The sequence below is a fragment of the Urtica dioica genome, chromosome 2 (assembly GCF_054948205.1).
Source record: "Urtica dioica subsp. dioica isolate 48M chromosome 2, U.dioica_male_clone48M_v1_H2, whole genome shotgun sequence".
Taxonomy (NCBI): Eukaryota; Viridiplantae; Streptophyta; class Magnoliopsida; order Rosales; family Urticaceae; genus Urtica; species Urtica dioica.
Window position 1 is genome coordinate 46,647,206 of NC_142757.1, and position 72,089 is coordinate 46,719,294.

The following is a 72,089-nucleotide window of genomic DNA, read 5'->3' on the forward strand; positions in this document are numbered from 1 at the left end:
CCCGTACGCGATGGCGAAGAAGAAGACGAGGAGATCGAATCGGCCATGCGTGGGCCGACGCTCGGGATTCGATCTGAGCGTGCACCGTGCTCCGGGGTGAGAGATGGATCTGGATCTCGCGACATTCGCGAACACGCTCGGGTTGGTCGTCCGAGACAAGATCTCGCCTACAGTCCCAAGGTGGATGCATATGAACGTGGGGCCGGCAAAGGAGGCCGAGATCCGAGAAGCGATTCGAGAAGCGATATTCGATTCGATGGTGACACAACTGGGAAGAAGAAGGAGATTGTCGATGCGGCAATCATTCGAGACGCGAAGAACCGAGTTCGCGATTGGAGGCATACCTTGTGGTCATGGTTCGACATCGACTGCAAGAGCAGTGTACAGGTGGCGCGGTCGATGAAATCGAGGACTGTTAAGCTCGACACCGAATGGGAGACACTTATACAACGATACACGAGCGATGAGTTTAAGGTAATCAAATCATTTACGTTAAATATGTGTTTACTCTTTTATTATACGATTTGTTATTTACGTGTACGTTTACTTATATTACAGGCCATACAAGCAAAGAACAAGGCGAATCGCGCGAAGAGTCGACAGGGGACGATTGGATTCTTGACCCACCGCATAAAGAACATAAATTTTTATGTTTATATGATACATCAAATCGTTAAAACTATCTAACAATTAAAAATTTTATTTACATGAAAAGAGCGCCGAGACAGGCGCTTTCGAGAGCCTGTTTACGAACTACAAGCCCCAACATCAGTCCGACAAGTCCGAATTGCTGACTCCTGAAGCCTCCGCACGTTACATAAGTTTACATTTATTTTGTCTTATTTTTTTTATTAATATATACTAACTACTTAATTATATCAGGATCGATTGGTCGATAGGTTCAACACATTGCGAGCGGAGGCTGAGCAACAAAGAGCGAAACTTGATATTTCCGTCCTAGAGCAGCAGGTGATCCGCGATATTATGGGTTCACGGAGTGATCACTTGACCGGCGTCGGACGCTTGGTGCCACAGGGAGCGCGGATGGCGGCTGAAATCGCCGAAGTCTACGGTCACTACAACATATTCAACTATTACCGACGATTATTTTTTTCGTCGGTAATAACCCAATAATCGTCGCTAAATGTATTTAGCGACGATTTTAGAGACGATTATTATCGTCGCTAAATGTCCGTGCCTAAATATATTTAGCGACGATTTATTCGTCGCTAAATATTTACCGACGATATTAGCGACGATAATGTCGTCCCTAAATGTTGTGACAAGAAGTTTTTTTCATTTTGAAACAGATAATTAGCGACGACTTTTTCGTCGCTAATTAGCGCGGGAAAAATTCCCGCGTGAATTAGCGACGACAAAGTCGTCGTCGTCGCTAATTATTATTATTATAATTTTTTTTTTCGTTGTTAATTATTTATTTTTTATGGTTTTTTGGTTATGAAATTCTAAAATGAAAAATCAAATAAAAACTAAATTATATTATCCAAATCAACAAATATATAAAATCCGGTTACGTACGTTTTCGGTTATCGAGAAATATGTAAATAATAATCTACTATAAACAAAATATCTAATAAAACACTAGTCGCGACATTTGCTTTGTCGTTCCGCCGCTCGTTTTCCCCCTCCTCGACGTGAAACGCTCTTCTGCTGGCACTGAAGTTCTGCAGGCTGCGGCGTCGGAGTAGACTGACTTGGTCCGCTGGGCGTCGTCTGCTGGCTGGCATCGGGAGTCCTCTGCTGGCCGCCCGTCGGAGTGTCGACACCGGGCGTCGGAGTGTGGACGCCGGCCGTCGGAGTCTGCTGGCTGTGGGATGACGGAGCGTGCTCCGAACTCTGCGGAAATTGAGGCATAAACGAGCTCAGGTTGAGGCCGGGCACCTGACTCTGTATTGCCTCGGCGAACGAGGCGATGGTCGACGTGAACACCTCCTGGGAGATATATCCTGGATGCGATGTCCCAGCCTACGAACTACCGTAGACTTCAGCGACTTCAGCCACCATCTGTGCTCCCTGTGGCACCAAACGTCCGACACCGGTCAAGTGATCAGTCCGCAAACCCATAATATCACGGATCGCCTGCTGCTCTAGGACGAAAATATCAACGTCCGCTCCTTGTTGCTCAGCCTCCGCTCGCAACGTGTTGAACCTATCGACCCGTCGATCCTGATATAATTAACTAGTTAGTATATATTAATCGAAAAATAAGAAAAAATAAATGTAAACTTACATAACGTGCGGAGGCTTTAGGAGTCAGCCATTCGGACTTGTCGGACTGATGTTGGCGCTTGTAGTTCGCAAACAAGCTCTCGAAAGCGCCTGTCTCGGCGCTCTTCTGCATGTAAACAAAACTTCAAGTGTTAGATAATTTTAACGATTTGATGTATCATATAAACATAAAACTTACGTTCTTCATGCGGTGGGTCGAGAACCCCATCGTCCCCTGTCGAGTCTTCGTCTTCTTCTTCGCGCGATTCGCCTTGTTCTTCGCTTGTATGGCCTGTAATATAAGTAAACGTACACGTAAATAACAAATCGTTTAATAAAAGGGTAAACATTCGATTAATGTAAATTATTCGATTACCTTAAACTCATCGCTCGTATATCGTTGTATCAGCGTCTCCCATTTGGTGTCGAGCTTAACGGTCTTCGGTTTCATCGACCGCGCCACCTGTACGCTGCTCTTGCAGTCGATGTCGAACCATGACCATAAGGTATACCTCCAATCGTGGAGACGAGTCTTCGCGTCTCGAATGATTGCCGCATCGACAATCGCCTTCTTCTTCCCGGTTGCATCACCATCGACTCGAATGTTGTACTTGTCTCGAATCGCTGCTCGGATCTCGGCCTCCTTCGCCAGCCCCACGTTCGCATTCGTCCACCTTGGGACCGTAGGCGAGATCTTGTCTCGGACGACCAACCCGAGCGTGTTCGCGAACGTCGCGAGATCCGGATCCATCTCGCGCTCTGGCTGCAAGAACGACTGAAACTCCTCGTTATAAATAACGACTTCCTTCACCCCGGGGCGCCGTGCACGCTCAGATCGAAGCCCGACCGTCGGCCCACGCACGGCCGGTTCGATATCCTCGTCTTCTTCTTCAACGCCATCACGTACGGGCGCCGACTGGCAATAATTCGGGAGACGGGCTAAGAAGTCATCCCCGCCTCCAGCTCCTGTAGCCGCAGCCATCTGAAATTCAAAACAAAATTTATTTAGTTATGCATTCGTAATGATTTAAATCAGTTAATTTAGTAAGTAAATGAAAAACGTTATATACTATCAATCATCGTCGTCTGACAAATCATCTTCTTCCATCAAATCTTTGTCCTCAGTTTCTTTGTCATCGATAAACTCTTCTTCTTCAATATTTTCCAAGTTCACTGCGTCGTTGCTCACGGGCTCTGGTATCGCAGACTGATGACGCGTCGACAGTGAATCTAAATCTGACGGTTCTACTGACAACTGAACTGAAGACGAAGATTGACCAAGAATGAGGTCAATATCAGGAAGATCCCACACATTTCGATGATTACACTCTTCGACGATTCGCCAATCAGGACCATTCAAGTTATCTTCCAAGTAGAAAACTTGTTTCGCTTGAGTTGCCAAAATAAATGTCTCGTCTTTGTACCATTCTTTTGCCACATACACGCCTGTCAAGTTATTGTCGTTGCGTGTCCTTTTCCTAGGATCTTGGTCACCGAACCAACGACATTGAAATAAGACGACACGACAATTGTTCTGATAGGTCAAGACAATGACGTTTTCTACTTGACCGTAGAAGTCGTGACCTCCTTCACTTGGTACACATACCCCGCTATTCTGATCGTTCTTCTGCTATCACGTTGACGGGAGATAAATTTAACTCCGTTCACTACACAACACGGATACGTCTGTGGTGCGAAATGTGGTCCCAATGCCAATGCATATAATTCGGAGGATACTCTTGGCTCATGCGAAATACCTACATACAACCATTAACGAGTCAGTTAGTGTCAAAGTGAGTTAATCATATTCTTTGAGTTAATTAGTCAAATACCTTTTCCCAAAACCATTTTGGGAACTCAAGTCGATGCGCTTCTTCAACATCTGGCCGACCTTTAATTCCATGAGATCTATGTGTTCACTGAAATAAAATTCATGTTCATTTAATACATCACTTCGTATAAATAATTCAAGTTCATTTATTTCACTCATTTACGTCATGAAATCGTCAATTTCGAGACAATTTCGTAAAATGTACCACTGAGCGAGCAATCGTATATTCTCATCTAAGCGTATCGTGGTCATCTTCCCGTAAGGCCGACAACTTGATGACTGAAACACCGATAACTCCCGTTCGACACCTTCAAAGTTAGACGCGGCGTCTGTTCGTTGGGGCATGTTTAAACGATTCTCAACGCCTTCTAGATACCTTGAGCAGAATGTCAATGCTTCGTCCTACAACATAGGCTTCGGCATGAACCCTCTGGTCTAGCTCGATTACGCACAAAGTTCTTGAGCGTTCCAAGGTATCTCTCAAATGGATACATCCACCGCACATGAACTGGACCTCCGTTAATTGCCTCCTCCGGTAGATGCATTACCAAATGAACCATGATTGTGAAGAAATCAGGCGGGAAAATTCGTTCCAGCTTACACAATATAAGCTTCACATCCTCTTGCGCCTTCTCAATGTCTGAAATTACCAGCGTTCTAGAGCAAATTAGTCTGAAGAAGTTGCAGAGCTCTATTATGGCATCTCGAATTGTTCGATCCAGAAAAGGACGAATAGCAGGAGCCAATAGGCGCTGCATAATCACGTGACAATCGTGAGACTTCAAACCCGTCAACCTCCCATCCGCGGTAACATTCTTCTTCAAATTCCCCGCAAAACCATCGGGAAATCTGACAGATCTCAAGAACTCAGTAAACCGCTTCCGTTCTGAAGGTGTCAGAGTGTATGACGAAGGCGGTTTCATCCATCCATCTCCTTCTTGGTACAAATGAAGCTCGTGCCTTGTGTTCCAGTCCGCCAAAGTCAACCGCGCCTTATCTGTGTCTTTCGTCTTCCCCTCGATGTTCAGCAAGGTACCCAGAAGATTGTCGCATACATTCTTTTCTATATGCATTACATCGAGGTTATGCTTCAGCGTAAGACTCGACCAATACGGCAACTCGAAGAAAATACTTTTCTTTGTCCAATTCAGCTCACTCGCATCGCGCTTTCGTTTCTTCCCGCCGAAGTCAGGGTGCTTCCCCGGGGTTGCATCTCCCACTAATCGCAATTGTCGAAGTATATCGCTCGCTGATTTTCTCACTGGTGGTGGTCGTTTCTCATTCCGTACCTTATACAGTTTGCTCTTCCTCATCGGGTGTAACAACGGCAAGAATCGACGATGATCGTAGTAAACAATGTTGTTTCGAGCCTTGAAAGATGGTGTGTCGTTGTTACACGTCGGACAAGCAAGGTACCCTTGACCACTCCATCCCGACAAACTGCTTCTCGCTGGAAAATCATTCACCGTCCATAGAAGTACAGAAAACAACCTGAATAGCTCACCGGTCGAACCATCTCTCAACACAACACCGGTTTCCCACAATTCCTTCAGCTCATCAATCAGTGGTCGTAAGAAAACATCCATGTCTTTTCCCGGCGCACTACGACCTGGTATAAGCAATGTTAACATCAAGTACGATGTTTTCATGCACAACCACGGCGGTAAATTGTACGCAGTCAAGACTACCGGCCACATACCGTACGATAAACTCATGTCACCAAATGGGTTGAAACCATCGGCGGCAAGTCCAAGTCGGACGTTCCTCGGTTCTGCCGCAAACATGGGATATTTTCGGTCGATCTCCTTACACGTTGCTCCGTCTGCAGGATGTCGCAGTACACCATCCTCCTTAATGCGTTCATTCTCGTGCCACTGCATCTCTAGAGCTGTGTGCCGACTCGCGTACAGTCGCTTAAGTCGATCTTTCAGTGGAAAGTAGCGCAACACTTTATGCGCTACTTTTTTTCCACCGTCTTTCTTCAGCCACCGGCTCTCATTACAAACTGGACACTCGTCTAGATTGGCGTTGTCCTTCCAAAACAATGCGCAATCGTGTTTGCAGACGTGAATCGACTCGTAACCCATACCAAATCGATGCAATTTCGCCTTTGCTTCATAGTGTGACTCTGGAATCGTGTTGCCGATCGGATGAGATTTTTTCAATACTTTCAGTAGCTGAGCAAACGACTTATTCGTCCACTTGTTCATCACTTTCAAATGCATCAACGTGACAACAAATGAGAGTGACGAATACTCCGTACAACCCGGCCATAATTTTGTGTTCAGGTCGCTGAAAAGGTCATCGAACTGTCCACTCTGGTATTCTGCATTCGAGTCAATACTGTCATCGTAATCGTCTACATCGTTGTGATCTAAGATATCGTGTACAGCATCAAACATCCCTCCTCCTCTGTAATCCGTCTGATACTGCATTACGTCATCTTCTTCCTCCCCGTGAAAGTTCCACCTCGTATAATTCCTCTTACATCATCTGATAAAGAGATGATTCTCTATATCAGGAATTTTTTGCATCAACACGTTGTTACACCTCTTGCATGGACACTTAACTCGTCCTTCGACATTTACATGTTGTCGGGCCATTGCCATGAACTCTGTCATGCCAGCCGCAAACTCAACGCTTAAACGTTGGTCCTCGATTATCCAATTCCTATTTGGATAACTCATTTTACCTATAGATTGAACATTTCAAAATTTAGTAGTTTTCGGATTTTATTTTATAATTTCACGATCCTACCGAAATTTCGGCAGAACCTCCCCTATAAACTTAACAACCCGGCATCAAGCCTTTAACTTTAAAACCTGCATAGAAACATCCTAAAACTAACAATAAATCCAACCTCAGTGGTTCGATTATTAAAATTCATAATCCATCACATTTAGGACGGCGATCACGGCGAGGGAGAGCGCGCGGCCAGAGAAGGGGAAGCGGCCAAGGACGGCGTCGGCGGGGAAGTGGCTACGGTGTCGGCGGCGGAGCGGCGGAGTAGTGGCGGAGCGCGGCGGAGGAGCTGCAATGGGAGAGAGAGAGAGGTAAGGAGAGAGAGAGAAGTGAGGAGAGAGAGACTTACCGGGGAGGACGAGGTCACACGGCGGCACACGGCGGAGCGGAGAAACCAGAGGAGAAAAAGATGGCGATTTAGGGTTTGGGAGCGAATGAGGGAAACTGGGTTGCGATCTGGTATTTAAAGACATCTAGCGACGACTAAATCGTCGCTAAATGACTACATTTCGTCGCTAAATGAACTTAAATCGCCAGACATTTAGCGACGATTTGTTCGTCGCTATTAGTAAATTTCACATATTTAGCGATGATTTTATCGTCGCTAAATCATTTCGTTTTAATTTAATGGGAGGGATTTTTCCCTCTTTAAAATTCGTCAAAATTCGAAAACATTTAACAACGATTATTTCGTCGCTAATTGTATAGTGACGATAAAAAAATATTTAGCGACGATAAAATCGTCGCTAAATGTTTTCGTCTTAATTAAATTGGAGGGATTTTTCCCTCTTTAAAATTCGAAATTAATTCAACATTATTAGCGACGATATTATCGTCGCTAAATGAATTCATAAATCATTAGCGACGAATTTATCGTCGCTAATTATTTTCCCGCGAACTTAGCGACGACAAAAAAGAATTAGCGACGATAAATTCGTCACTAATTATCTTTGCCGCCAAACTTTAATATTTTTCGCACCAAAAAATTAGCGACGATAATATCGTCGCTAAAAGGGTGATTAGCGACGATTAAGTCGTCGCTAATAGTTTCGTCGCTAAATGTGGTATTTCTTGTAGTGGGTTCGGAGGCTGGAATATCGCATTCAGGATGTATCTCGTAGGAGGTGTTCACGTCGACCCTCGCCTCGTTCGCCAGACAATACAGAGTCAGGTGCCCGGCCTCAACATGAGCTCGTTTATGCCACAATTTCTGCAGAGTTCACAGTAGGCTCCTTCGACCTACAGCCAGCAGCCTCCGACGGTCGGCGTCCACACTCCAACGGGCGGCAAGAAGACGACTCCCAACGGTAGCCAGACCTCCCACCGTGGTGGTCTGAGTTAGTCAGCTAATGAGCACATTATTCCGCCGAGCCTTGCAGAGTATCAGCGCCAGCAGAGCATTTCATGTCGAGGCGGAGGAAAAAAAGGACGACGACCCAAAGGTCGCGGCTAGTCTTTTATTAGATATTTTGTGTATAGTAGATTATTATTAACATGTATTTTAACATATTTCTTGTTTATCGAAATCGTAACTGGATTTTATATATAAGTTGATTTCGTTAATATAATTTGGTTTTTATTTGATTTTTCATTTTAGAATTTCATAAACGAAAGAAATAAGAACTTAATAATTAGCGACGACAAAGTCTTCGCTAATTCTTGTAATGTGTGAAGTCATTAGCGACGACTATTCCGTCGCTATATCGCGCGCAAAATTTTTTGCGCGCGAAGTAGCGACGACTAAATCGTCGCTAATTATATTTCACAAAATTAAAAAATGTCTTCGTTTATACTTTTCGAGACGACATTATCGTCACTAATGTCATCGGTAAATATGTAGCGACGATTATTTTGTCGCTAAATATATTTAGGCATGGACATGTAGCAACGATAATAATCGTCACTAATATCGTTGCTAAATAGATTTAGCGACGACTAAGATGTTATTACCGACGAAAAAAATCGTCGGTAATGACTCTATTTGTTGTCGTAAATATATATATAAGGGATTTTGGAATTTATTTTCACTCTTGAGATATTAAGTCTCCGAGTATGTTCCGAATAATTTTATTCGGAAAATAATATCGTGTTTACTCGAATATCCTTATTCCGAAATTTCATCAACCTTAAATATATTTATTATTATTTTTTTTTCAAGACATTTAAAATTTAACGAAGTCTCATGCGCAACAAAAATTTGATTTGAAACAAAATTCATTTATTTTATTCAAATCTACAAGTCGAGCGTTACAAAAGTTTGTATATTACAATGTAGGACATTTCGGAAGAAATTTTGTCAAACTAGAATAATCGCCAATCAATCGTGACAGCAATATGAAACTATAAGAAACGGAATTGTCATGTAAATTGCTCTCTTTATTTTTAAGTAGGTACATTTTATAGGGCATGTCGAAATTATTTAGATATAATTTTTTATAGCATATTCTTCTAGATTGTGATTAAATTGGTAATATACTTCTCCTTTCTAAGTAAAAAGAAGGAATACATGAACTTTCTAGATTGTCATCTGTATTAGGTAGTATGCTTTTGTACTTTCTAGATTATCATTTATAAGGTAGAATACCCTTGTAATACTTAAATCCTTTGTATTAGGTACAGTAGTCTACTTCCAGTTTCTAAAAGGCCAGGTCATTGGTAGAGACTTCTCAAAATAGTTTAAACGCTATAAATTCAGACAAACAACATGGTAAAATAATCAAGAAAAAAACATTCTCCTATCTCTCAAGTTTTCATATAATAGTCTCTCCAAGTTTCAAACAATCTCTACATACCCAAACTCGCTTCATAGAGCACTTGAAGCAAATAGCAGAGAACACCTTTTCAACTTTTACAAAAACAAAACACCAAAAGGGAAAATGACAGAAATCGGATCATCGATAGCATTTACAGTGACAAGGAGTAAGCCGGAGCTAGTTGCCCCTGCAAAGCTAAATCCACACGAGCTAAAGCCACTCTCTGACATAGATGAGAGTATAGACCTTCGGTTTCACACTCCTAATGTATTTTTCTACAAGAATAACCTATCGATGGTCGGTAAAGATCCAGTTAGGGTTATCAAAGAAGCCCTTGCTAAGGCACTAGTTTACTACTATCCTCTGGCTGGAAGGCTAATTGAAGGGTCTAACAAGAAACTCTCTGTGGATTGCAACGGTGAAGGAGTGTTATTTCTAGAAGCTTCAGCAGAAATTACGCTCGAGCAACTAGGGGATTCAATTCTATCTCCATATCAGTATTTGGATGAGGTTTTGCACAATGTACCAGGATCTGATGATATTATTGGTTGTCCTATACTATTGGTGCAGGTAAATATTTCTAACTTTTAGGATAATTAATGGCTGTATTACATAATTATATATATATATATATATATATATATATATATATATATATATATTTTATAAAAGGTTAACAGTTGTAAATATGGGTGACGCATACTTTTTCGTGAAGTGCAGGGATTAAAAATTGTGATCTATACTTAACTAGCCAATTGTAAACATGAATTTTGCTAAATAGCCAATATTTTGTTAATTTTTGTGAAATAACCATTAATAGAAATTAACAACGATCAAATATCCAAAATACCATTTATAAACATTTCAGAATTAAAACAAAGAACGAGACATTGAACGAGTTGATCAGAGTCAAATTTAATAACCCTTTATTCCTTAATTCTCTCTCTCTCTCACCATTAACAATGAAGTTATCTCTCTGCTGCGATTTTTACTCGTCATTGTGGCGCTCGAAGGTTACATAATAGTCTCTAAGATTTATTCAGGTTACATTTCTGTAACAAACACTAATACAAAGGTTGGATTCTGCAACCCACTTTCTACAACGCTTAAAATAAGTGTTGTAGAAACTAGAGATTCTACAACGTTTAACATAAGCGTTGTAGAAACTGGGTGTTTCTACAATGTTTATAGCTAAGCGTTGTAGAATCTCTGTGTTTCTACAACGCTTATGACTAAGCGTTGTAGAGATTTGATGTTTCTACCACGCTTGTCGTTAAGCGTTTTAGAATTTAATATATTTCAGATTTCCCAGAACGCTTAAATTTACCGACATTAACAGAAATTAACACACACAAATATATATATATATATATATATATATATATATATAAATATGTATGTATATGTATATATTAAAACTAACACAAATCTACATACATATACCAAAATTAACAAAAATAATAAGAACAATATAAAAAATTTCAAACAGAAAATTACCATATATAAGAACACACAATATCAAGATCACAAGAATAGTCAAAGCCAGAGTCTGTGTATCGGCGTGCTTCAAGATCTAGGTTGCAAGTTGTTGTCCAAAAATCCCAAACCCTTGATACTTTGTTCCTCTTCTTCTTCGAGATATTTTTTTTAATTTCTTCATCTTCTGATCTTCTTCGGTCGATGAATGAGACGAATCAGATTCGCTGAATCCATCCATGTACTAAAAATTCAATATATGCATTAATAACAAATTGCATATGAAACGATTATCTTGTAAGACTCAGATTGTATATGAAGAAACAGATTTGGAGAGAGAGAGAGAGAGAGAGAGAGAGAGAGAGAGAGAGAGAGAGAGAGAGAGAGATAAAACAAAAATATTCCAATAATTAATAACTAAATATAAAAAAGAACTAGATCTGAGATAGAGAGAGAGAGCGAGAGAGAGAGATAGACTGGTCAATGATTGATTGATTGCTTTGATTGAACAACTAACTAATTCTGTTAGCTGAAATATAAATACATTTCTTGCGGCTTCATCTGAGCCGTTCATTATCTCTAGCTGCCATCTAACAGCTTACACTTTAATACGCCCTCTCAAACTAGACGTGGGTAAGCATGTTGAGTTTGGCAGTCAGAAATTTGAACTGAGGTTGATGAAGCGGCTTGGTAAAAATATCAGCTATCTGTTCCGTGGTGGGCACGTAACAGACCTCTACTGTCTTGGCTAGCACCTTCTCTCGAATGAAGTGAGCATCGACTTCTATGTGTTTCGTTCTGGCGTGGAACACTGGGTTTGAGGCCAGTGAGGCAGCTCCTTTATTGTCGCACCATATCACTGGAGGATTCGAATTGAGTTCTACACCTAACTCATCGAAAAGCATCTTTAGCCAGATAATTTCGCAGGCAGCTGTGGACAAAGCTCTGTACTCTGACTCTGTGGAGCTTCTGGCTACTACTTCTTGTTTCTTTGAAGACCAAGAAATAAGATTGGGACCCAAGTAAACACAAACACCACTTGTTGACCTCCGATCATCCAGGTTGTTACCCCAGTCAGCATCAGAGTATGCACTCAGAGTCATTGAATTTGCTGCCCTGAATCTGAGTCCATAGTGTTGTGTACCAGCAAGATACCTGAGTAGCCTTTTGCACGCTGTCCAGTGCTTTTCAGTAGGGGCTTGCAGGTACTGGCTCAATTTGTTGACTATAAAGGCTATGTCTGGTCTTGTCATGGTCAGATATTAGAGTGAGCCAACTGTGCTCTGATAGAGTGACACATGCTCAAACAGCTCTCCATCGTCCTTGCTGAGCTTTGTGCTTGGACACATAGGTGTTGGAGTGGCACTTGAGTGTGTCATGTTTGTCTTTTTCAGTAGATCTCGCAGGTATTTACGCTGAGTCAGGTTGAGTCCATCTTTGTCCCTGGTCGCTTCAAATCCCAGAAAGTAGCTAACTGATCCTAGACTCTTCAGTTTGAAGGACTTGTCGAGATCAGATATAGCTTTGTTGATAAGTGTGGGATTGTTGCCAGTCACAAGAATGTCATCCACATACACTAGAAGATAGATGCATGTGGAGTCAGTCTTGTAGATGAAAAATGAACTGTCGGATGTTGAGTTCTTGAATCCCCATAGCAGTAGAGTCTTGCTGAGCTGTTCATACCACGCCCTCGGGGCTTGTTTAAGTCCGTACAACGCCTTGTGAAGTTTGCACACATGTGTTGGATGCTTTGGATCTTCATAGCCTTCAGGTTGATAAGTGTACACTTCCTCATTGAGTACGCCGTTGAGGAAAGCGTTGTTTACATCCACCTGTTGAATGTCCCACTGAAAAGTCACTGCGAGTATGAAGATGACTTTGAGCGTTGCCGGCTTAACTACTGGACTGAAGGTTTCAAAGAAGTCGGTTTGTTCAAAGCCTCGTGCCACTAGTCGTGCTTTGAGTTTGTTGATTGAGCCATCCGAGTTCTGTTTTACTTTGAAGATCCACTTGTTGGAGACTATGTTGGTGGCTTGATCTTGAGGGACCAGTGACCATGTTCCATTGTCCTGCAGGGCATTAAACTCAACATCCATAGCAGCTTTCCACTGCTTGTTAGACAAAGCTTCACTTACAGATAATGGTTCCTCTATTATACTGCTCATTTGTGACTCTACATTGAAAATCTTTGGTTTGGTTATATCTGCTTTTGACCGTGTGGTCATGGTGTGGGTGTTGCTTGATGGTATGGCTTGCAAATGAGGAGGTGTATGAGAGGAAGAGGCACTTTGTGGTCTGATGGGTAGAATAATCTGTAGAGGTGAGCTAGGTCTTGGGCTTGGTAAGGTGGTGAGATTTTGATCTGAGGAAGTGTGTATGGTCTGTGATGTGTTGGAGGTGTCTGTGGCAGGGCTATTTTGTGAGCTGTTTTGTGTGTGGTGGGAAAGATCTGTGGCTTGGGAGTTGGTATTTTGTGGGGTATTTGGTCTGTGCAATTGTGACTATACTTGAGGCCATGTGAACACCAGAGACTGTGATTGTGTTTGACACACCTTCAGATTTACTGTTTTGAGAAAACAACTCAATGTAGGGAAAATGAGACTCATTGAAAACTACAGACCTGGAGATATAAACTCGACCACTAGAGTGAAGACACCTATAACCACGATGAGAAGGACTGTAGCCTATGAACACACATAAATCAGATTTGAAGCGAAATTTATTTGAGTTGTACGGTCTCAAAAAAGGATAACAGGCACTCCCAAACACTTTGAGGAATTTGAAGTTAGGTTTTTGATTGTAAAGAAGTTCAAAAGGGGTTTTGAGGTTGAGAGTATGAGATGGTATTCTGTTTATGGTGTACACAGCACTTACAAAAGCATCCCACCAAAAGCTATATGGTAGTTTGGCTGTTGACAGAAATGTCAATCCCATTTCAGTGATGTGTTGATGCTTTCTTTCAGCTTTTCCTTGTTGTTGGTGAGTATGTGGACAAGGGTGTCTGAAGTCTATTCCAAGGTTTGAGAAAATGGGTAATAAGGGTCGATATTCTCCACCCCAATCGGTTTGAAAAGCTTTTATTTTGGTACTGAATTGTCTCTCAATGTATGTTATGAACTTGAGAAGGATGGCTTTTGTTTCTGACTTGGTGTGTAAAGGATAAATCCAAGTGTATCTGGTGAGATCATCTACAAAATGTATGTAGTACCTGTATCCATTTTGTGCAATATCTGGTGAGGGTCCCCAGATATCTGAGTGTACAAGATCAAACGGTTTTGTTGTGTGTGTTGGAACAGATTTGAAACTAAATTGATGCATTTTTCCAATGACACAGTCAGAGCAGAAAAAATCTTTATTCATTGACAAATTGCTGTGTACAGATTTCAAGACACAATTGACAATATCCTTTGGTACATGTCCTAACCTTCTGTGCCAAATTTGAGCATCAGAGGTACTAGACCTATTTGACACAGTTTCACACACAAAAGACTTTGCACATGGTTCTTGAGAAGACTCAGTTTTTGGTACACTACAACTAGACTGTGAACAAGAATTTGACAGAGTTTTAGGTACACTACAAACAACATTACAGGACTTATCACAAACAGAAAACAAGTGGCCATCAAGTTTGGTCACAAGGGCTTGAAATCTTGGCTTGAGAGAGACTACGAGCCGAGAGATATCTAGCTGATATAGACCATCTTTAAGAGCTGCAGCCAGCAGGACTCTCATCGAAGCCATGTCCTTGATCAGGCATTTATCAGCATAGAATTCAATCAGTACATTATTGTCTCTAGTGAATTGGGAAATACTGAGTAAATTCTTGGTTATGTTAGGGACATGTAGGATGTTTTTCAAAAGCAGATTACCATGATTTATTTTCAAGGACGAGTCACCAATGTGTAGTATAGGTAGAGAAGTTCCATTACCTACAGTGAGCTTGTTCTTGCCCTTGTAGTCCGACTGAGTGGCAATGTTTGAGGCGTCAGAGGTGATGTGATTAGTCGCTCCACTGTCCAGGTACCACTCTTGACTTGGTTGTTCTTCATGTGTTGATGCAGTGTAGGCTTGGGAGCTCTGTTGTGGCTGATTCTGTGCAGACGTGTTCTGAGGTTGTGGAGCAATGCCGCTGAAATGCACATCGAAGCGATGAAAGCATTTTGTGACTAGGTGTCCAACTCTACCACAGAGTTGACACACAGGGCGGTTGCTGTTGTTGCTACGACCACCTCTTCCACCGCGATTGCGTCCTCGAGCTCCGCGGCCGCCATTTTGTCCCCTTCCACGAAATGCCAAGTTTGCTGATGGATTCGAGTAGGTTTCTGAGCTTGAATTCGAATTCTGTGACTCAATTCTCATTTCTTGCGATTGGAGCGCCAATTGAAGCTCAGGCAGAGACGGAGTTTCCGATCTGCTGGTTAGGTTTACCACCACTGACTCGTATTCAGGACTGAGACCTCCGAGGATGTAGAGGATTAGGTCATCATTTTGGACTGGAGCACCGGCGCAGCTGAGATCATCTGCGATTGTCTTCATCTTGAGAATGAATTCATTGACGCTGAGATTGCCTTTCTTTGTCGTCTGAAGTGTGAATCGGAGTTGAAGAACTCGAGCCTTCGACATCGTTTGAAAGATCTGGCTCAGCGTTGACCAGACTTCGGCGGAGGTGAGACATCGATTGACATGACCTAGCATTCCTTCTGAGATGGAGGCGAAGAGCCAACTCAGAAGGAATTGATCGTGTCGAAGCCAGAGCACATACTCTGGATTTGGAATTAGACTCGCACTGCCATTGTTGTCGGTTGTGCTCAGCATTTGAGGCGGACACGCAAGAGTTCCGAGTAGAAAACCTTCGAGTCCGTGAGCTCGCGCTGTAGATAGGACTTGTGTGCTCCAGAACTGGAAATTGTTCCGGTCAAGTCGAAGACTGAGAGGATTGATGTGTGGAACCACATTCTGGTACAATTTGACTTGATCCGCCAGAGCTTGAAGCCGAGGATCGCTAATTGTTGGTGACGCCGTGGTGTTTTCCGATGACGCCATTGAAAATGTGAACTGATTCAGTCAATGAGCCTAGGCTCTGATACCATATCAAAAAGAACTAGATCTGAGATAGAGAGAGAGAGAGAGAGAGCGAGAGAGAGAGAGAGAGACTGGTCAATGACTGATTGATTGCTTTGACTGAACAACTAACTAATTCTGTTAGCTGAAATATAAATACATTTCTTGCGGCTTCATCTGAGCCGTTCATTATCTCTAGCTGCCATCTAACGGCTTACACTTTAATACTAAATATTAATTAAGACTTCTGATTTCTTTTTTTAATCCAAACGTTTCATGTGACTTAGTTGAAGTTATTTTTCTTAAAATTTTGTGTAAGCTACAAAATAAACCCTACTATTTAAAATATCCTGCAAAATTATACATTTTCTCTTAACAAATCAAATTTTTACGCGAAACTACTTTTCGCAATCTGAAATTTGTACCAAACTTTGAGTATTTTGCTGCATGACACATGATACCCATTGAGAGAGAAACTAAAGATTAAATTAAAGAAGTTAAGAGCTTAAATACGTAAATGTTATTATTATATTTAAGTAAAGAGCTTAAATACGTAAATTAAAGAAGTTAAGAGCTTAAATTCACATTAATTTATAAATGAGGGAAGAATGCATGGTTTAAAAGAAGTATTTTATTTTGCAGATATTCGAAAATGTGAATTATTTAACGTATTACACGAAACGAAAATGAAATACAATTATCCTAAAATTATACGTTCAAACTGATCTATTTATCATAGGAGCATTTAAGTTAATTTTGAAACAGCGCAGCGCAAAATTACCAACTTTTTCGATTGAATTCCGTTGTTTTGGACTCCAAACCAACTTTTTTCTATTTACCGGAAATTTTTCTAGTTTTGGAATTTTGATGCTGCTCTTCTATTTGGAATATATCCATGCTTTTATTCGTTTATATCTTTTATTTTTATTTTTTATTATTTATTATTTTATTTTTGTAATCGTAATTTCATATATCAATGCCTCGCAAATTAATACCATGTATCTTTTTCTTTCCCGTTCAGTTATGAAAAAATAAAAATTAAACTCTAGTGGCCTCTCTAATCCTGTTTATTTCCAGTGTTTCCTATAACCCGGCATACATCATAAATTCTATTTCTCTGATCTTCTCAGGTGACTCGGTTGCTGTGTGGAGGTTTTATTTTTGCAGTAAGGCTCAACCACACAATGTGTGACGGAGTAGGGTTGGCACAATTCCTTCAGGCCGTGGCAGAGATAGCTCGCGGCGCCAATGTTCCTTCTATTCTTCCCGTTTGGGAACGAGAGCTGTTTTACACCCAAGAAGCACCTCGAATCACACATGAGAACCAAGACATACCCATGACTTTAGTCATGAATGAGACACATCATATTGTACAACGGTCGTTTCTCATAAGCTCCGATTTCGTTAAAAGCATTCGCAGAGATCTCCCACAACACCTCGCGAGATCCACATCTTACGAGCTTCTAACGGCCTGCTTATGGAAATGTCTTGTTCGAGCTTGGAACAGGGACCCCGAATACCCTGTGCTTGTTACCATTGCAGTTAGTGCTCGCGACAAGAAATATAAGTAAGTCTACTCACAAACCACAAAACTTTGTATATGTACATATTTTTGAAATTTTAATGCGTAATTGTTGAACTTTCATGAAAATGAAGATGATATGCGTAATAAAATCCCCAATTTACCTATTGATCACAACTAATTGATCAATTAAAGATCACACCTAATTTAAAAATCATTTATTAATATATAAATTATACTAGCCCAAAGTATTAGAAATAGCAGGAAAACAATATGATTTTGCAATTAATTAATCAAAGGACTATCTCTTTAAATGAATTAAAAAAAGTTGGGAAATTTTGACATAAATGTATTAATAAACTCATGTCTTTTACCACTTTACGATAATGAACCAAAACTTAAAATTTGACACTTCTATATCTAAAATGAGGAGAGAAGTTCTTTCTTGCAAAAATATGACTTCGTGAACTTTTTCTTATTTTGAAATCGTTAACGAAATACAAATTTTGTGACTAAACTATCATGAAATTCTGTATTTCGTGACTAAACTATCACAAATTTTGTGACACAACTCATTTAGTAATAGAACTTTCAAATTTTAAATTTGAGATTTTAGTAAATTGACATGAATTTAGTAATATCTGTGTCCAAATCCCTTGAAAGTCGAGCACTTTGTAAAATAACTATTCTTATGTATTAGTTATTTTTCCAGCATCCAGACATTATTGCTTTGCCCTCATACACCTTACGCTTGGAGTCAAACTCTTTTTTCTTTAACCCAAATTTTCAAATATGCTAAAAGGCATAATTTTTAAAATTTTCAAGATAACTTTCAGAAATAATATAGACAAGCAACGACCTAAAAAGACACGTCACTGTTGATAAAACAAATACAATGATCACTAAAGTCACAAATAACCAGTTACCTCTACTAAAATTAACGACATTAGCATTAAAAGTTAATATCGTAAATGGTTAATTCTGTTTAAAAGTTAATATCTTAAATGGTTCACTATAATTAGTTTTTTTTCCCTCTTATTTTAATATTCAATATTCAAGCAACGCTCAACTACTGATGAATGTTGTATAGTACAAATATTCCTCCAGGGTACTACGGTAATGCTGTTTGTGTCCCATATGCAATGTCAAAATCTAAGCATATGTGCGAGAAACCGCTGGCGTACGCTGTGGAGCTTGTTCAATCGGCAAAAAACATGATGACCAGCGACTACTTTCGGTCTATGAAGGAATCGAACCAAATGTTAGCAGATTTCCATGCCGAAGGAAATGGTGTGCTTCTAGTTTCAGACGTAAGGTTTTTCGGAGACATTGATTTTGGATGGGGTCTTCCGGTTCATGCAGGGCCAGTGATCAAGCAGTCCCAGGTTTGCTACTTTTCAAAATACAGAAATTTTGATGCAAGTGAATGCATTGCTGCGGAGATAAGCTTGCCGGAGCCAGCCATGGATAGATTTGAGGTAGAGCTTAAGAACATAATGGCAACTACTAAGTTGTCGAAGCTTTGATTTTCTGGTTTTATTTCATGCTTATTAGTGGCTGCATTTTAATAAGTACGTTCTTTATTGGGATTTTATTCGCACTATTCTCGGATATTGATGTTTTCTTAATGCATTTTGAATTGAAATGCCGCGTCAAATTTTTTCGACCAATTTCCATTTTTTAGGCCTCCAAACGGCATTTCACATATTTTTGAATTTTTTTGCTCTTTTTGAATCCTTTTCTCTTTTCGTCTCTATGTTTGGATATTTCTATTGTTACATACAGTTTAGTTTATTCTGTCGCAATAAACTAAAAAAATTCTGGAATACCAGCCAACATTAAATGCACTTCGTAGACGAGAAACGTTCATGTATTCGAGCATATAATATACCAATTTAAAGCCCTTTAATTCTACGTTTTAATTCCGGAGGTTTCAGTCCGTTTGGACTTTAGTGGAAAGAGAGATACGACCGTTTTAGTGACTAGTGGTCATGAATAAATGTAGTATTGTAATTTGTAAATTGCTTTTATTTGCAGTTATTGTATTAGAGTATAGCGTACAGCTTAAGTCACAGCCGTTAGATTGTTGTTAGTTACAGATGAACGGTTGTGCATTAAGCTCAAGTCAGTATTTATATACTCAGCGTTGTTGTAACTGTACTCATTCAGTCATTCATTCAGTCAATAATACAAACAGTTATAACCGCCCCTGAATCTCGCTCTCTCTCTCTCTCTCTCTCTCTCTCTCTCTCTCTCTCTCTCTCTATCTCATATTCTGTTATGGTATCAGAGCTAGTACTCAAACAGATCTAGATTTTCGATCGCAATTCAAGCTACGTCAATGGCGAATCAATCCATACCTCAGATGTACACCGATCCACAAGTTCAAAGCTCGACAAATCCGATCCAAGCGTATCAGAACTATGTTCCTCATATGAATCCTTTGACGCTCCGATTGGATCGCAACAATTTCCAATTATGGAGTTCTCAGGTTCTGTCAACCACACGCGCTCATGGACTTGAAGGTTTCTTATTTGGATCAATACCTGTTCCGCCTCAATTTCTCAATTCGACTGATTCAACTGGTGCTGCAACTAGAATTCCTAATCCAGAGTATGCAATCTAGCTTCGTCATGATCAATTTCTCTTGAGCTGGCTATTTGCTTCGATCTCGGAGAGCCTGCTTGGACATGTCAATCGGTGCCTCAGATCTTCAGATGTCTGGTCAACTCTTGGCCAGATCTTTCAGACAACCTCGAAAGCAAGAGTTCTTCAACTACGTCTCTTACTTCAGACTACGTAGAAAGGAAGCATGAGTATCGATGAATTCATTCTCAAGATGAAAGGAATTGCAGACAATCTAAGCTACTCTGGATCAGCAATCAAGGATGATGATCTGGTGCTATACATCCTTGGTGGCCTTGGATCCGAGTATGAGTCAGTTGTAGTCAATCTGACTAGTAGATCTGATGATCTCAGTCTATTAGAGGTTCAGTTTGCTCTTCAATCTCAAGAGATGAGAATTGAAGCACTCAACTCCTCAGCCATAGCTGACCTCACACCAATGGCAAATCTCGCACATCGCGGTAGTGAGAGAGGAAACAATGGTAGAGGCAAGCGAGGAAGAGGTCGTGGAAGATGAAATAGAGGACGCTACTCCAACAGCAACTCAAGGCCGGTGTGTCAACTGTGTGGCCGCATAGGTCACCTGGCTTTCAAATGCTTCCACAGGTTTAACCTCCAGCTCCAAGGATCTACTCCGCAGCAGAGTCAGAACTCAGCAAACTCACCTCAGTCACAGCAGCAACCTCGTGTCTACACGGCGTCAGGTCAAGATGAAGAGGCCTCTCAAGACTGGTTTCTAGACAGTGGTGCCACTCATCATGTGACTTCTGATCTAAGCAACCTCAGCATCAACTCTGACTATAAAGGCAAGAACAAGCTCGTAGTTGGTAATGGTACGTCTCTTCCTATTTTACATATTGGTAGTTCACATCTAAAGACCAAACAAGATAACCTGCTTTTAAACAATATCCTTCATGTTCCTCACATAACTAAAAACCTGATCAGTATATCAAAATTCACCAAGGATAACAAAATTCTGATTGAATGCTATCATGATCGTTGTCTTATCAAGGACAAGGATTCGAAGAGAGTTCTTCTGGTGGCAGGAATTAAGGATGGTTTGTATCAACTCGATATCTCAAAGATTGAATTGCCTCTCAAACCAAAACTTCAAGCCTTTGTGTCGTCTCTAAGTGGTGTTCTGTTTTCTGATTGTAGTCCAAGTCATAGGTGTTGTACATCGATAAACCAATGTAGTTGTAGAGAGTATGATATTATTGTACCAAGTCAGGGTCAGAGTCTTGTTTGTACTACTGAGTCCAATAATGCTCACACAGCTGATGTAAACACATGGCATAGAAGGTTAGGTCATCCATCAAAAGATATCTTGAGTCATGTTCTGAAAAGTGTAAAGTGTACTCAAACATTGTCAAAGTTGAATTTTTGTAATGACTGTAATGTTGCCAAACTGCATCAATTCAATTTTACTCCTTTAATCACAAAATCCACAGCTCTTTTTGATCTTGTTATCTCTGATCTTTGGGGACTCTCTCCTGATATTTCTGTGGACGGTTACAGATATTATGTCCATTTTGTTGATGATTTTACACGTTTCACTTGGATTTTCCCTCTGAAAACAAAATCAGAAGTTCTAACTTGCTTCACACGTTTCAACACATATGTAGAAAGACAATTTGCCACAAAAATAAAAGCCTTTCGAAGTGACTGGGGGGGGGGGGGTGAGTACATGCCTCTTGGACCACTACTCAGCCACTTAGGCATTGTTTCCAGAAAATCATGTCCTCACACTCATCAACAAAATGGCAAGGCTGAAAGAAAACACTTGCACATCACAGAAATGGGTCTCACACTGTTTTCTCAAGCCAAAATGCCTTATAAATTCTGGTGGGATGGTTTTGTCACAGCTGTCTATACTATAAACAGGATTCCATAAAAAATTCTTCAGTTCAAAAGTCATTTCCAATTGCTGTTTAAAAGACCACCAGATTTTAATTTTCTCAAAGTGTTTGGTGTGGCTTGCTTTCCTTATCCGTGTCCTTATAATCAACACAAATTCATATTCAAGTCTTCCTTATGTGTTTTTCTTGGGTACAGTCCAGCTCACAGGGGTTATAGATGTCTACATAGCTCAGGTAGAGTCTACATTTCTCGGTCAGTCATGTTCAATGAGTCACATTTTCCTTACCAAGAAATGTTTTCATCAAGTCAACTTGTGTCCACCAGTCATACCTGTGTCTCTCCCTTGCCTTTACCTCAGATCTCTAGAACCAACCCACCCACAACTCAAAACACATCTAGTCAGTCACTCTCAAGTATTTCCCCTGATCAATCAACTTCCAGTACATCTCCTAGTTCATCTCAGATAGCTGATCATCCCACTCAGCAGCACAACTCTCCTCATGGACCACAAATTCAGAGTGTCTTACCCATATCACCTCAAAATTATTCTTCTCAGCACTTACCAACCCAACAGTCCCTTCAAAATCCGGTCATTCAACACCAATCCCTTAACACTCATAACATGACAACTCGTTCAAAAGCAGGAATATCTAGACCTAGGGTCTTTAATGTTGAATTACCTCTATGTAATGGGATAGATGATGAACCACATACTGTCAGTGAAGCACTAACCAATCCCGGGTGGAGGGCTGCTATGGATGTAGAGTTCAAAGCCTTGCAGGATAACAAGACTTGGTCACTGGTCCCAGCCTCTCAAGCTCCATCTGTTGTAAGTACAAAGTGGATTTTCAAGGCCAAGCAGAATGCTGATGGAATGTTGAACAAGCTTAAAGCTCGCTTGGTAGCCCGAGGGTTTGAGCAAACAGCTGGTGTTGACTTCTTTGAGACTTTCAGCCCTGTGATCAAACCAGCTACACTGAAGGTTATCTTCACACTGGTAGTTACTTTCCAGTGGGATATCAAGCAGGTTGACATTAACAATGCTTTTCTCAATGGAGTGCTTCATGAAGAGGTCTATGTCACTCAACCAGAAGGATATGAAGACTCATCCAAACCACTGCATGTCTGCAAACTTCACAAAGCGCTTTATGGCTTGAAGCAAGCTCCTAGAGCCTGGTATGACCAACTCAGTTCAGCATTGCTTCAGTGGGGATTCATCAATTCAACCTCAAACTCATCACTGTTTATCTACAAACATGGAGGAAAGTGTATTTTCCTGCTTGTTTATGTAGATGACATCTTGGTTATGGGTAATGACCCGGCTCTGATCTCAAAGGCAATATCTGATTTGGATAAAACCTTCACGCTAAAGAGCCTAGGGTCTATCAGTTTCTTTCTTGGCTTTGAAGCAACCAGGACTGCACATGGCATGAGTCTGACACAGAAGAAGTATGTGAGAGATCTGCTCATCAAGATTAACATGGCTGGTGCTAATCCAAGTCCTACACCCATGTGTCCTAGTCATAAACTTCATAAAAGGGACAGTGAAGCTTTTGATCAAGTCTCTCTTTATAGAAGTACTATTGGTTCTCTGCAGTACCTAACTATGACTCGACCGGATATAGCCTATGCTGTGAACAGGCTTAGCCAATTTCTTCAGTCTCCTACAGTAAAACACTGGACCGCGTGTAAAAGGCTTCTAAGATATTTGGCTGGCACTCAACACTATGGTCTGCGCTTCACAGCTGCTCCCACTCTTCAATTGTATGCGTTTACTGATGCAGATTGGGTAGGAAATCTAGATGATCGACGCTCTACAGGTGGGCTATGTGTGTTTCTTGGAAACACTCTCATCATGTGGTTAACTAAGAAGCAAGATGTTGTTGCACGAAGCTCAACTGAGTCTGAATATCGAGCCCTGGCATTAGCTACGTCAGAACTAGTCTGGTTGCGTGCCCTGTTCACTAAGCTTGGTGTGGCATTAGCACAAGGGCCTTCCGTCATATGGTGTGATAACACAGGTGCAACGTCGTTAGCCTCAAATCCTGTTTTCCATGCCCGCACCAAGCACATAGAAGTGGATGTGCATTTCATCAGAGAAAAGGTGGCTCAGAAGGTTGTTGAAGTACGTTATGTGCCGACCACAGAACAGGTTGCAGATATGTTTACCAAGCCATTGACGATACCCCATTTTGCGTTTCTAAGCTCCAAACTCAACATGACAACTCATGTTTAGTTTGAGGGGGTGTATTAGAGTATAGCGTACAGCTTAAGTCACAGCCGTTAGATTGTTGTTAGTTATAGATGAACGGCTGTGCATTAAGCTCAAGTCAGTATTTATGTACTCAACGTTGTTGTAACTGTACTCATTCAGTCATTCATTCAGTCAATAATACAAACAGTTATAACCGCCTCTCTCTCTCTCTCTCTCTCATATTCTGTTATATTGTGTACTTTTTTTTTATTTGGTCTGCTCTTGATGCTCTGAGGCTATATAAATAAAGTGTTTCTAGTTGTTCAAGTTTTGTGAATGAAATTCCTCTAAAAATCTCATTCCCTCTTCCTTCTAGAAACACTTTATAATTTTCAAATTGTATCAGACGCAAGATGAATTCCGAGAGTACATCGTTAGGTCAAATTCCGCTGCCACGACTTACAAAGTCGAACTATGACAATTGGACTATTCAAATGCGGACATTGCTTGATGCTCAAGACGCATGGGAGATAGTCCAAGACGGTTTTGAAGGCTCGGCTCCAACAACAAATTTGACGGCAAATCAAATGAAGGCGTTAAAGGAGATGTGTATGAAACACAAGACTGGTCTCTATCTCTTGTTTCAAGCAGTGGAAGAGTTGGGTTTCGGGATAATGGCCGGTGGAACGGTGTCGAAGGATCGTGGGCCCCACTATCGCCGTCGTCAAATGAAACCCCGCGTGTCACCACTCGCCTGAAATATCCATCCATAAAAATATAATAATAATAATATTACGAATTCATTATTATTGTCGTTTTTCTTTATTACCTTTGGATTCGAGGACGAACGCTGCTCCGGTGTCGTTTCCACTGCCGAGGAAGGGCTCCACTTTCGGCAGCGACGCCATGGTCAGTTATTTTCTTTTTAACGGAGGAGCGATTATTATTATTATATTGTTGGTGTTGTAGTTGTGCCGCGCAGGATAAGAGATCGGCGCATGTTAGCCGGAGGGAGGGTTTTCGCGATTGTCAGCGTGTTGAGCCGCCCGAGGGGTATTCGGGCTTTTTAGGATTATTAGGAGTGGATTCACAATAAATATACCGCAGAGAAGATATGGAATATGAAATCTTTTTTTATTTTTTATTATTACGTAATTGAATATTATAAAAAATGATCAAGACTTTTTTTTTGGTGATGTGTGAAAGAGAGAAGGCCGGTCTTTGCTTTTGTCGCCGTGGGTGGTGGAATCAATTTTTTTTTAAAAAACATTTGGCAATGAGATATGTACAATAATCACATAACTGATCGTTAGTCGTAGTCTATGGTATTGATATTTTCAATGTGAGATTCTTAACAAGCTTTCACAATTGACTCATCATCGGAAGCCTAATCTTTAACATTTGTGGCTTAGGTTTTGTTCGACTCTAATACGTTTTTATATGAAAACTAATTTACAATGAGAGAGATAACTCATCGACCGAAACGTATTACAAGTAAGTATTATATCTGCCCAGAGAACATCAAGTATTCCATCTATTTTCCCTAAAAAAAAAAGTGTTCCTTTTATTTATTAAAAAAATAAAAATTCTAAACGCCAGTATTTTTATTCTATTTGTGAAAAAGTAAAATTGGACTTATTCGAAATAAAATTTTATGATTTTAAAGCGTCTCACTGCGAGCAGCGTTATTTCGAAAAAGAAAATAATCTCTGGGTTTGTTATGATAACTGTGATTGAACATAAATACATGAAAAGGTCTAATAAGGTCACTTTTTCGCAGAAATAGCGGTTTTCGAACTCATTAAGTTTCGGCAGGAAGTCATCAATTTTTAAGCAGTATTGGTTTAAGCTTCTAGATATTGATAGCAAATTAAATATCATGAGGTCGAATTTAAAATAGATTGATTATGAAAGGATAGGAGTGACCTATATTCTATTATAGGAGTTGTTAGGTCCTTTACTATTCAAGAATTTCTTAGGATACATCTATTTAATATCCAACACAATCATTTTCTTGCAAGGGATATTAACTACTAAATATGTAAGTCTCAAGCTCTTCTGTTATGAATACTATGGAATTCAATGATAACATAAATAAACTTAACTTTCTATTGACACATTTCGCAGGTGACTCGACTACTATGTGGCGGTTTCATTCTTGCCGTACGGTTTAACCACCTGATGTGTGACGGGAATGGGATTACACAATTCTTAAATGTGGTGGCGGAGATAGCTCGCGGTGCTGAGGCTCCTTATGTTCTTCCGGTTTGGCAAAGCGAGCTTTTGAACGCCCGAGATCCGCCTCGAATTACATGCGAACACCATGAGTACAAATTTCAGGAAGATATGACTTTGGTTCCAGACGACAACGACACCAATGAAATTTTACGACGCCGGTTCTGCATAAGTTCCGATTATGTCAATCGAATGCGCAAAGATCTCCCTGAACACCTCACGAAATGCACAACATACGAGCTGATTACAGCTTGCTTATGGAAATGTGTTATTCTAGCTATGAAGCTAGACAATAATGAGCAAGTTTATGTTGCAGGTGCAATTGATGCTCGTAATAAGATGTACAAGTAAGTGAATTATAAATTAAATAACTAAAATTTGTAACAAATATTAACAAACCGGATATTATCTTTGGATTTATTTATTTATTCTTTTGTGGATCAATAACCGAATTAAAACCTTAGATCTGATAATGAATCAATAGCGGAAATCATAAGATATAGACCATCATATGTTTGTCTTTTAATAATTTTTTTTCCCTAATCTTGGCATGATTAAAGATAGTAATGTAGAAAACTTGCTTTATTTTTTGCTCTATACTTAATCCAAGATTATATTGTATAGCAAAGTCTAACTAACCTAAACTAACGATGGTTATAAATTGTACAGGGCTAATATTCCTCTAGGGTTTTACGGAAACGCTATTTTTAGCCCATGCGCAACTTCAAAATCTAAGGATTTGTGTCAGAAACCGTTGGCATACGGAGTGGAGCTTCTGAAAGCAGCTCAAAACCGAATGAGCATTGAGTACATGCGTTCAGCTGCAGATTTTATCGCGCTCGGAGGCCTTCCACGGGCTGATGCGAAGGGTTTCTTTTTTGTCTCGGACCTAAGGTATTTGAAAGAATGCAATTTTGGGTGGGGCTCGCCGGTGTATCAAACACCGATAGTCGCCAAGATTCCGAGGGTTTGTTATTTAACAAAATACAAAGACATTAAAGGGCAGGAAAAGATGTTTGCAGTGATAAACTTGCCCGAGCAGGTCATGAATAGATTCGAGCAGGAGTTTGAGAAAATAATGGCAACAACTCCCAGTCCCAGTACTACTCCATCCAGGCTTTAATTCTGTGGATTTATTTAATTTTCACCTCTCTTTCAAAAAAGCTACGCTAGCTATGTTGTGTCAATTAATTTGATGGCTTTTATTATTTTGTTCTGGCCGTGATCAATGTATACACAGTTGTTTAATGACTAATTTTCCCAAGATTTCAATGTCATTTTTATACTTTAGTGGCTAATAGTTGTAATATGATTGATATGGTAATGAGTAAGAAAAATCGAATCACTTGTAATTCACTGAGATGCTACAGGTTTTTCTCTTTTATATTATTTACTTAAGCTCATGCATTGGTAACTCTAATTGGTTATCATTGTTGACTATTATTTATTAGCTATGCTCTTTCATAATAAAATAAAATAAATTAATTATTTCTCTTAAACTACAATATTATTCAATCGAGTTCTACAATGTGTAACATAAATTTTTATCCAAATACAAAACAACGATTTCAATGTTACTACAGTAATTAAACACGCGCGCGCATATATATATATATATATATATATATATATATATATATATATATATATATATATATATATATATGTATGTGTGTGTGTTTAATTACAGTATTGCCATATCCGTCTCTGGTCATCATGTATTCTTGATTGTCTTTATCCAAAACATCGAACATCTAAATTGTTGAAAGGGTTATATGGACCTAATGATGCAAATTCGGTTAAACTAATCTTTTTGATTTATTTTTTAACCTAAATTAACCGGTTAAAATTAACCGAACGGTTAATTTTAACCACGATTTCAGTTAAAATTAACCGTTCGGTTAATTTTAACCGGTTAATTTTCGGTTAACCTAGATTATAAGACTTATTAAATAAAAAAATATATATATATTATTTTTCAAATTAAATGAATTAATTTAACTTTAATTATAATTAATAATATCTATTAACAAAATTTAATTTAGTTAAACTGAAATTTATTAAAATTTATATACGAATTTATAATAATTTTTTAAAAATTAATTATATCAATTTACTAATTAATTTAATTATAATGAAATTAAAGGCATTAATTTCTTAAATAAATTTAAATATTAAGTAAAATATATTAAAATAATTCGGTTAATTTCGGTTAACCTAATTAAAAAAAATCAGTTAAACGGTTAACCTTTAACCTAAATTTTCGGTTAAAGGTTAACCTAAGTTAATTGAATTTTCTTCTTTAATTTATATGGACCCAAGGATTGAAATGCCGACGGCCGATTTCGTGTCGATGGTCTAAAAAAACGAAAATTGCGGTGGTCGATGGGAATTGCGACGGAAAAAATGTGGAAATTTGCTTAAAAAAATGTCGACGGAAATTGCGGTGCCGACGGAAATTTCGGTAAAACACGGAAATGCCGACGGAAATAATGTTGCATAATTCTTAATATAGCAAATAAAAAATTTTCAAACACACACATAATAAGTTTAAACTCCAAATTCAAGTCTCTTAACACACGTAATAATTTCACATATCATAAAAAAAAACATAAACAAAAGGTCTAAAACACTTAATAGGTTCAAAAACAAAGATAAGTTCAAAACACATACTAAGTTCAACATAGATAAAAAAAAGACTCAATAGTAGATTGACTCAATAGTAAGTTCAAAACACATTCTAACTTTGAAATCTAAGTCTCAAATGTCAAATAAATTTGGATTCTATTAAAAAATAAATTGAGAGAAACATATGTGAACCACACAACATAAATACACATCTTTCATTCAGCAAGATTTTTCCAAAAAAATTAAAAAGATTCGATTTTATCACAAACTCAAACTGTCGGCACAAAACAGTTGGAATATTACGGGAATTTCGGCGACATTCTCAAGAAATGACGGAAATATTGTTGATTTTGCACAGAAGGCATGAAAAAATGTGGGCACGGTCGAAATTTCTGGGAATGCCGACGAAAAAAATACGCGAAACGATAAATGTTCATTTTTGTGCTGAAATCCCAAAAATAACGAAATTTCCACGCAATTTCCCCGAAATACCCCGAAATTTTAAACCTTGTATGGACCTGGAATAATTAATGTACACGACTAACATAGCGAACTTACAAAAAATTTCTAAGCTCTATCAAATAGAAACCATAAAACCTAAACAAGGTGCATGATTTATTTAAAGAATACCAAATTCTTGAAGCGTGCTTGATCTTAAGAAGCTCTTAGATTATGGACACACCTCTCATTTGCTTGATCTTGGCTTTGCTTGATGTGCACGAGTGACCACAAGAAGAGTCTACAACTAAACCCAAAAAAATTATGATCTAGAATTTTTGTGTGGCCACAAGGAAAACAAGTGATTAAAATTCATTTTTTCTTAGCTACTCGACTACTTGAAATTCTCGGCCAGCTTGTCTATTACAGACGGTCAAGTATCGAGAGAGAGAGAGAGAGAGAGAGAGAGAGAGAGAGAGAGAGAGAGAGAGAGAGAGAGAGAGAGAGAGAGAGAGAGAGAGAGAGAGAGAGAGAGAGAGAGGGTGTTTATTTTGAAAATTAAAGCACGAATGAAAGTGTGTATTAAACCTTAAACCCGAGTGCCATTTAGAGCCACTCAAATCATGTACAATATTCTCTTCTCCATCTATCTTGGATTTCAACACTTAAACCTCTTCTTGGCCTGAAGACTTACTCTCCTATATTGTGTCACACAGTCTATATCTTCAATCTTTGTGAAAAATTAACCAATAAGAATAAAGTACACAGTTTATTACTTAGATTTTCAATTAAGAAAATTCTACAAAATGACATGTGTATTGAATATTTCTTTACTGAAATGGCTTGCCAAATAGGTTTATGCACAGCCAAACTTAATCATTGTGATGCTGTTATCAATCAATCACAATTTCACAATTCATTAATCTCATTTAATTAGTCTAAGAAGAATAGGAAAATGAAATGTGTAGATTTAATGATACCTTTCATTTGTGGTACCTAAGATAGTCTAGTGGTAATTCCACACCACCTCCTGTGTGGAGGTCGTGGGTTCAATCCCCACCGCAGCAAAGCTGCTTTCAAAAAAAAAAAAATGATACCTTTCATTTATCTTGCATGCAACGACCATATTCTCATTTATAATTTATTATATTTATTTCATTCATCATCTACTCATCGCACTTCTACATTAATACATTTATACATGGGGGATCCATTGAATATATTTAAAATTTTAGCATTCATGAATATCATTAACATATAAGACCCATAAAACTAGTATATTACACTTATAGTTCAAATATCCTTCAACTCCATTCTTATTTGTCGTATAGCGGGTCACAGGAGCCGTTGGTCATTTTATGTATGTTGTTTGGACCAAAAGAAAGTTTGATTTTAGGTATACCGTATTAACTCATATCGCTGCACATGTTCCTTCAGCAAAGATCTATTACCCCATTGGGCTTCATTCTCTTATATACGAGCTTCTCACTGTTCAACATGCCCATATGAAGACCAGTAAAGAAAATATCTCTCAGGAGCCTCTACTTTTTAATGGAGATTCACAACATATTCATGGGAAAGCATGTAAATGACATTCAGGGAGGAGATTGTGTTAGTTATGCAGGAGATGTTCCAGCTTCTTCCTTCCATTTCCAGGTACATCTTTGTCTCTCCCAGTTTCCATGCGTGAAAGAATCATCAAGAAGATCAAAGTAGAGATTGGCTTTCACAATGCTGAAGTGAAGAGGATTTATATATATGAGAAGAATGCCCCTTATTATCCTGCTTCGTGACCTAAAGTATCCGGTTAAAGAAATACAAAACCTTGAAGCTGCAAAAGAAAATTTTCAAGAGGACTCCTTCTTGAAGTAATACTATGTAATTTTTAAAATTTTATACACACTAAAAGTCAAGCAAGAACGCGTGAAATTCAAATCGAAAAATAGGAGTTTAACGCATATAAAATGCACCTATCAGTATTTCCGGGAGGAGACGAGTCATTAAATAAGAGTTTAGTTCAAGGTTTGATTAAGAGACTTGAATACAAAAAAGGGAAGTTGGTATGATGACGAATTGCTAGGTGCATTGTGGGGGCATAGGAATTTGCCTAGACGAGCTACCGAAGAAACCACATTTTCACTCGATCGCCTGTGGAATGGTAACCTTGATACCACCGCATATCAAAGTATCAATATGAAAAACATATTTTGCCTGAAAAAAAGGAGACAAATGACAAAGTGATATAAAGACACTCTTGATTTCGTTGAAGAGAAAACAGAACACGCCCATATAAGGATACAAAGACATAAAGAACTTGCGGCTCGGCACTACAACTTTAAATTCAAGTTCATATAAGGCTAACAGAACGGTAGCACATGCTAAGAGACGGTTTTTAAAACACGACATAGTTAAATATTTAGTAGAAATAAGGGTATTCACGGCATCCTAAAAACGCCTTAAAACATATCTCACGGTGCTCATGAAAACGCCGTAAAAGGCTATGATGTCGTATGTCTTTGAAGGCGTTTGTAGATAAAAACGCGGTTGTTATAGGCCATGTCGGACAACACGTGGACTAAAGGAAACAACGGTGTTTTACTAATAAATGCTGTCGTATGTTTCGTATATTTGTTGCGGCGTGTCACAAATGTCGTTGTTCTTCTTCTGGGGTTGGCGTTTTTGATGCATAAAACGCCGTGTGTACTTTAGATTAGACGGCGCTTGGCAATGAAGCGCCATGGTTTCTTAATAAAACGCGGTTTGTAATTGCTCAAGACGGCGCTTGACTTAGAAGCGCCGTGGTATCTTCTAGCTTTTTTTTTTTTTTAATTTTTAAATTTCATTTTTCCCATAATAATAACCTGATATTCACTGCAATTCTAATCCGAATTCACCAGAATAGGAGAAAATTTGACATAAACTGAAGTTTAGGATTGTGGTTGTAACAATTCTGAATCAATTCTCTAAATTTGTCATACAATATCATCAAAATAAACTTAGCAATGCCAAAAAACTAACCTAACAATACTCAAATAAGATGAGCAAGATGGTGCAACCAGTGGTGTACGAGCTCGAGACACGCATTCGAATCATCAAATCGTGGAATATTCAACACCTCAAAGTGTATTTCAAATACAAAGATGTAACGAATTACAAACTAGGTTCATCCCTTTAAAAAAATATATATATATCAAGTAGGAAGCCCAATTTGGGTTCAGCTATCTTCTTTTTTTTTTTTTTTTTAATTAAAAAGGGATAAGGGACAGAGTATATTTATACTATAATGAATATACCTTTTATAATTTGAAACTCTAGCAAGTTTCTTATCTATAGCCGAGGTCATTACTCGCATTTTTTATATCTACAAAAGCCGAGATCATTTCTCGCATTTTAATTCTTATTATATATTAATATTTAATTATTTTCACCAAATTAAGGTTTGATTAAAATCCTAAAAAAGGATTTATAGTGCGCGATATATACAGCTGAGCAACAAGCTCGCACCCAATTCAGCTGAGGAACAACCTTGCATAAGTAAAAAAAATAAGCATGCAATAAACTAACACAAGCCGTGCAAACAAGCTCGTAATGTAGTCAATAATATAGGCCCAACAGAGGAGCTTGCAATATTATAAGTTTAACTTGTAATTCTCCCTAAAATCTAGAAAATGTGCAATGCGCAAATATCCGTTTTGATATTTTAAAAACGATTTTATCTTCTTTTATCAGTTACATAACGTTTAATGCACAATTATAACTGGTTATAACTTTCGTCTAAAACGTTTTTACCCGATAAGAATCCATGCAATTACTATTAACCGCTTACAAAACATTCTCCAAATTTCTATCAAATAATTGTTCAATAAATTTAAGTACCAAAAAATGTCAAGAAAATATTACCAACCAACCCGCCCGGACAGACGGCGGAGGCGGCATGTGTGGTGGAGATGAATCTTTGTGCATCATAGTGTCTATACAACACTGGATCATCCTTATAGGAGACCAGATGTTTATTGATGGAGATCGTATATAGTGGATATAGTGTACAAAGTGCGATTTTCAACCTCTATTGAACTTTTAGCATTGCACTTCCCTATTTGCATTCCAATCCACTACACATGCAAATTTATAATGGATTTTATGACGATTTTGAACATTAATTTGTCATCCATCTTAGTTTTAAGTGTATTTGCCACTTAACTTCACAAATTTATAGTGAATTTTAGCACTTTGTGAGCATTAATTTCTAAATCATCTTAGCTCTGATTTGACAAGTAAATAATTAATATTATACCTCTCACAAAAAAAAAAAAAAAAAAAAAAATTACAATTTAAACTGTTTTTTTTTTTTTTTTTTACAATTAAGTCAGTAGCCCAATAGTTCCTTTAAAAAAAGTATTTGTTGCAATTAATCAATCCTCTAGCTCTTTTTAAAGATATAGTCAAATTTTCATTTTATTAAGAAAATACTCCACTAGGCAGAAGTTAATTAAATTAACTGTTAACTTAATTAATTTAATTAACTTCGGCTTGGTGAACTATTTTTTTAATAAAATGAAACTTTGACTATTTTTTAAAAAGGAGGGTGTGCTATCGGGCAATTGACCTAATTGTCCATTTAAAAAATAGTCAAAGTTTCATTTTATTAAGAAAATAGTTCATTAGACTAAATTAAATTACTTATTTTAGTTAATTTAATTTACTTCAACCTAGCCGAAGTAAATATAACTAATTATTTTAGTTAATTGAATTTACTTCACCTTGATGAACTATTTTCTTAATAAAATGAAATTTTGACTAAAATTTTAAAAGAAAATATAAAATTGGTTTGTGGCAACAAATTTTATAAAGTTAAAACCGTTTGGTTTGATGACCCCACTCCAACAGCATATCTACACAAATAAACCAATAAGTTGAAAATTAATCAATTCTATTTTGCAACTGGATGTAGTCACAAATTTTCGTTATTCAACTGAATGTAGTCACAAATTTTCGTTATTCGCCTTTTGAATTTTTCTAACCAGGAAGTCCACTGACCAGGTTGTTGGTTGTTCTAACCAATGTTTAAAATATCGGCGATATATAGGGATATATTGCCAATATATCTTTTTTTTGAAAAATCTCGGTAAAAAATCTTCAATAAAACGTTATTGTCTTATAATTTATCGTCAAAAAATCGCGATATACCACCGATTTTTCAAAATCTCGCGATATTTTGGAGAGTATAAATAAAGGAAATATCGGACAAATCTTGAAAAAAATCGTCACTTTTTTTTCGGAAAATATCGTTCACCGAAGACCAAGTTTTATGCTCTATCGGCGATTATCGGTGACCAAGCTTCATCTCCGTGCAATATCGTCCGGCGAAGAAGGATTTTTATAGAGTATCACCGATATCTCCGGATATCACTGGTAAGTGTATGAAGCCCGGAATTTATGGAAACTTTTTTTTTAAGTTTTGTTTTTCGTTTTTAGATAGATTTAACTCAAGTTTTGTTGAAATTTTTTGCATATTTGAAATTACTATATGAATATCTTTCAGATCCCCAACTTTTTTTAAAGTTTCGGCGGGTTTTTCATTTTTCCGGCGACCCGCCACCCAAATTGACGGCGGCCGGCGACTTGAAAATTTCTATAATCTTCATTCAAACGAGGTTAGTGTAAAAATTATATTAGTGTAGAATTTAGGATATTTCGACGTGTGAATTGGAATCTATAATTGTGGACGGGAATATGTGAATTTAGGATATAAATTGTGATTTTAGGAAATGCGAATCAAAACTTGTGATTGTGATTAAGAAATTGCGAATTATAAATTATGATATTGTATGAGTGAATTAGAATTTAGGGTTTTGGACGGGAATACGTGAAATTGAAATTTACCGATATAAATTGTGAATTAAAATTTCTGATTGTGATTGTGATATGTGATTAAGAAATTACGAATTATAAATTGTGATATTGTATGAGTGAATTAGAATTTATGATTTTGGACGGGAATATGTGAAATTGAAATTTGCCGATATAAATTGGGAATCAAAACTTGTGATTGTGATTGTGATATGTGATTAAGAAATTGCGAATTATGAATTGTGATATTGTGGTTGTGAATTTTTTATGTACAAAAATGACCGACGAAGGGGTAAGAAAGTATTGTAAGCCCATCCAGGGGAGTTCGAACATGTTCACATGCCACTTTTGTGATTGGCAAATGAAAGGTGGTGGGATTACTCGAATGAAATATCACTTGAGTGGTAATGACCCCAATAAAAATGCGAGAGCATGTAATAAAGTTCCTCCCGATGTTCGAAAAGAGATGCAACAACTGCTTCTACAAAGCTCCATAAATAAGCAGAAAAAGAAGAGTTCTGATATTAACGTCGGTCGAAGGTTGACACAAAATCTTGAAGATTCAGATAAAGACGCCGAAGCGGAAAGAGAACTATTAAGAAAATTAAAAAAGAACCGTTAAGAAGAAGCCTCAGAAAGATTTTTCAGGGGGTTTGAGGGTCCCAGGGAAGGCTTAGGGGCAGTGCCCCCTCGACCCGTCTTTGTATCGATCAGAGAGTGCGAAGCAACAAAGGATTCCGGAGCTGGTGAATCCGCTGAAGAAAAAACTTGTAGGTCGCCTAATTAGCAAATTTTTCATCCACGCAATTATCGCGTTCAACAAAGTAAAATCGCATCATTTCAAGAATATGATAGCTGGAGTCGCTGAAGCGGGTAGGACATTCTTTTAAATGCTTAATTATAAAACTAGTTATGTTGTAGCAAGCTTGAAAATAATCTTTTATGTTATCGTCGTACAGGTCCCGGTGTGCCTATACCATCGCTTTATGAGATATCATCCGTGTACTTGCCGATGGAGGTTGAAGACCTCAAGAAGTATGTGGATGCACAACGACCCATGTCGGAACAATATGGTTGTACCATTATGTCCGACGGTTGGACTGGAACCACGAAGTTGAGTATTCTCAACGTAATGGTATACTCCGTTGGACGTACGGTATTCTTGAAGTCTATCGATGTGTCGAACAAGATAAAAGATTTCGCGTACATATTTGGCGTGCTGAAAGACGTCATAGACGAAATCGGGGTGCACAACATCGTGCAAGTTGTTACTGATAATGGCTCGGCTTATGTCAAAGCTGGGAAAGAGTTGATGAAGAAGTACCCAGTGTATTGGATGCCGTGCGCTGCACATTGCATCGACCTCATGTTCGAGGACATCGGAAAACGTTCTATTATTGCGGGACCAGTTGCGAAAGCCCGTAACATTACAAAGTTCATTTATAACTACTTGAACGCGTTAGCGTCGATGAGAGAATTCTGCCCGACTGAGCTTATTCGCCCTGGGAAGACACGCTTCGCGACGAACTACTTGGGAAAGTCCAGCTGCGAAACATGCTCATATCAGAATCGTGAGAAGTATCGAAGCTCAAGAATTCTGCTGCCGGTAAAGCTGTGGAGGAAACGGTTATGGACTCTTCTTTTTGGACTTCCCTTGACATGGTTTGCTCCATTTACGAGCCGATGTACGCAGCTCTACGTGTCGTGGACACTGAAGTGGTTCCCACTCTCGGAATGATGTACAACGTGTTTGAGTCGATGTTTTCACGTCTGTCCGACCTTCAAGGCAAACAATGTGTGGTAAACATTGTGACTAAACGGTGGAAGAAGCAACTACATCATCCGTTACATGAAGCAGCTCATTGGCTAAATTCAAGGCTTCAATACAACCCCAATGTTGAGATGCGTAGCGAATATATGCAAATGGTGACTAGAGTCTACGATAAGTTGCATCCACGTGAAGACTACACTGATATTGGCAAAGCGGTAAGCAAATGCTTGTTTTTAATATCGACGTTGATTACATGCAAAGGGTGGATTAGGAGAGCGAGCTGCCATAGCTGCAAGAGCGAACATGCCACCATTTACGTTATTTTTTTTAGTTTTCATAATAAGTATGAAGTTATTAATTACACGGTATATGATTTAATTTCATTTGCAACCGAATGGTGGAACATTTTTTGGCATGAATGTCCAACATGCGAAATTTGGGAATGCGCATCTTGTCCCAAACAACATCATCATCCGCATGCGAGCGGAATTGGAGTACGTTCGCATTGATCCACACGAAATAACGGAACATGTTGGCTTACAAACGCTTGGAGCAGCTTGTTTTTTGTAGCTACAACCAAAAACTGCAACTAAGAGACATTGAAGCTGTGAATGACATGGTTGATAGGCAAGATCCTTATGACATCCTCGAACGATCGATGGCGACGGTGGGTAACGAAAACCTAGGCGAGGAAATCCTCGATTGGATTCGACCAATCCACCTCGATGACGATACTGGTGACCCTAATCTTGAAATAGCGACCGAGGCACGAAATTTAGGTGTTGAAGTCGATCGAGTTATGCGGGACGATGTTGGCCACGATGGTGGTAGTACTGGTGGTGGTAGTAATCACGGGGGTAGTACTTATGGTGGTAATTCACATGGCGGATGTGTCGAATATGCTAGTGGTGGATATAGCTTCGGTAGTGATTACGGGGGTGGATATGGTTGGGCTGGTGTTGACCCAAGGGGCCAAGGAGATGGACATGACTTTGGTACTCGAGGTGATGTCGGCGGTTTTGGCCGAGGAGGTGAAGATACTGGTCCAACTGATAGGTCAGATCAGCTATTCACATTTGATTATTTTTTTGGCACTCAACCGGCTTATCCAGCTCCCATGTCTCTTGCGTCGACTACTGATATTGATCAAATTTCTTCTCAATATGATTCAATGTCGGTCTCGGGATCTGAGGCTCAACCTCAATACTCAACAACCAGAATGGAAAATATTTATGAACAGTTTCCTGTCTTCAACTTATTCATCGTCCTGGATCAGTACAACTATGAAATGCACATCAAAACCTACATCGACTACTATTCATCACACATGTCGTGGCCAGAATACTGTCAAGGTCAGTTGGTGCAACCCCACACATTTCAACCTCCTCGACACTCAACCTACAACTGATTCGGACTTTCAAAGATTGTAATCTTCTACTCTTCTTACTTTTTAAGCATTTGAGAACAGTTTCTTATGTTTTGTAATGTCTACTTTGTGTTTAGTTGTTGTCATGAACTTTGTAGTATTTGATTTTGTATTTTCATAATTTTGATTCCAAGACATATATATATATATATATATATATATATATATATATATATATATATTTAGTTGTTTAAAAATATTTATTTGTTATAGGATTTCTGCCGATATATCCGTCAGTAACCGATATATCACAGATATAATCGGTAGTCGGTATTTAAATTGTTATAGAATATCCGTCGATACTCGATATATCCGTAAAATCAGAACTTCGGTATGGATATCGGCAACGATATTTTAAACCTTGGTTCTAACTTAGAACAATGGTGAATGATGATTAGCTGATTCTTGAATTTTTTTATATTATTTTGTATATTTCTACTTATTTAAACCTTTTTATTTACTTATAAAAAACTTAATCTTTATTATGTATCAGCTGTCAATTTTTATTTTTTATTTTAGTAAAATTTTCTATGCCAATTTTTATATTCAATAAATAATTTAATTATAAATAATAAAAAAGTACACAATTACAATTATCAAGATCGCCGACACCGTTTCGCTAGTCGCCTAATTTTATTTCAACAATTAATAGTCTTGAATGCTTTGTGAAAAAGTCAAGGCTACAAATATCGTTCGGATATTGAAAGCGGTGCATTACATTATATGAATTTTTTATTAGAATCGCGTACAGCATGCACCAACGTCTTCGTAAACATAAATGAATAAATAAAATCTCAGACTGCAAGGAAGTCTTCGGTTAGAAAAAAGAGCACACGAGTCTTTGAAGTTTTATGAATCGTTGTATTAGTTTGTAAAAGACTTCGGTAAACCATATAACCGTGTGGAAGCCGACAAAATTAATAAATTTGAGTCTGACATGTGATAGGAAAGAAGCCAAACAATTACTTATCAAATAAATACAACTGAGATATAGTCTCAAATTAAAGACGATATGTTTATCAAAAGTTCAAAACTACCAAATTACAAAAATTATAGTAATTTTGCATATTCAATTTTCAACATGTGCATGAAGAACTTTAATTTGGGATAAGATTCGCATTAGTCAAACATTGATGATAATTGTACATCATATATAATACGACTTTTGGGAAATTTTAAATCACCATAAACAACTCATCGATTAAGAACATTAATAAAGAAAGTAAGCAGGAAAAAAGGAAGAAATTAGATGGTAAAAATTAGTTCTTTTGTCTCATTTACTGTGAAAACGAGAGAACCGTAGGTAGTTCGACCATCGATACCAACACAACACAGAGATTATTATTTTGGTCCATCATCAACAAGAGAGGGAGATCATTTGTTCAATCTCTGTGTACACCATATTGGTATAGAGTTGATAGCTAAAGTTGGGATTAAGGTTCTTTAGATGATATATTAGATACAAGTTGAGAGGAAATATGTGACTTTGACTCATTATACCTCTATTAATTATAGTGATTTGTATTCTACCACCGCCCTCCACATTACTAATTCTTTCTGTCTATTTTTTTTTACTATTTTATTTATTTGCTTGCTTAACTGATTGCAGTAATACTTAACTTTGTAAATTAGTTAAACAACCATAATAGCAAATGGCGTAGCGTCATTTTTCCATAATGAAAAAACAACACACAACAACGGCCCGAAGATTTGTCTCAATTCCCAAAATAATACAGCCACGAGCCCAGTCCATAAAGTCAAGATCCTCAACAGCATGATCAAATACACAACAAAGAAGAGTCCATAGCATGAGAAGTCCTCAACCAAGTCTCCAATCCATCGCAAGGGAAGTTTTCGGCACAACGCCAAGTCCTCAGCGCTCAAAGACCCTGGGGGCTCGGATCATTGGCGCTCGAAGACCCTCGGCGATCCTTGGCACTAGGTGTTAGGAATCCCACATCGAAAGTGAATGAGAACTAATAAGAGCTTATAAAGGTCATGAGCTACTCCTCTCAAAACCAACTGGTAATGAGAGCAGTAACCCATGACCTTTATAATCTCTTGTTAGTTCCCATTTACTTTCAATGTGAGATTCTTTTCGTTCACTCATCTTGTGCCGAATCCCAACGATTGGATCGGATACCCGTTTGTGCTTAATGGACTCTGATACCATGTGAAAGTATCATGAGGCTCCATCTCAAAATCAATTGGTAATGAGAGGAGTAACTCGTGATCTTTATAAACCTTGTTAGTTCTCATTCTCTTTTCTATGTGGGATTCCTAAGGCTAGGCAATACTCCTTGCCGTGAAGGGAAGTCGGGACTAAGATATAGTCCTCGGCAAACCCAGTGCCAAGGCCTAGACTCGGCCAACCCAGTGCCAAGTCTTCGGCTCCAAAATCTAGTCCTCGGAAAATCACAACTCTAACTAATCGGCGAAAAGGCCTATTCCTTAGCCAATCTTAGCGACAAGTCCTAGCCCTCGGCCAATCACAGGGCCTAGGCCTAGTCCTCAGTCAACCCCAGCTCCAAGTCTTCAGCGCTAAGGCCTAGTCCTCATTCAATCATAGTGCCAAGTCCTCACGTCCTTGAATATATAGTTCATCAATCTCAAGTTTTCACCAAGGCCAGTCCCGAACCTCAAGAACCCTCTGCAATTTCCAATCTCCGGCTAAGACCCATTGCCGTGGATTCATTTTCAAAACGACATGGACCTCATTTTCACTCCCATTGCCCACTAGCCTTCAAGCCCCAGTCGCTCATGTGGGTCCATCCCCTCAAGCTTCTCAAACCCTCTCAAAACAAGGCTGAGGAAACTTTTGCTATCAACTTGGGAAAACTATGACGAACTGGTTTCTCAAGTCCTAGACTCTCTTTCTCTCTCTCATCATCACAATGAAATGGAATACATTCAAAAGAAAATAAAAATTTAAAAATACAAATAAAAAAGAACTTGAAAAATATTGCATCGCCATATCAAATAGCCTTTTATCCAACTGGAGCGTCATTTACATTTTTATATATTATTTTTTACAAAAAATTAGCAAAATAGCCAAATCAAACCTTATGATTTGCTATTTAGCCAAGGTTTTGTAAATACTAAGTAAATAGCCAGGCTGATGACGTGGCCGAATAATAGGTTTTTTTATTTCCGAAAATTGTCCATGTGCGTTTGAATTTTGAATTACAATTTTTGAATTTTCGGTATAAATGTTTTCCCGAATTTATTTGAATTGTTTCCCAATATAATCTGAACGTGATCTGGTCAATTTATGTTTCCTTTATTTTAGGGAATAAATTTGCGTGGAAGTTGTATATTATTTGTTTCTTTATATATATATATATATATATATATATATATATATATATTTTATATTATCGGCTTGTTACATTATTCCCTCGTTTATTATTTAAATTCTTGTTCATAAAGCCCAGAATTTTTCAAACGTTGTTACAGTTCTCTTCTCGCCATGTCTGGTTTTTCGCTTCTTGAGTCAGGTGATGAAAGTTTTTTAATATTGATTTCATTCTTGAGGTTTATCACAGTTTATTTACGAATATTTACGTTGGTGTTATAATGCAGTTAAGCTTTTTGAACGCCAGTGGAGGGAGATTCACAATTCAGGTGATGTAAATACAGTATGTAATTTAAATGATTTACAAACTGTTAATTACGATGATCTTGATTTGAAAAACTTCCCAATGAATTTTGACGTTAATGTCAATAACGTATTTACGCGAAAGGATGTTCTTGTGGCCGCTATGAGCATGATTGCACTTCGTGGTAACTTTGAATTCCGGGTTCAGAGATCTAGCAAATTCGATATACTATTGTATGTTTGAATGTTGGATGTTGCTGGATTATGAGAGCGTCTGTATGTTCTTCATCAAATATCTGGGTTATTAGGACGTTTGTAAAAGAACATAATTGTTACGGATCTTCTATTGTTCATAAGCATAAGCAGGCGTCGTCGTCGTTGATAAGCAAGTGTATTAAAGATGATTTTAGGGGCTCAATGGCTGACAAATTTTCAGCAGTTGGTGTTGTTGAAATAATGAAGTCTCGATATAAAGTTGATACTAGTTATTCCAAGGCGTGGAAGGGACATGCAGAGGTGCTAAAAGAGTTGCGTGGTGACTACGAGAAATCATACAGTCATTTACCTATAATTGGTGATTTGATTGTTGAAAAGAACCCAGGTATTTTCGATTATTGTTTTAAGTATCACTCTCTGCATTGTTTTTTTATGGAAATATATGTTGAGTTGCATTTGTATTTACATTTATTTACAACATTGGCAGTTAATATATCATAACCGATTTACTGTTTTATATTTACACAGGTTCATATTGTGTTACAGAGTTAATCCTGATAAGTCATTCAAATATTTTTTCTTGGCTCTTGGGGCGTCGGTGCATGGATTCCAGTATTGTAGGCCAGTTATTTCGGTGGATGGCACATTTTTGAAAGGGAAATCACATGGTACGTTACTTTTGGTGACTGCTCAGGATGGGGATAATCATTTGTTCCCTCTGGCTTTTAGTATTGTTGATTCTGAAAATGACAAATCTTGGAATTGGTCAATTGAGGCATGTTTATGGAGTCAAGGAGGACTTGGTATTTGTATCGGATAGAAATTTGTCAATCCCTAAGGCAGTTCATGATGTATTTCCTGATGCCAAATTCGCTATATGCATGCAACACTTATGGGCTAATGTGAAAACAAAATTTGGGAAGTCTTTCATTCAGCCTCTGTTTTATAGGTGTGCTAAGGCTTACACGCCGAAAGAGTTTGATTTCTTTTTGAACATTATCTCGTGCTCTAATAAAAAGATCAAAAAATATTTGCTGCGGGCCAATCCAGAACTGTGGTCACGAAGTCATTTTCCAGGAAAGAGGTTTAATGTGATGACTACCAATATTTCGGAGTGCTTGAATGCAGTTTTGAGAGAAGCAAGGGGTTGGCCTGTGGCCATGTTGGTTTTGTGTTATCGTAGCCTTATTCAAGATTGGTTCAATAAGAAAAGACTTCTCATTCCTAAAACGCGATCCGGCCTTACAAATACTGGTCTCAAGATGCTATTTGAGTCTCAAGAAGCTGCAAGGACTATGAACGTAAGTTTATATGAATGTTGTGTAAATCATTGTAAATAACATTGATATTTACTAACGTTCAACTATTTACAGGTTTATGCTATTAATGAGTGTCAGTTTGAAGTTGTTGACGGTGCTAGACGTTTGATTGTTGAGACCAATACTAGATATTGCAGTTGCAATTATTGGCAACTAGAAGACTTTTCTTGTGCCCATGCTGTAGCTGCTTTATATCGTAGGAATTTGAGGCCCATTGATTATGTACCTGCATATTATTCTCAACAAAATTATTGTGCAACGTATGCCATAGATGTAGTTCCTGTTTACCATGATGGAGTTTGGGATCTGCCAGCAGATGCTGTGACAATACCACCACCAGTTCAGAAACGTTTAGCTGGGAGACCTAGAGAGAAAAGGTTTCGTTCCAAGTCGGAAAGAGTTCAGCCATATCGTCAAAGATGTAGCAAATGTGGACAACTAGGTCACAATAAAAGAGGATGTGTGTAATCATGTTGTTTTTTAGCTGCTGTTTTTTTAAGATGCTATTTATTGTTGAACTATTGTTTTTTACTAATAAAGCTGTTGAACTCTTTTGTTTGAAATTTATTTACAATTTTAAAATAATAAATTACTCTGTACATATAACTACAGTAAATAGATATCTATAGGGTTAAGTACACCTTTGTAAATATGATCAAACCGCTGATTTGTTAATATATATACGTTGTAAATAACTCTTGTAAAGTTTGGTTGTTTTATGTAGGGTTCAGTAAACGTATGTAAATAATGATGTTTGAATGTGCATTTACAAGAGTTTAGATTTACATTCGTCTTGATTGCAAAAAAAGGGTTTAACATCATAATATATAGGTCTTAGAAATGACAAAGTTTAGTTTAGAAATGGCAAAGTTTAGTGATTTGTTAATATATATAAGTTGTAAATAACTCTGTTAAAGTTTGGTTGATTTATGTAGGGATAAGTAAACTTATGTAAATAATGATGGTTGAATGTTCATTTACAATGCGTAGACAGATTATTTACTTATATTTACATACGTCTTGATTGCAAAAAAAGAGTTTAACATCATAATATATAGGTCTTAGAAATGACAAAGTTTAGTGATATGTATGTTTCTTTGGATTAACATACAATCCAAAATACCAAAAGAGTTTCTAAACATAAAACCCAAAATACACGTAATTAGTACTAGAATTAACTTGAAAATCCGGATGTTGAATTAAAAAGCAAGATAAATGGTTAGACATCGTCGATGTTGAGTGAGAAACTAGGCTGGCTGCTTGGATTCTCATCAACTTGCTTTTTTCCTTTCTTCTTTGTGACATATGGGGAATGTAGCGTTGCTGGTTTCTTTATAACGCGTTTAGGTCTCTCATTGACTGCAAGCTTCATTGCAACTGGTTCGCCGTTCTTCTTGAGACGCTTTTTCACTCTTGTTTCGTCCTTCTCGGTTGGAGCTTTATTGTCACCAACCTGGGGGACCTGTGTCGCAGCAACGATGTCAACGTTATCCAGCATATATCGCCAATCATCTTGTAATCTCTTCAATGAGTCCTGGAAATATTTTAATCATTTATTTACAAAAATCTTTTAGTTGTAAATATAAACTTGTTTAACATACTGGACTGTAATTCACTAGTTTGTCTGGTCCCAACAGAGGCGATATGTCATGCTCCACATTGTCCTGGTTCATATAAATATTAGAATTACTAGTCATATGTGAAGATTTAATTTTATTGAAGTTTTATTATTTACAAACATTACCGTGCCCTCTTTTTGGATGTTTACGTCTACGTACTCAACCGGCTGAATTGATGATTGTCCTTCCTCTCTTTGATTGTCATTTTTATCTTTCTTTGACCTCATTTTCATCTGTAAAGTTGTAAATATTATACAATATAATTCTTATAGGTGTTTCATGCAGAAATAAGTAAACCATTGGTTGATGTTATTGAAAAGGTAGCATTTTTCCATACCAATTTTGTCAATGTCAATTGATATGACTTGATTGCCTCTTCCAATACTTCTTGTTCAAGCTGTGCATTAGGTTGTGCCGCGATGTTTGTTGTCACTTTGGTTTGTACAACGGTGGCGTCTTCAGCTTGTGTGCATATGTAAATACGAATGAATTTAGATATACAATGTTATTCTATGTTAATATAGTTGATTGGGCCGAATTTACTTGTGTCATTTCTTTTTCAATCTGAGCAGTAGGTTCGGTATTCTTGTCAAGGTTTACTTCAACCTGAAAATTCACAACGTTAATCAATGTAATATTAAGTATATTAACGTATTCAGGTACTATTATTTACCTCGTTCATGTCTTCTTCATCACTATCGTGCGCGATAACGTCTTCGGTGTTATTGTTGGGTGTCCCTTCAACCTGTTTAAAAGTTTGTTGTAAATACTAGAAATACAGTAATTAGTGTAAATACAAGAAATACAGTAATTAGTAAATGTTTAGGAGATTACTGTATTGTTAGGCGCATGAGGGGAATTATCCTCTCTATGAATAAACTTGTTTACGATTTCCACCAACTTGTTGTACTTTTCGTTAACGTCCTCTATTTCTTTTTGCATTTTATACATTCTGCGATGTGTAAAATCTAAGTCGTCTTTGAGAAATTGGATTTCCTCGTTCACATCTTTCGGAGCTGAATTGTTTGAGGAAGTTGCGTTGTTGGTGACCTTTGATTTCCCTTTTTTGGATGCCGGACTTATGTCATTGTCCCTAGGAGGATGTCGTAGAGTGGGTTTTGATTCATCACGTGGTTCGAATCCCAATGCAAACTCTTCTTCCGTAGGTATCACGGGGATTATCCTAATCTGTTTGTAGTATTACAAATCAAATTTTTGTTAGTATTTACACTAAAATATTTACATAAATATTATGTTATAGTAAATACCTTGGAATTTTCGAATACGGCCACTTTGAGCTCATCGTAGGTTGGGGTGCAATCAAACGCCCACTTTAACATTCTTGGAATGTTATGTTCTGGTTGGCGGGTTGTGAAGGTTTGAGCTGCAAACTCTGGAATTACTTCGAATGCCCATGCAACTAAGGGTTGAAGAAAACCCTCAATGTTGAATCATTTGGTACCAACACAGCCAGTTTACAATTTCCTCATTGATGCACATAGTGCATTGTAGCTGACTTGGCCCCATGGATATGAAGAAAACAGTTGAGGGTCAGCCGCCATACGAAGGTGTTTATCATTGATTTCGACCTTTAGTTCCCTTGGTAACACCATAAGCTCTAGGATGCACACATTCATCAGGGCAATCCTATCTTCATCACTCCCGCCAAAGCTTCCGGACAACATTCCAAGTAAATACCTTGCTTTTTGAGTACCACTCACCATAAAGTACTCATCTTTGATAGGGTTGTCAGGGCGCAAGTCGTTGTCAATGTCAGGAATTGGCCCGCATTTCAATCCTGAAAAATTCTCATGTTCTCAGTTATTATAAATTATAAAGTTATGTAAATAAAAATTAAAATTGTGGGTACCTGAAAAGAGCTCGAAATCATAGACATTGAATGCCAAAACATTACCCCCTATGTTGAAAAGGAGTTCAGTAGGGTCCTCAGAATGTACTTGTGATAAGACCAGTAGATGTATTAACTTTTTAGGGTATGTGGTCCCCTGTAAGTGTTGGAACTTTCCAAATGGTCCTTTGGTTGAATAAATTCTTCTGGAAATCAGTTGTCAGGCTTCTTTTGAGTAAATACAGTATATCAAACTGAGAGTGAGCTATTATTCGCTGCTGTGTATCCCAGATTGTTTTTGGGATTATGAGCTCGCCAAACTGTAAATTCAAGTTAGTTTCAAACTACTCATAAATACATATGATGTCAACGTTTATCTTGAAATTTACCTTGTGGTCGGTGTGGGTAGTCTGTGATCCTTTCCCTGTTTTCTCTCTACGGGATCTAACTATTTTTCTTGGAGGTTTTGCCGGGACCTACAATATCATTACGCAACATCATTGTAAATAGGTTTGTCGTAAATATTCTTAGGCCAAAATTTTTATTGAAACATATCATAAAACGTTAAATTTACCTCAACTTCAGAAGAGGGTGTAATTGTTAGCTCTTTGTTTTTGACAGCTGGAGTTTTTGTTCTTGCCATGGTGAGTTAAGTGGTTATGCCCTGAAATAAATGCAATCTTGTTTAATCATATTTCAAACTGTCTATGAAAATAAGTTCAGGATACGACAAATTATGCAGTAAATATGCGTAAATAAACACTTCCACGAATCCAAAAATAAAAGTCCTTAATATTTACATACATTTACTACACATATTAACAACCATTACTGTTGTCAAAACCAAGGATTAAAACCTCGGATTTACTCAAATTTACTGCATAGTTCGTCAAAACCTATTCGACACTGCCAATATTTACTCTGATTTACTGCAAAAAAGTTCAAAACCTCTTCCATTCTAACAGTAATCACACAACCATTTTAAACGCATTCACAATATTTAATCCCATACATTTACACCGAAACCTGATTTCATTTAACCACACATCAATATATTGACAAACATATCAAGATTAATTCGTCAAACTCGTTCACAATAGTCGGTTTCCCAAAATTTTGAGGTCATGAACAGGGTTATGTGTAAATGTTGGGATTATAGCCAATTAATACACGGACTCAAAATATATAGGGAGATGAATGTTCTATACCGTATATTTCATTATCGAATCCAAAAAAGAAATTTTTTTCTTTGTTTAGGAAGTAAATCGAGGCTGAAAATACACATTTTAATAGTTTAAGAAGTAAATCGAGGTTCAATATTGGTAAATAAGAGTTTCAATTGCAAAAAAATCACACATGCATACCTGTTCGTCGGTATACAAGAGGTGGTCTGGAAATTTTTTCTTGTTCGTCGGTCGCCCAAATGGAGTACCCTGTTCGTCGCAGAGAGGAGAGGATTTGAAATATTTTTGGGAGATTTTTTTCTTAATGGCGTATGAAAATGGTTGAGAGATATTCGGAAATCAATTGCAGTTAATGTTCCTCGTTTTTCGTTACACGCTACCTCATTTAATTTTTTTTTTTAAAGTAAACCGTGTGCATGGGCGGGAAAGGTTGGGTTTTTTAGTAAATTCAGATATGTCTTAAATGATATCTGGCTATTTACTTAGTATTTACAAAACCTTGGCTATTTAGCAATTTTAAAGGTTTGATTTGGCTATTTTGCTAAATTACCCTATTTTTTAATCTATTATTTTCTTCCTCAAATTTTTTTCTTTCATATATTAATCATTTTTTTAGTTTGACGAAAATTATTTATTTGATAACTGATTTCCTATATTTTGACATTATTTAAAGAGATTTGTAACTGATTAAGCCTATTCAAACTTAAGAATTTCATTTAGTCATACGTTTTAAATTTTTATTTATTTCTAGCCATTCTGCTTATGTGGCAAATTGTTTATACCATTTTTACTCTTATTAATTAGTTAATATAATTTATTTTCGAAATTAATAAAATCTAATTTATTATTCAAAATCTCTAATTATTAGGATCTCAGATATCACACACTCTCTCTCTCTCCCTCTCTCTCTTTATTTTCACGTTCACTCTATCTCTCTCTCTCTCTCTCTCTCTCTCTCTCTCTCTCTCTCACTCTCTCGTCACATAATTTAGTCATGGACAAATGTAAAACACATTAAAAAAAACGCAGTTAATAGTCGTTAATAACTGTTAATAGGTTTCTGCTTCAACTAATAGTCGGTAATAACTATTAATATGTTTCTACCATAAACTCATTAACAGTTATTACAGACTAATAACTGCGATGCTGTTTTTTTCAACTTTCGTTATGGCTAAAAATGTAACGAAGAGAGAGAGAGAGAGTATTTAGGTATAGATAAATTATTTTTATTTAATTTATTTTTTTGCAAAGAATTAGGGAAAAAAATAAGGGTAATTATGTCTTATTACATCAAAGATTGACTAATTATCAAATATTACTGAAACGTTGGTTATGTCACAATTCTAAGTTTTCAAAAAACTAATAATCTAGAGCGCCCTTATTTAAAACTATTTTATATTAGTTTATTGTGTACAATTTTTCTGTGCAGTTTTATTGACATAATGTTGATTTTCCGTGAAATGAAAAATTATTTTTTATTTTCCATGATTTTTTCGTGCGATTTTTCATCAACATATCGATTTTTCATAAATCTGGAGACTAAAAAGAGCATAAAAATGGTATTCTCTACACTTTATCAACCCAAACAAGTAAAAGAAATGATATCGGATAAGATCAGCATTACTCAAATTTGGTAAATATTGTACAGCATATAGTTTACTACTTTATCAACCCAAACATGTGTGCAAGACATTACATGGGATAAGATAAGCATTAATCATATTTAATGAATATATATTATACTACTTTTATGAAATTTAGGATAATTCTATATAGATGGCCTTCTATAAAAAGCCTCATTGATCATCATATATAAGAAACCACCCTTAGTTTGTTTTACATCTCAAATATAAACACACATACTAGAAAAGAATAAGAAGGAAGCTGGCTAAGAAGATTTAAAGGAAAAATAATGGCGAAAATCAGATCGCCAGCCTCATTTACAGTGAGAAGGAGCGATCCGGAGCTAGTTCAACCTTCCATACCAACACCACGAGAGCTGAAACAACTTTCAAATATTGATTATCAAGAAGCTTTGCGGTTTCAAGCTCGTCTTGTATACTTCTACAGGAACAACCCGTCCATGGAAGGTCATGACCCGGCTAAGGTCTTCAAAGAAGCCCTAGCTAGGGCTTTAGTTCACTACTATCCTTTTGCTGGAAGGATTGTAGAACGGCCTAATGACGAATTCTGCGTTGACTGCACCGGTGAAGGGGTGTTATTCATAGAAGCTTCCGCAGATATAAGCCTCGACCAATTAGGTGACGCAATCCTATCGCCTGATCAATATTTGGACGAGATTTTGTATAATGTACCCGGATCTGATTATATCATTGGCTGCCCTACACTTTTAATACAGGTATATAATATATATATATATATATATATAGATTTGTAATATATATATATATATATAGTTTTGATATAATTGGCTATTTGTTTTATGTTAATTCTCAAAATTCAAGGCTCAATTCTTTTAACAAAATGGGCGATATGGTTATAAATTCAGATGTAGAAGTTATTAAACAGTTAAACGATATACGAATTTCAAATAAATTCATTTATCATTGAAAATAAATTATTCATATATTGTTTCTCTTATCTTCTCAAATATTATGTAAAAATTAGAGTAGCTTGTATATATATATATATATATATATATATATATATATATATAGCTTTATACTTTTTGTAAAGACTAATTAGTAGTTACATGTAAATGACATAATTATTCGTTCAACTTAGAAGTTTAGTACTGATTTTCCTACATAAATATAAACACAAAAAAAAAAAAAAAAATGACCACATTTAGAGTGAGTTACACAAATAGCTCCTATAGTAATTCTAAGAATCAAATATATCCCATACCCTTAGCTACAAACGACGGCCAAAAAGAACAATAATAAATTACTAAAGTTTTCATCAAAATCTTAATTGGAATTAACTAAGGAACGACCATGGATATAAATAATTTCTTAAAACAATATATTTCAAAGCAAAATTATCATGATGTATATATTTCGCAGATGACTCGATTGTTATGTGGGGGTTTCATTTTTGCGGTACGGTTTAACCACCTTATGTGCGATGCGAGTGGGATTACACAGTTCCTAAATGCAGTGGCAGAGATAGCTCGCGGCGCCAAGGCTCCTTCTATTATTCCAGTTTGGCAACGACAGCTTTTTAATGCCCGAGAACCGCCTCGAATTACATGTGAACACTACGCGTACACATTTCAGGAAGATATGGTTTTTGATCCGAACTACACGTTTGATGTTTCACACCGCTCGTTTTACATAAGTTCCGATTTCATGAATCAAATGCGCAAAGGTCTCCCTGAACACCTCGCAAAATGCACATCCTATGAGCTTATAACAGCTTGCTTATGGAAATGTGTTATTCTAGCTTTGAACCTTGACCATGATGAGCCAGTTTATGTATCAGGTGCTGTCGACGCTCGTAACAAGAAATACAAGTAAGTAATTGACTTATAAATTCACTATAACTAATATTCATAATAATAATTCATGAATGGTAAATCATTATATTATTATTCTATCCTAATCCACCACTACACTATTTGTGGTTTTATTTTCCCTTTATTATCTTATTTTTCTATTTTTTATAATCTCTTACGGAATGGGACATGCATGGAATATGAGGCATGAATGAAAATTGATAGTATTTTTTTACGTTGTTTGGAATTTTAGAATACTTCTAAGAAAAAAAATCGAGAGAAAGTAATCCTCTTGAATTAATATTTCGTTTTCCTTAAAAATGTGTGAAAAAACGAATCCCAACAAATTCGCAAAAAACCAATCAAAATCATAGGTAATGAAAATTCAGTCTCTGTCTTGTAAATTTTGCTCACATTTTCCATACTAAAATCTAAGTTCCAAAAATAGCTTTCAAATAGTATTTTTTTTTCAAATCACTGCCCTCTATATATTTTTTCAGCCCAAAATTAGTGAATATATTTGCTCAAAGACCCAATCATCCTTAACATCTGAAATGATTAATTGTACAGTGCAAATATTCCTCTAGGGTATTACGGCAACGCGATATTCGCCGCATCTGCAACTTCAAAATCAAAGGATTTGTGTGAGAAACCCTTGGCATACGCTGTGGAGCTAGTGAAAGCCGCGAAAGACCGAATGAACATTGAGTACATGCGCTCTGCGGTGGATTTTATCGCGCTTGGAGGGCATCCACGGGCTGATGCCTTGGGTTTCTTTTTCGTCACAGATGCAAGGTTTTTTGGACTATCCGATTTTGGGTGGGGCTCTCCGGTCTATCAGGTGCCGGTAGTAAAGATTCCGATGCTTTGTTATTTAACAAAATACAAAAATGTGAAAGGGCAGGAAATGACCTTTGTGATGTTGAACTTGCCACCGCCCCTTATGAATGGATTCGAGCAGGAGCTGGGGAAAATAATGGCAACAACTACTTCAAGTTCTCTATCGAAGCTTTGAATTAATTTTGTTTTTACTACTTTCAAACATAATATTGCTTACCTATATGTTCTGTGTGAAGAAGAATATTTTCCATCTCACTACCAGAAAATTGCTTAACAACTACAGTCTCACGTACAGTTTATTTGGGGGTTAAGGAGCCCGACTTCATTAATGTCAGGGTGCCCCCACTGAATTTCTTGGGAACTAAGTCAAGTGGTGGGCCTACCCATCCCAATGCCGGAATTCCCGGTAACTTCATAGATTAAACGGAGGATTACATTAGACTGATTAGTTGACCATTCCGCATAAAAATCTTATTCTTCCGCATTCGGTTAGACCTTCTAAAAATAATATTTAAATGAATTATATAAACAAAACACTGATTTCACTGAACCATCTAATTGTCCATATCGAAATGATGGACTTATCGAACAAACAGAGTGAGATAACAGAAAGATAATGTGAGATCCTCAATAGTTCACCGTATTAACGAAAGATACGAGACTACGATACTTTTTAAATTTTCTTAACTACATTTTGACCTTAAAATGGGATTTGTTAAAATATATACTATGATCGCCCTTTTTAGAGGGTGTATTAGACTTCATTTGAATATAAAATTGTATTGATAAGCGTTATATTCACTATGATCAGTATAAAAAGTAGTGTAAACCTAAAATAAAAAATAATTGGTGAAATTTTCGTGAAGTTTTCCACCTCTATGTCATTTGGGCGGCAATCTCTAAAATTTAAGATTGGTTAGATTTTTTTTTTTTTTTACCAATTTTGGTTGAAAATTCTATTTCCGTGAACCACTAGCCAACAAGAGCTATATTTTTCGTTACATACTAACTTTTCGAGGATTTTCGATGATTTGTAGCGGTTTGACAATTTTTTGACAATTATATCGATTCAGTAAGAGAGAGAGAGAGAAAATGAGAGGGAACATGAGCAAGAGAGCCCGACAAGAGACTTGCATTCCATTTTTGTAAGATTTGAATGAAGTTCTTCACACTGTGATATAAAATATGAAGTTGAAGCTTTAGTATTTGATAGGGAGACATAAATTGTTGTATCATAAAAAAAAAAAAATAGATAGGTGAAGATGTAAAGGTGGTACCGTGTAGACTACAATATATTGAGTATTGTGATTGATTTATAATTAAATATAAAAAAATTAAAAATATATAGGCTTACCGTTTGGTACTGAACAGAGTTGGATTTGCTTCATTTCAACTCTATTATTCGCACTCTATTATGCAGGGAATGAATTGTGAACTCCAACTACAGTTTATATTAGCACTCCAAAGAAAAAGAAAACAATGAAATCAAATAATCTTCAAATCTTCTATAAATCTCCAAAACATATTTAATAATATCTTATAAATATTTTAGGGTTTCACAATCTATTCTACTTATTGGAATTTTCGTCCCGAAAATTACCCAAAAAAAAAAAATCGAGAAAAACCATAATAACTTTTAAGTAGACATACCAAGTCTCTCTAAAAAGAGCGGGATAATGAGAAAAACCGTAATAACTTTTAAGTAGACATAACTTTTAGCCACGACTTGTCGTGGCTGTTGATAAACAGCAACAGAGCAATAGCCACGACTTTTGTCGTGGCTGTTGTCGCGGCTGAAGTACCAACAGCCACGACTTTCATAGCAACAGCCACGACTTTTGTGAGTTTTTGTTGTAGAGTTCCCGTTTTCAAGATAGCATCGAGATCATTCATCTCCAAGATGATGAAATCGATTCTTAACTCACACTACTACAAATGTTGGATTATACAACCCACTTTCTACAACGCTTAAAAAATGTGTTGTAGAAACTAGGGATTCTACAACGCTTAACATAAGCGTTGTAGAAACTTGGTGTTTCTACAACGCTTATGGCTAAGCGTTGTAGAATCTGGGTGTTTCTACAACGCTTATAGCTAAGCGTTGTAGAAACTCGGTGATTCTACAACGCTCGTGTTAAGCGTTGTAGAAGTAAATAAATTTCATATTTCCCACAATGTTTAGACTATCCGTTGTAGAATCCTCGCCGCGGCACCACGTGATTTATGCCGCGGCGAGAACTTCCTACAACGCAAGGTAAAAGCGTTGTAGAAGGATGGACCTCGCCGCGGCACGATTTCAACCTCGCCGTGGCGACTCTTTCTACAACTCTTGTTAAAAGAGTTGTAGAATCCATTCGCCACAGCGATAGTCATCTCTCGCCGCGGTGACATTATCTCGCCGCGGCTAGAAATATTCTCCGCCGCGGCGAGAAGGATACAGTGGCCAAGCAGTTTTTTTATGAAACTGCCTCGCCGCGGCGATGAAGGAATCCTGCCGCGGCGAGATGATCCTACAACGGTTATAAAATACGTTGTACGACCTTCTCGCCGCGGTGAAGACATATTCTCGCCGCAGCGAGGGGTTTTGGGTTTTCCCTATAAAAGGTCATTTTCAGTTTTTTTCTCATTCTTCTCAAAATACAAACGCGAGACAACCATTTCGGCCGATTCTGTCTTCCAAATTCCCTCGCCACGTCCTCGCCGCCACGAACTCTCGCCGTCGCCTTGTCCTCGCCGCCATTCTCGCTCGCCACGTCCTCGCCGCCCCCACTCTCTCGCGCCTCTCTCTGTCTCTCGCCGCCTCTCTCTCTCTCTCTCTCTCTCTCTCTCTCTCTCTCTCTTTAACATTGTAAGGTATGATTTTCTAAGTTTTTTAAGGTGGTTATTGATTTAATTTTGTGTTGTTGATATGGATTTCGTGTTGTTGAATATGGATTTCATGTTATTTTCCCGAGTTGCACGTTGTTTGATTTTCTTAATTCACAAAATTAGGGTTCTTTATTTTATTTTCTTTGTTTAGAACACGAAATTAGGTTTTTGTTTGACATATTATGACTGAATTTGAGTTAGAATGAATTTGTGTTAGAATGAATTTGAGTTAGATTGCAATATCCGGATAGTGTTTGACATATTGTGACATCGGTTAGTATTTAAAATGGTTATATTGATTAATGTTGATATTGAATTGTTTATGAATTTCTGATTATTGGAATTGTTTATGAATTTGATATTGTTATGTTTAAATGAAGTTGGAATTGATATAGAATTTATGATTGTTGTGACATTGTTAGTATTTAAAATGGTTATGTTCATTGTAGATGTCGAGATTGAATTTTTTATGATTATGCTTTGTGAAGGTGAAAAATGGTTCGAACAAAAAATCCGGCGGGCGCCACGGCTCCGAGCTCTTCCAAAGGTCCTAGTAAAAGTAAAGGTAAGCAAGCTCGTCAAGCGTCTCCTGAAGCAGATTACAATATAAGTATCTTCACTAGCAAGGCCGCGGAGGATCGCTACGAAAAAATCTCGTCGCGTAGTGTGATCCCAGAGCGGGGATTCAATGTGAGCTCTAACACCGATATATGAGTGTTAATCCGCAACAGTATTCAAGGTCATGATTGGGTAAAGTATTGTGCCGTACCCGAGTTCGAGGCGAACTTAAACTTCGTGTACGAATTCTATGCAAACTTACCAGATAACAATGGAGATGTTGTGACGGTCCGAGGTAGACCGGTCGATGTGAGCGTCGAAGCTATCAACGATTTGCTAGGGACCCCAGATGTGCCTTTCGAGAATGAAGGCTATCGGGAATGGTTAAGAACTTCCACCCACGAGGAGATGGCGAGGTTGCTGTGCATTCCAGGAGAGGATTGGGTCCTTGAAAAAAGAAAAAGGGTACTCAAGCGTGACCAACTCACCAGGATTGCTAAAGCTTGGATTTACTTTGTTTGCACTCGCCTCTTTCCGATCAAGCACTTCATCACTTTTGACGAGGGTTGTATCCAGGTGTTGTTCTGCATCATAAAAGGTTATTCTATCAACGTCGGTCGATCGATTCATCTACAATTGGATGAAGAGACTATACTAATGAACGACACGGTTTGCCATATCCGTCAATCATTACCGGCCTTAGTACAAATACGGGGGTAGGACGCTCGAAAAGGGATACGATCAAGGGTCCTATGGGGCCTATTACGAATAATATCATCGATCGGTACAAGATTAGGGATGAACCACAAGCGGAGGAAGAGGAGGAAGAAGGGGAAGAGGAACCACCACTCAACGAGCCTCGATTGTGCTTACAAGCACCTCCGGTAGTCGACCCCACGACCATCGACTACATTTCTCATTGCTCCAACTATCTCGTCGGCGGGTTCCAACACACGCAACAGTACATGCACCAACAAGCGAAGTATGTCGCCTCTCACATCAACCAATTGAACAATCTCTATTCTCGGTGAGACATCAACAAAGAGAACCAGGTGTTATTTACTACATATCCTCAATACTCCGATTATCCGTACCCACCACCACAGTGGCCACCGCATATGGCACCTCCTCAATATCCGGCGCACTCACCACCACCACCACCACCACCGAATGACGAGTAACTTCCAAGAAACCAACAACACCAACTCTTCTATAATAATTTCAGACTCTTTTTCAATTTAAATTAAGTTTAAGACTCACTTGGTTTGTTTATGTTTAAGACTCGCGTTTTGTTTAATGTGTGTTTGAGACTTGATTCTATATTTGAGACTCATCTTAATTTCAAGATGTTAATGTTTACCGCTTGTGAAATCTGAATGTGTGAAGGTTTTTTTTTATTTGAATGGTAATTTTTTTTGTTGAAAAACAGGTTTAAAATAGGAAAGAAAGTGAAATATGAATGATGAGGTGATTATACTTTGATCTCGCCACGGCGATATACTTTTCTCGCCGCGACGTGGAATTGGTGCCGCGGCGCGATTTATACTTCGCCGCGGCGGAATAACATAGTCGTCGCGGCGAGGGATTCTACAATGCTTCCTCAAGCGTTGTAGAAACTCCTCACCGCTGCGTAAAACATACATCGCCGCGGCGCGAAACTTATTGAAAACATACATTTATTAAACATAACCTCACTGCGGCGACATCATTTTCTTGCTGCGGCAACTTGATCTCGCCGCGGGTCAAAACCAACTTCGTCGCGGCGAGGAACTTACCGAGAGCATGCATTTTTTTAGCATGACCTCGCCGCGGCGACATAATTTTCTCGCTGCGGCAAGTTGTTCTCGCCGCAGCGGAATAACATAGTCGCCGCGGCAAGAGATTCTACATCGCTTCCTCAAGCGTTGTAGAAAGTCCTCGCCACGGCATAAAACCAACTTCGCCACGACGAGAAACTTACCGAGAGCATGCATTTTTTCAAACATGACCTCACCGCGGCGACATCATTTTCTCGCTGCGGCAAGTTGATCTCTCCGTGGCGTAATAACTTAGTCGCCGTGGCGAGAAACTTAGGCCGCGGAGAATAATTATTTTCGCCGCGGCAAGATCTTAGAAATGATATTTTAAATTTAGACACTATAAAAAGAAATTTTAAACGAAGAATAATGTTGTCCATAAGAGAATAACATAAAATCCAAAATGAAAATACATTGTTAATTGTTCTAAATCAAACAAAAATAGGATCTATATCCTTACGAAGTAGATGAGAAACATCGTCATCATCAAAATCATCCATCTCTTGATCAATAGGAGGTAATCCCGATGTGAACGGTGAAATGCTAGACATGTCTTCGTCTTCTTCCTCGTTACTATTTCTCGCTTTTATATGAACTACTAACGATAACTCTGGATTGGCTGGATCCAAAACATAAAACACTTGACTTGCTTCGAAGCCAAAATAAATGAATCATTCTCGTAGCCAATCCGTCTAAAGTCGACAACTGTAACTCCTTCATTATCAACTTTAACATGATTATTGTCTGCCCATTTGCACTTGAATAATGCGACTCGCAACCCGCAACAATCAAGTTCCCAAATGTCTTCAATGTATCCATAATAGTTCATAAAAGCATGTTTTGGATTCTTATCTTTGGCCGACGAAACATGTAATGCTTCGGCAAACAATGTAACACCACTATTTTGAACGGGATGCTTGTTATCTCTCTCTCTCTCTCTCTCTCTTGTATAAAATGTAAAACCATTAACAGACCAAACAGTATATCTTGTAACCATTGAGGAATGCCCGCCAGATAGTTTACTCAATGTAGATGAATGTCCTGCCTCTTTAAATAAGCGTTTTCCAAGCCAGATCTGAAACAAACGGTTGTGCTCTTCTTGTAACCATTTTTCATTTCTACCTTTCTTTGGATTATTCACTCTCAACTCATTCAAATGAATATCCACAAATGGCGTGACCTCAGAAACGTTGTGTAGCACATGGAGACCGGCTTGCTCCCATTCTTTTCGGTTGACACTCGAATAGGTACCTATAAATAAAAGCATACTTAAACAAGAACGCTCATAATTTAAAGTAACAAATAAAGTGTCAAAAACATACCTATAGATAGAGCTTTTGAATCAAAATTTGTGTTTTTGGGTACCCCAATTTCGTCTGCTTTAGCTAAATACTCAGAACAAAGCTCAACCGACTATTTGCTATGTAATTTTCAACTATGCTTCCTTCGGACCTATTGTAGTTCTTCACGTAGCTTTTTAACACTTTCATGTAACGTTCGATTGGATACACCCACCGTAAAACCACGGGCCCGCATAATTTCACTTCACGTACCAAGTGGACGGTTAAATGAACCATGATGTCAAAAAACGAAGGTGGAAAGAACTTTTCGAGCAAGCAGAGAGTTTTCACCAATTCTGACTGCATTAAATCTAGACGAGTAGGATCGATGACCTTCGAGCAAATTGAGTTAAAGAATACACATATCTTTGATATTGCGAATCTCACATCTTTTGGCACAATTCCTCGCGAAGCAAGAGGCAACATTTGTTGTAGCAGTACATGACAGTCGTGAGTCTTCATTCCAATAAGTCTCAAATCTTTCAAAGACACGAACCTCTTATAGTTTGATGAATGACCATCGGGGACTTTAATAGAAGCAAACCAGCTACACAACTTCTTCTTCTTCTCCTTTCGATCTAGAATGTACTTTGCCGGTGACAATTTTGTTTTTTTTTTCACCCCCCTCTTAGTGATGCAAAATGCTTCTTATATTCATCTCTTTGAGATCCATTCGAGATTTTAATCCGTCTTTCGATTTATTTGGATCATCAAGAAGCGTACCGATAAACGATTCACACACATTTTTCTCGATGTGCATAACATCCAGACAATGCCGAACGTAGTGTGTCTTCCAATAAGGAAGGTCATAGAAAATCGATTTCTTCTTCCAAGGATTCTCTTTGAAGGATTCTTTAGTACTAGCACTCCGCTTTCTTTTCCCAAGCACTTAATTGACGTTTTTAACCATCTCATAGACATCTTCACCAGACAAATTCTAGGAGGCGGTCGTTCTTCTGTATTTCCATCAAATGCCTGTTTCAACCTTCTATAGGAGTATTCTCTTGGTAAAAATCTTCTATGACCAAGAAAAATGGTCTTCTTACCATGCTTCAACATGATGGAAGATGTGTCTTTCATGCAAATCGGACAACCAATCGAGCATTTCACAGAGTATCCTGACAAGTTTCCATAGGCCGGAAAATCGTTAATAGTCCACATTAACATTGCTCTTAAGTTGAACGAATCTCCACGGTAAGCGTCTTTAACTTCCATCCCTTTCTCCCATAACATCTTCAAATCATCGACCAACGGTGCCAAATTAACATCGATATCATTTCCTGGTTGATTCGGTCCTGAAATCAGAAGCGTTAACATCAAGAACTTTCTCTTCATAAGGGAGATTGTAGTACACGAGTATAACCAGCCAAACACTATATTTACTGACCATCATGCTGAACGGGTTCATACCATCAGACGCTAGACCAAGGCGCAAATTTCGAGTATTAACACTGAAATCCTTATACTCTAAATCGAAGGATTTCCACTGTGAAGCATCAGCAGGATGTCTCAACATACCATCATCAATACGCTTTTCGGAGTGTCAAACCATGTTTTTCGCGTGTTTGACACTATTAAACATTCGACGGAAGCGCGGCATTGGAGGAATGTACCATAATGACTTAAATATATTTAAAGAAAATCAATAATTAATAATGAATAATCAAGTAATGAAAATGTACGTAGCTTGACTGGAACTCCTTTAACCCCGTTACATGGAATTTTACCCTTCTTCCACCTTGACTCTTTGCACGACCGAAATTTATCCAGATCTTCATACTCATGTCTATATAAAACACAATCATTTCGGCACGCATAAAATTTCTCGTACTTCATGCCTAATGTGCCCAAAGTCTTCTTCGCTTCATACATACTTAAAGGAACTTTATTATCTTCCGGAAATGCTTCTTTCAGTGTTTCCAACAATAGAGTAAAACTAGTGTTTGTCCAACCGCCCGACACCTTTAAATGAAATAATGTAACTAGAAATGACAACTTCGAAAAGCTTGTACACCCTTCATATAATGGTGTCTCCGCATCATTCATCATGGACTCAAACAATTCCGGTCGCTCAACAAAATCATCCTCCAAATCGTTCATCATTCCGCACGTATCATCAATATCATCTTCAACATCATTGTTATCCTCGTTTGCCGTAGAACGAAAAACTTCACCATGGTAGAACCATCTTTGATACGAGGTCATTATTCCATATACAAACAAATGGGTCCGAACGACATCAATCGAAAAATGTCTATGATTTCCACATTGAATACAAGGACAACGCATAGATTTCACATCTACCATGTTCTCTCTAGCAAAATCACAAAACTCATCTACACCTTTACGATATATCTCGTTTAATCTATTCTCCCACATCCACTTTCTCATCTTCATAGAAAACCCTAATTATATAAAAAAAAAAAAAAAAAAAAAACTCATTCTAATTAGTAAACTATCAAGAGAACAACATTTTGAACAAATTAAAGAAGAACTTACAAGATTTGGATGTGTAGATGAGACTTGTAAACGAGGACGCAGTAGAATGAGTCGAAAAGGTGTTAGAAATTTTTTTCGAGTGAGGTTATGAGAGTTCTAAGTGAAAAAAAAGAGAAATGAGAATATATATCATCAGCCTCGTGTTTCTCGCCGCGGCGCGAATAAGACTTCGCCGCGGCGAGATCTTTCTACAACGCTTTTATATGCGTTGTAGAAAGTTCTCGCCGCGGCGGGAAAAATACTTAGCCGCGGCGAAGTCCCAACAGTAAGTTCCGCCGCGGCGATGTACATTCGTTGGTGCGGCGGCATAAGTACGCCGCGGCGGGACATACACGTCACCGCGGCGGGATACTTACCGAGAGCTTGAATATTTGAAATTATGTTCTTGCTGCGGTGATGTACAATCGTTGCCGCGGCGGGAAATCCACGTCGCCGCGGCGAGATACTTACCGAGAGGATGAATATTCGAAATTATGTTCTCGCCGCGGCGGTATACAAACTTAGCCGTGGCGGGATAATTAGGCCGCGGAGGGAAATACACTTCGCCGCGGCGAGACGATTCTACAACGCTTTTAAAAGCGTTGTAGAATCATCTCGCCGCGGCGAGATATGGACGTCGCCGCGGCGAGAACGTTTAGGTTTTGGAGTCTGTTCTCGCCGCGGTTAGGAATATTTCTCGCCGCGACGATACTTTTTTGGGTTTACCACGCCGCGGCGTGTTCTACTCGTCGCCGCGGCGAGACTTCTACAACGCTTATTATAAGCATTGTAGAAGCATCTCGCCGCGGCGGGATTTTAACGTCGCCGCGGCGGGGCTTCTACAATGCTTTACTAAGCGTTGTAGAAGCATTTTAAAACAAAAAAATTTCAGTTTTATTAAAGCTCCCGCCCATTTTTCATACTTAAGCGTTTTTTTCCATCTTTTTCGTTCATTCTTCTTCTTCTTCTTCTCGATTCTTCTTCTTCTCTCTCCGCCCCTCTCTCTCTCTTCTCACCGTCCCTCTCTCTCTGCACCTTTCTCTCTCTCTTCTCGCCATCCCTCTCTCTCCGGCCCTTACCCTCTCTTCTCGCCGCCCCTCTCTCTCCGGCCCTTACCTCACCCTCTCTCTCCGGTCCTCACCCTCACTCCACCTTGCCTCCGCCTCGCCCCCTCTCCGCCTTGACCTCACCCCGCCTCCACCTCGCCTTGACCCCGCCCCGCGTCCACCTCGCCTCTCTCTCGCCTCGCCTCCGCCCTGCCTCCGTCACGCCTCCGCCCTGCCTCCGCCACGCCTGGTATGTTATTTCCTAACTTGTTTTGAATTTAATTGGATTTATGTTATTATTTAGTTAGAATTTGGTATTTATTTGAAGTTAGGAAGAATTTGTATTGGATTTTAGTATATTGGATTTGAATTCGTTGTATTTGAGTTTGATTTTGATTTGAAGTTGTATTTGAGTTGGAATCGAATTGGATTTGAGTTAGAAATTGAGATTATGTTTTGAATTTTGTATATTAGATTCCATGTCGTTCACTACTACTACTTCTAGCGGTAGTGGTAAAAGAAAAATTAGAAGACAACTAGCGCTAAACTCCGATGAACAAGGAAAAAGAAGAAACACTCTTATGGGTCGGGTTAATAAGGTTAAAACACTTGGTAAAAAAATCCCGGTACAATTTGATGATAAAGGGCAACCAATGGGTAAGGATGTTGATGAGTTGTCGAGTTACTTTGGCGTGTTAGCAAGAGAACACGTTCCACTTTCGATGCGTGATTGGAGATGTAAAGAGAACGCCCAAATCAAAGAACGGATTTGGAACGAAATGCAAAAAGGATTTACGATTCCTATCAAACAAAAACACGATTGCCTTATGAGAGTCGGAGAAGCGACAAGGTTATTTCGTCATGAGGTATACAACGATCTACTCAAAGACATCATCAACGAACCAATCACCTTAAAGAGATCGGCTTGTATTTTGAAATTCTATACAAGTATCACCGAAGAAGATTGGATAGCATTTGTTGAGTACAAACCGAAATGTTCAAACAAACATCAGAACATGGGAAATCAAATATCGAAAAAAGTGTGTACAAATCTCGAACGGACCGGAATGGATATCGAAAGCTTGATCAAGAAAACATTAGATTCATTTATTCTTTTAGTTATTCCAAATTTTGCAATTATTGTTTAATTTATTATATAATTACTTCTTACTAGCATGACGAAACGGGGGAATGGCCTACGAAAGAGGAACTTTGGATTGAATCGCGAATGAAAGACGTAGATAACTACAAGGATGAGAAAGACAAATTAATGGGAGAAAAAAATCGTAAGTTCTTTACCTTTGTTATAACAATTAATCTTGTAATTTTATTTTCAAATAATTTTATGTGTAGAAAACGTTATCACAACAAGCAACGCAAGGGACATGGGTGCCGAAATCGGGAAAGAGCATTTTGCAAGAAGCTTTGGGAACGTCGCGACTTTGCGGTCAATCCAAACACACGTCGTGTTTTAAGTACTTTGTTCCTCCAACGCCAAACGAAGAAGTAATTAAGATGCGTCGGGAAATGAGCGAGTTAAAATCTTTGGTGATGAAGGCCTTCGGTGGAAATGGTAGCATTAATGTCGGAGATGCTAATGTCGAGTCGCCTAGTGTCGAGATAAAGAGATGGCAAATGTTGAAGAACACGTCAATGAAGCAGTCTCTTTAGGTATGTTTATTTTTTTTTATCTAATTTATTAATAAAGCTAAATGTTTTGGTATTATGTTATTGATAATATTCTTGATTCGCTTAGAACACGACGATGTTTGCGATCGTCCGAAGATCGATCCTATCATTGTTGATGATCGTCCGAAGATCGATCCTATTGTTGTGGAAAAACCCAATAGTGTTCGTGCTAGTTGCTCATTGAATCCAACCACCCCGGTGACACCGACTTCGGATGAAAGCGTCGAGTGTCTTCTTTTCATAGATGATGTTGTGAAAGGAGGCACGATTCATGTTGCAAATGGGCGAGCATACATAAATGGGAGCGTAGTTCACTCTTTACCTTTGGAGGAAGGAAATGTACGCGTGACCGTTTTGGGGGTTTTGATTAAAAAAGCAAAATTGCCAATTCCCACGAAGAAGCTCAAACCATTGAAGATGCCATATGAGGATTTGTCTCGTGGCCGAAGAGATTGATAGAAATGGACACGGGAATAAAGAGTCGCGGTCCGGTTGTCAAACAACTCTTAAAGCTCGGTTTTGAAAGTGAACCTAGAATCGATCATGCTAAGAAGATTCCGTACAAGGTGATTAATCCAAAGTTTCGATTGCTCGCTCAACATGCCAACAAAGTAATGTTACCGAAAGGGGATGTGATTATGGTCAATGTTAGTCCAAGTCTCGCGGCTATCCCGATTCCGGTGTCATTTGAAGATGTTTCCGATTTTTTGCAATACTTGGAAATTGGCGCGGGGAGCATAACAGTTTTTATGGAGTAAGTGTTTTCTTTATATGCGTTTTTAATATAAATATTCAATATTTAGTGTTTTGATCAACCAAATACTTGTTTGTCATAGCTATCTACGCTCGAGGCTAGAAAAGGCGAAAAAGAGTCGAGACTGTTGTTTTATAAATCCGGGCTTAAGTTCGTACATCGCAAACAACGACGAGGACGCTTATTTGTCAAAACGAGTCAAGGACGTTGGAAACATGGTACGAAAATGCAAATTTGGTGAACTAGCTTTGATGCCGTACAATAAAGGTGCGCATTGGATGCTCGTTGTCCTCGACCCTTGGAGAGATAGTGCTATGTTCTTCGACCCGTTAAGAAATAAATTCCAATCGATTTAACTCGATTGATAAAAAGGTAATATTTTGATTTTCTAAACTATTTTAATTTATTATAAATCATTCTAGAGGTTTTTTCCCTTATGATTTCCGTGACATAGGGTTTTTGTGGATTTCAAGCTCGAGCACCAAAACGCCCATAATAACGGACAATCAACGTACATCAAGGCTTGGAACGGTCCGAGACAAACCGGAAACATGGAATGCTGGTATTTTGTGATTTCTTATATGCGCGATATAGTCGTAGGATGTGTAGGAAAATTAAAAAGTAAGAAATACTATACAAAGGAGGATTTAGAGAGAGTTAGGGAAGAATGAGTAACTTATGTACAAACATTTATTAATTGTGATGATTAGTTAGTTTTTTTTATTAAATTTTGGATTGGAGATGTAAATATTTGCTTTTGAATGTTTTGAAGATGTATATATTATTTTTTGGATTGAAGGTTATTTTCAGGTGCCAGTTTTTTACAACGAGTTTTAGTATCGTGTAAACTGATTTCAGCACAAAAAAAAAAGATGCCTCTCGCCGCGGCGACTTCGACATCTCGCCGCGGCCTGTAACGCTTGCCGCGGCTAAAAATAAGAGTCGCCGCGGCAAAAAAGATACCGAGAGCACATTATTTATAAATCTATATCTCGCCGCGGCGAAAATAAAACGTCGCCGCGGCGGGTTTTTTAAAAATATACAGAACCCTCCTACAACGGATCTATATCCGTTGTAGAATGTTGTCGCCGCGGCGCAGAACAAACGTCGCCGCGGCGACGTATAATTTTCGCTGCGGCGACCTTAATTATCCGTTGTAGAAACCAAGCTTCTACAACGGATATTTAAGCGTTGTATATGCTTCTACAACGGTATGAATCCATTGTGTAATTTTCAAATATTTTTAAACAACTCGCCGTGGCGACGTATAATTCTCGCCGCGGCGTGATATTCTACAATGGATATTTCTATCCGTTGTAGAATCATGTCGCCGCGGCGAAAATTATATGTCGCCGTGGCAGACAACTTCCAAAGTTGGCTTATGTTCGGTTGAATATTTTGCTGGGGAAGCAACGATGCTTAGGGCTTATATGTAACGAGAAAGGTATAACGGAACAAATTGACCTCCCTCGATACAGGCAGAACCTGGAGGGTCATGATCACGTACTAACTATATCAGTGGACACTCTTTACGATGAGTAAATATAATTCTAGTATCAAAGTTTGTTTCAGTCCTGGATTACACGGTGGAGTATTGTACGAGACTAGACAATTCGATTAGAAAAGAAAAATGAATATTTTGTCTTTTATCGAGATTTTTAAGTTTCTACTACTAGGTCCATCGTCCTAGATTCGGTTTCGATAAAGGCGGATAAGGACGTTAATACGATACTATGTATTATTATTATAATCTCACTTGCTGTAATAGTGATTGACAGCAATTAATTCCAAAAATGGTATTTTGGGAATTAAATAAATATTTATAGTAAAGCTATTTATTTGTTGCTAGATCAAGTAAATAAACTTTATATTTATTGTTGGACAAGTAGATATGTGTTAATTGAGTTTAAATCTATTGGGCTTTGAAAAAGCAAAAAATCGCCTACCCCTACAGTGTTGGACATTTTCTTTCACTGGTGCGGTAACCAGTATTTTTTCTGTTTCTAAAATATAGGAGAATAAATAAGAGATATATTTTCCTATATTCTGTCCTAATATTTAGGCTAAATATGAGGAGGATAATTAGGAAATAATCTAGGAGAATATTTTTTCATTGATTTTCTCAACAGCAAAATATTTTATATTGTTGTATAAAATAAAATCCTAGATACTGATCCGATGGTTGAGAGAAAAAATAAGATTCACTTATTGAGATCCAATGGTTGAGATTTAATCCACTAGTGTGAACACAATAAAATGAAATAATATCTTTTAGAATATTTTGGAATATTCTATAAAGACACCTTTTAAATTGCTATAAATAAAGGGTTGATGTGAATCAAAATTTAACCTAATTGCCAAGGAATTTCGTGGCCTTTCTCTCTCCTTGAGTTGGCTGATTCTTCCTCATCTTCCGAATTGCTTCAATTACATCCTTAGAAATAAGAGATAAAGATCGAAAACACCTCGTTTCCAGATCTAGTGAGATATAACGAAGTCCACTCTTTTGTCTTATCTTCCTCGGATATTACGTTTCGGAAGACTTTGGTGTCATCACATCGAGTCTTTGAAGGAGGAGTTCCAGATCTGATCGTGTGGAGGCTTGTACGTTCAAGACGAAGACGGATTGTGAAAGCTTTCGGTTCGTGAGCCAAAAACTATAAATTTTCTTAAACTCGTCTTTTATCTGATATGGTTGCTTGATGAAATTTCTTATGATTAATTAATTAAGTAATCTAGATCTTGTTTAATTGGTTATTTAAGGTGTAATAATCACCAACATAGGGGACAAAGCCGTGCGATGGAATCGCTAAGGGGTTCGTAGGTTCGTTGCTCTGATATCAACTATGATGATCCGACTTTTTGGACCGTCTTACTTGTGACGACCCGACTTTTCGGACCGTCTTACTTATCTTACTTTTTTTAAAACTTAAGAAAATTTGAGGTAATTTTTTTTTTACATAGCTTGGAATATAAAGTTTGAAAACTCATGAGCTAAAAATAAATTTGTCATTTAAAAACTTGATGAACGAAAACAACCAAAAATCAAATTTCCATGATCAAAATATAAAATAAAAAATACCATTGAAAATAAACACCATAAATAAAGTCGTAACATTTATCGGAATTGAAAAGCATAACTTAAACCATGAAAAATAAAACATTGGGTTTGGATTATTGAAAAAACTGAAAGCAAAGTGGAAGTCTTTTATTTTCAAAAGCGGCAACCATAACCCAACCCTCTCGCTATCGTCGTCGCTGATCCACCCTCCTCACTTGCTCATAGGTTGTTTACCTACAACACGGACGGATATACATAGGTGAACTAATGCTCAGCGAGAACAACTATACTCACAAAACAAGAGCAATAAATATGCATAACCAGTTATTAGTATTTCACTTGCTAAAAGGTGACACATGATATAAAAAAGTAAAGTCTGACATATTTTAATTCGGGGTCCCCTAGAGTAGTCGTACCAATTTCAGTGTACACTTTGGTAACGAACTATAGGGCTGCAACCTCCCATAGAACGTCCTACCTGTCTGATAAACTTGAGAGGAAATTCTCTAGGTGAGCCCTTGATTCGGCTCGAGAAGATCATCTAGTTACCTCCTTGGATCGAGGCGGTATGATCCTCTTATTTACTTGATAATCCTATTACTTGATTACGTCAAACGCAAGAATAACATAAGTTATTGACATACTTGATAACATGCTTAGAATAAGAACATATTGTAAATAACATGCTTAAGTGAATCATAACATATCATAAACACATGAATCATAATGTATCATCATATCACACATATCAAAACAATCAAACATATATAGTCACATAACACAACTAAAACAGATCGCATAGTCGCTAATTTTATTTTCGAACAAATCCGTGTTGTAGTGAGATTATTTTCACCTGTATATCGGAAGTTACGATCGTAGACCGTCGAATGAATTGGACGCTCTAATAGACTTGGAACCTAATCGGGATAAAAGACTGCCAGGATCAGCTAAGAAAATATTCAAGACATACTTTTGGTTTTGGAAATTTTTAGAAACGACTTTCAAAGTGAAATTACCAAAATACCCTTGGCTATTAGGGTTTCGGTGAAAAACTAAAACTCTGAGAAAACTTTTCTAAAAATTTCAGTACGTATGAAATATAATTTTGATCACTTTTTGTAAAGGCACCACGGCCAAAACCATTTTTTTAACTATTTATTAAAAATAAAAGAAGTGTTAAAATGTAACTTTAAATTTTTTGTAAAAAACTATCTGCGCACCGTTTTTAAAATAATCAGAAAATATTATGGATTTCATAAAAATATTTTTCGATTAAATATTTAGATAGAAGACATATAATTTTTTAATACAACGTTTAAAGTCTGAAAATCGGAAATAGGTCTCAGGTCTGCGCACTAATTTGAAAAGCACTAATTTGAAAATAATAGGAAAATATTCTGTATTTCATAAAAATATTTTTCGATTAAAGATTTAGATAGAAGACACTTAAACCTAACTCTTCTAAAAAAGAATCAACGCAAAACCATACGTTTTGAAACCAGGGCAAGCGTTTTAAGAAACCGTTTTCAAGGAATCCGAACCAGATAGAAAAATAAAACAGATCTATTTAGAGATACGAATTTCCAAACAAGGAGACGAGTGGGGGAGGGAGAGCAGAGAAGAAGCGTAAAAAGAAAAGGATGTGATGTTTATATATAGGGTTAAACTCTAAAAGCCCAAACCCTCATAACCAAAACCCTAATCCTACTTATATTTTTAATATGTTAGTTATTATTATTATTATTATTATTATTATAAAACCTACACGCTGATATATGTTATGTATGTAAATGTAAAATGACTTATATATATTATGTTATATAAAATAAAGTAATATGTATATATATACTATTTATATATATATATATATATATATATATATATATATACACGTTAACTTTAATTTGCTATAATATATATATATATATATATATATATATATGTAAAGTATATATATATACACACATAACTTATTTATAATATATAATTTATATATATTATATAACTTACATATATTATATCCATATTTTGTAATCTAAAGAGTATATTAAATTAAAAAAAAATACCCTAAAGCATATATAAAAGAAAAAACTTCAAAAACTACCACATAAAAAAAAATATTCAGTACTACTTTACTAAAAAAAAAAAGAAACCTCACTCGAACACAAATATTTTAGCCTTTTAATTAAGTTAAAAAAAATTGGGATTTCACATTACTTATCTTACTTTTTAAACTTTAATAAACTTGGAAGAACTTTTTTTAAAAACACAACGTACAAAGGCGAACGAAAATTTTACAAATTAAAAGAAAAAACAAAAGGATTAAAGAAAAATATGAAGATTGCATTTCAAACATATTTCATGAGAAGTACTTAACCAAAACTGGTGATATGAAGTATCAATTTAAAACAAAACACAACGGCAAAATAGTAAAACATAAACCGTAATATAAATTTCAACCGAATTAAAAACTCTTTGAAACTTTGTAACTTCGAAATAAATGAAAATAAAAACCTTAAAATTTATTTATTAAAGACTTGTAGCGGAAGACTTATTTTGTGAATGGCAACCATGACTCAACCCTCTCGCTATAGACGTCGCTATTCCACCTTGCTCAATTCTTCATAGGTAGTTTATCTACAATACAAACGTGTATTTTTTTCGAAGAAATGAGCTTACGCTCAGCGAGAATAATATAAAACTCACAAAATAAAAAGAGTTATGCAATGCATGAATCAGTTATTAGTATTTTAAAACTAATCAGTGACTTGATCTTTCTTTTCTTTATTCTATCAACTTTCAGTTCAGTTATGCCCCTAGGGTAGCGTACCGAAGTCAGTGCGCACTTTAGAGACGAAAATATGGGGTTGCAAGGTCCCACACTTTGCTATATCTAATAAAAATATCAGGGTCTCGGCCCGAGAAATATTTCCATTTGAGGCTCGGCTCGGGAAGCTTCTCCTTAAAACCTCTCGAGACGGTACGACTCCCTTGCTCATCTTTATCTTTTTACTTTGATAAATACGTTACATACAGATACGAGATGTACATAAAAACTTCCACACATATGCTCATACAAAAAAACATGACTAAAGAATAGAACATGTATTCTCAAATCTGCTTTAATTCATCATCAAATAGCTTACAAAACATAAATCACAAACTATTAGAATTAATCACGCAATCAAATAACGAAATAAATACTCAAACATATAAAGCTATAAACAAAAAATATCTTAAATTACACAATTATTTTATTTAATTTTGAACTAATCTGTGTTGTTGTGAGAGTATTCTCACCTTGACAATTCGGAAGTAAAGCTCTTTGGTTGAAACTGGAATCAGAAGCTCTACTTGACTCGAAACCTAATTGGGATAAAAGACTATTACGACTCAGCTAAGAAAGGAATTGAACACATCGTTTAGGTTCCGAAAATTTTCAGAGACGACATCCAACATGAAATTACTAAAATACCGTTGGCTATTAGGGTTTCGGAAAAAAAAATAAAACTCTGGAAAATCTTCTGTAAAATTCCACTAAATATAAAACATTATTTTGATCGCTTTTTGTAAATGCATCATGACCAAAAAAGTTATGAAACTATTTACTAAAAATAAAACAAGTAAAACAAATTTGACTTTAAAACTTGTGCCAAAACTGTATGCACATAGTTTTTAAATAAACAACTGAAACGTAAATTTGGTATATTGAAACCAGAAATAACTTATATATTTGAATAGAAAACAGATAATACTAAACACTAGAAAAACGTTGG

At 37.5% G+C, this 72,089-nt stretch overlaps 5 protein-coding genes across 5 annotated transcripts; 4 read left to right on the forward strand and 1 right to left on the reverse strand.

The window, feature by feature from the left end:
- Positions 1-9,678: 9,678 nt before the first annotated feature.
- LOC149405045 (alcohol acyl transferase 1 allele GSa-like) lies at positions 9,679-19,140 on the forward strand. The gene is made up of 3 exons (XM_089607753.1): positions 9,679-10,125; positions 17,223-17,659; positions 18,705-19,140. Exons 1-3 carry the CDS (start codon positions 9,679-9,681, stop codon positions 19,138-19,140), a joined length of 1,320 nt encoding a protein of 439 aa, XP_089463879.1.
- A 7,334-nt stretch (positions 19,141-26,474) lies between these two features.
- Positions 26,475-31,387, forward strand: LOC149405046 (alcohol acyl transferase 1 allele RGb-like). The gene is made up of 4 exons (XM_089607754.1): positions 26,475-26,875; positions 27,198-27,628; positions 31,032-31,178; positions 31,251-31,387. The coding sequence occupies exons 1-4, from the start codon at positions 26,475-26,477 to the stop codon at positions 31,385-31,387; spliced, it is 1,116 nt and encodes a 371-aa protein (XP_089463880.1).
- An 11,269-nt stretch (positions 31,388-42,656) lies between these two features.
- LOC149405047 (uncharacterized) lies at positions 42,657-44,508 on the forward strand. The gene is made up of 5 exons (XM_089607755.1): positions 42,657-42,840; positions 42,984-43,067; positions 43,185-43,756; positions 43,829-44,151; positions 44,499-44,508. The coding sequence occupies exons 1-5, from the start codon at positions 42,657-42,659 to the stop codon at positions 44,506-44,508; spliced, it is 1,173 nt and encodes a 390-aa protein (XP_089463881.1).
- Positions 44,509-44,935: 427 nt separating this feature from the next.
- LOC149405048 (uncharacterized) lies at positions 44,936-45,856 on the reverse strand. Its single transcript, XM_089601655.1, has 4 exons — positions 45,731-45,856; positions 45,519-45,626; positions 45,376-45,438; positions 44,936-45,236 (listed from the first exon to the last, which is right to left on the reverse strand). The coding sequence occupies exons 2-4, from the start codon at positions 45,624-45,626 to the stop codon at positions 44,994-44,996; spliced, it is 414 nt and encodes a 137-aa protein (XP_089457781.1). The 5' UTR covers positions 45,731-45,856; the 3' UTR covers positions 44,936-44,993.
- Positions 45,857-50,248: 4,392 nt separating this feature from the next.
- Positions 50,249-52,995, forward strand: LOC149405049 (alcohol acyl transferase 1 allele GSa-like). Its single transcript, XM_089606577.1, has 3 exons — positions 50,249-50,785; positions 51,453-51,901; positions 52,454-52,995. The coding sequence occupies exons 1-3, from the start codon at positions 50,339-50,341 to the stop codon at positions 52,896-52,898; spliced, it is 1,341 nt and encodes a 446-aa protein (XP_089462703.1). The 5' UTR covers positions 50,249-50,338; the 3' UTR covers positions 52,899-52,995.
- Positions 52,996-72,089: the final 19,094 nt, after the last annotated feature.

Coding starts and splice junctions, on each gene's coding strand:
- LOC149405045 (XM_089607753.1), top strand. CDS start 9,679: ATGACAGAAATCGGATCATCGATAGCATTTACAGTGACAAGGAGTAAG. Junction 10,126..17,222: donor GTCCTATACTATTGGTGCAG/GTAAATATTTCT, acceptor TGATCTTCTCAG/GTGACTCGGTTGCTGTGTGG. Junction 17,660..18,704: donor GCTCGCGACAAGAAATATAA/GTAAGTCTACTC, acceptor AATGTTGTATAG/TACAAATATTCCTCCAGGGT.
- LOC149405046 (XM_089607754.1), top strand. CDS start 26,475: ATGTGTGACGGGAATGGGATTACACAATTCTTAAATGTGGTGGCGGAG. Junction 27,629..31,031: donor GGCAACAACTCCCAGTCCCA/GTACTACTCCAT, acceptor ATGTTCCTTCAG/CAAAGATCTATTACCCCATT. Junction 31,179..31,250: donor ACATATTCATGGGAAAGCAT/GTAAATGACATT, acceptor TTCCATTTCCAG/GTACATCTTTGTCTCTCCCA.
- LOC149405047 (XM_089607755.1), top strand. CDS start 42,657: ATGGCTGACAAATTTTCAGCAGTTGGTGTTGTTGAAATAATGAAGTCT. Junction 42,841..42,983: donor GATTGTTGAAAAGAACCCAG/GTATTTTCGATT, acceptor ATATTTACACAG/GTTCATATTGTGTTACAGAG. Junction 43,068..43,184: donor GCGTCGGTGCATGGATTCCA/GTATTGTAGGCC, acceptor TCTGGCTTTTAG/TATTGTTGATTCTGAAAATG.
- LOC149405048 (XM_089601655.1), bottom strand. CDS start 45,626: ATGAAAATGAGGTCAAAGAAAGATAAAAATGACAATCAAAGAGAGGAA. Junction 45,439..45,518: donor ACATCCAAAAAGAGGGCACG/GTAATGTTTGTA, acceptor TATATGAACCAG/GACAATGTGGAGCATGACAT. Junction 45,237..45,375: donor AACTAGTGAATTACAGTCCA/GTATGTTAAACA, acceptor GCTGCGACACAG/GTCCCCCAGGTTGGTGACAA.
- LOC149405049 (XM_089606577.1), top strand. CDS start 50,339: ATGGCGAAAATCAGATCGCCAGCCTCATTTACAGTGAGAAGGAGCGAT. Junction 50,786..51,452: donor GCCCTACACTTTTAATACAG/GTATATAATATA, acceptor TATATTTCGCAG/ATGACTCGATTGTTATGTGG. Junction 51,902..52,453: donor GCTCGTAACAAGAAATACAA/GTAAGTAATTGA, acceptor TTAATTGTACAG/TGCAAATATTCCTCTAGGGT.